General features: G+C 35.3%; 1 long non-coding RNA gene across 2 annotated transcripts; it reads left to right on the top strand.

The window, feature by feature from the left end:
• Positions 1 to 23,726: 23,726 nt before the first annotated feature.
• Positions 23,727 to 48,308, top strand: LOC129493272 (uncharacterized). Of its 2 annotated transcripts, XR_008661097.2 has the most exons (4): positions 23,727 to 24,927; positions 27,459 to 27,630; positions 38,559 to 38,673; positions 48,205 to 48,308. It is a non-coding gene; the product is annotated as an uncharacterized lncRNA (long non-coding RNA). The 2 variants fall into 2 exon arrangements; XR_008661098.2 differs by lacking the exon at positions 48,205 to 48,308 and having other exon boundaries at positions 23,737 to 24,927; positions 38,559 to 38,704.
• Positions 48,309 to 72,089: the final 23,781 nt, after the last annotated feature.

The raw sequence follows: 72,089 nt of genomic DNA, 5'->3' as shown, positions 1-72,089 counted from the left end.
TAAGTCTTATTAATAACTTCTCTATTAAATCTACCTGTAAAACTTTTGGAATAATAGAAACTCACATAAATGTAAGTCAAAACACACTCCAGGTATAATTAATAATAGTAGAAAATGATAAAGTGCTTAGAGAAACAATTATATAAACAATGATCTACAGACTTTTATAGCAAATTATAACATTTAAACGGAGAATACAGCAAAATTGTAATTCTAGAAAAGCGATAATTAAAAATATAAGTACACATTTTTTACAGTTATAGAGCCATATGTTTAGACCCTCACACAGATATATTAAGCTTTATATTTCTTGTTCATCAACGGAAATTGGCCTTTGTTGAGGAGACACAGTGGAGTGTATCCACTATTCAAATCAACTCTATTTTTTTAAAATCTCATCTATAAACTTCCATTTCAGTACTCTATTTTAACATATAAAGTATAATTTCAACTTTATGTAAATTTATATTGTTGTTATATTTGGAAATTCCTTGTGTCTTTCCTATATGCCTTTTCTCCCAACCACTAACTTTATTTAGCCTTGCCTTGTTATATACAATAAAAAATTATAATAGCAGAGTATTTCAGTATATTAGATAACATTTTGCTGAAGAAGTCCATTAATATTGATAGCTGAAATGTTTGTCTTTGTTCAGAAGCAATAATTTTATTATGACATTATGTTTCCTTTTCTTGGAAGTAGAAATGTTCCTTTTTTGTTTCTTCATGTCTGGATTTTCTCCCAAATGTATAAGGCACTAAAATAATATAATGCATTAAAATATCTCAATAAAATAAAAAGTAATCGTAAACCCTAAATCAAACACTGCATTCTTGTGTTTGAAAGCAAATGTTGGTGCCCTCCATAGTGTAATGGATATTAAGTAATGTTGGAAGATAAATTGCTGTCTACGAAAATGCAGCTTGTAAATATGCAGGTATCTACCTCCCAGAGGACAAATGACTATTTATGCCAGGCAAGTGCTGGATTAATTTTATTGCTTATGCATCTCCTGGGCGGTAACTGGCAAACTACCACATTTTTAAAAAATTACATGTAAGTTTCCTCTGATCCATAGTCTTTCTAGTTTATAGACTTTTTTGTTTTGTTTTTTCCAGACTGTTGAATTTAAGAGAAAAGTAATTAGAATCGGAGATATCGAATATCAATTTTTATTTTTTCTTTAGGGCAAGAACTGAACGCTAGATGTCTCTTTCTCTTAATAAGAACTTCTTGTAAACAGTGTTCAAATACATCGTGTACATTTCAGATTGCTATCACTTTTCACCTTGACTATTGCAATATCCCTAGATGATATCCTAACCCATTTCATAACATACGCAGAAAGCTTAATAAATGATGAAGTGCTTACTATGACATGTTTCTGTTAAATACCTTCCTTGGATTTCTATATGTAATTCAAGCTCTATCTCTTGGCCTTGTGCCTCAATCATACTAGTCTTATATTTTTCTACTGCTCATCTAAAAACTTACACTATAGTAATAGGATACCAGATGTAGTCATACAATTACACATGTACGCAAACGCACACACCACAAAGCATAAATACACACGTCCACATTGAAGGTTTGTTTCTTTTTGAGAAGATTCTATTTATATAGGAAGCTTATCTCAATGTCATCTTACCTTTGACTTACAATTTATATTTAGTAGCAGACTGAATAAACTTTACTATTCTATGACAAGATTAGTTAATAAAAATAGATTGAGCAAATTGAAAGATGAAAGCTACTCATGTTGTCATGTCAGTAGGACAAGATATAAAAAGCACCAGAAGTTGTGACATTTAGTTTAAAACTCCAGGTTTGGTTGCTTGCATTTTTGTTCATCAAAGGTCTCTTTGCCGTGATATCTTTCAGAATGTGGAAGTGAAAAGATAAAAGGGTTTTGCCTCCTTTTGTAACATTTATATCCATTTTTCTCAAAATGTTACTTTACTTTTGAAACTAAATTTTCTAATCTGTAGAGTGACTTATACTAATATATGACATTTCAGGTTATGAATATAAGTGATGCTTGATATAAAGAATCCTATACAGTTCTTGACAAATAATATGTAATAAATATTAGACATAATTATTCATCAAAACTTAAGGTATCTATTTTATTAATGACAGAATTCAGAAGATTAAAATAGAACATAGAGAAGTTTCCTTGAATACTTATAATTTATGTTGGATAAATTATTTCTGAAAATAAGTTAACAACTAGAGAAAGTGACAAGTCATGAAAGAAAAGAATATGTGATAAAAACGTTACTATTTTTTGCCTTGCCCTGGGTTGAAATCTTGTTCCCACTTTCTTTCTTGCTATTGTAAGTTAAAATTTTAAAATATACACTATAGACTTGATGAAAATATGTTGAATCATCCCTGATTACGCTTTCAGATGAATCTAGAAAAAACATCATTGATTTATATGGGACTAAGACACTAACACTTTTCAAAAAGGAAACCCAGTAGTGTGGTAAAATAAAACATACATTTATGTTAAAAAAAAAAAAAAAAGGTTAGGAACTCACGTCCAAAGCTCTTTTTCTAGTTTAGAAAAGATATTGCACAATGATTTAGAACTTTAGGTAATAAATCTTTAATATCAATATAATAAATTTAAATAAGATAACCAATTTGAAATAAGAGTTATATATTGTACTTCAGGTGACATAATTTATGAATTCTGAATTCAGGGCACCTTAAAAATATTTTGTATAAATAACTTTTCTGGGGTTGTTTTCTCAGAACAGAAATGTACATTTTCTCAATCTTTCCTAAGCTGGATAGGATGGGAGGGTTGATAGATTGAGGGATGTTATCAATTTAATACTAATTCATAAGAAGATTTATTTCTGAGATTTGGTTTATATGTTTTTAACTTTCCGGAAATTTTCTTGTCTTTCTTTTTTTTGCAGTGGATGGGTAGATGGGATTCAGGGAAGATCTTGCTAACTTGTCTATTCTATGACAAGATTGGTTAATAAAAATAGATTGAGCAAATTGAAAGATGAAAGCTACTCATGTTGTCATGTCAGTAGGACAAGATATAAAAAGCACAAGTTCATGAAATAAATTCTCCAGAAAAATATTCTGTGAATCTTGAGATTGGTCAGCTAAGTTTTTTGTCCCTGCTCACAAAGCATATTGTGTGTTAGTCTTTGCATTAGTCCATTCTCAGAGAAATACCTGAGACTGGGTAATTTATAAAGAAAAGAGGTTTGATTGGCTTACAGCTCCACAGGCTGTACAGGAAGCATGATGATGGCATCTGCTTGGCTTCCAAGGAGGCCTCAGGAAATGTAGAGTCATGGTGTAAGACAAAGGGGCAGTACACCTCATATGGCCAGAGTAGGAGAAAGAAAAGTGGGAGAGGTGCTACATACTTTTAAACAACCACATCTCATGAGAATGCTATCATGAAAACAGCACTAGGGGATTGGTGCTAAACCAGTGGAAACCACCCCCACGATCAAATCACCTCCCACCAGGTCCCATCTAAAGCACTGAGGATTACATTTCAATGTGATAGTTAGGTGGGGACACAGATCCAAAACATGTCATTCCACCCTGGTCCCTCCCAAATCTCATGTCCTTCTCACATTATCAAAATACAATCATGCCTTCCCAATAGTCCCAATGTCTTAACTCATTCCAGCTTTAACTAAGAGTAAATAATTCGAAGTCTGACTTGAGAAAAGGCTAGTCCTGTCTGCCTATGAGCAGATAAAATGAAAAGCAAGTTGGTTACTTCCAAGATACAATGGGGGCACAGGCACTGGGTAAATACTCCCATTCCAAAAGGGGGAAATTGGCCAAAAGAAAGGGGCTATAGGCCCCGTTCAAGTCATAAACCCAGCAGGGCAGTCATTAAATCTCAAGGCTCTAAAATAATCTCCTTGACTCTATGTCTCACATCCAGGGCACACTGATGCAAGGAGTGTGCTCCTGATGCCTTGGGCAGTCCCAGTCCTGTGACTTTGCAGGGTTTGGTCCCCATGGCCGCTCTCAAGTCTGGCGTTGAATGCCTGAGGCTTTTCCAGGTGCGTTGTGCAGGCTGTCAATGGCTGTACCATTCTGGGGTCTGGAAGATGGTGGACCTCTTCTCACAGCTCCACTAGGCAGTGCCCAAGGTGGGACTCTGTGTGAGGTCTCCCACCCTACATTTCCCCTCTGCACTGCTGTAGTTTAGTAGAGATTCTCCATGAGGGCTTTGCTCCTGCATCAGGCTTGTGCCTAAATATTCAGGCTTTTCCATACATTCTCTGAAATTGAGGTGGAAGCAACCAAGCCTCAATTCTTGCACTCTGTGCACCTGCAGGCTCAACAACACATGAAAGCCACCAAGCCTATGGCTTGTATCCTTTGAAGCAGTGGCCCAAGCTGTATCTGGAGCCCTTTTAGCTGTGGCTGAAGCTGGAGTGGCTGGGACACAAGGAGCACTGATCTGAGACTGTGCAGGGTGGCAGGGCACTGGGCCTGGCCCACTAAACCATTTTTCCCTCCTAGGCCTCTGGGCTTGTGATGGCAGGGCCTTCCACCAGGGACTCTGAAATTCTTTCAAAGCCTTTTCCGCATTGTCTCTGCTATTAGAATTTGCCATCCTTTTAGTTATGTAAATTACTGCGGCCTGCTTGAATTACTCCCCTGCAAATGGGTTTTTCTTTTCTACCACATGGCCCGGCAGCACATTTTTCAAACTTTTACACTATGGCCGCCTTTTAAATATGTTCTAGTTTCAGGTGACTTCTTTGCTCATGAATATAAGCTTTGGCTGCTAGAAGCAACAAGGGTGTATCTTGCATGTTTTGATGCTTAGAAACTTCTACCAGATACTGTAAATCATCTCTCAAGTTTAAAGTTCCATGGAGCCCTATTGCAGTGGCACGATGTGGCCAATTGCTTTTCTAAGAAATGAAAGTGACCTTTGCTCTAGTTTCCAATAAGTTTTTCATTTCCATCTGAGACCTCATTAGCCTGGCCTTTACTATCCATATCACTACAAGCATTTTAGTCACAATCATTCAGCAAGTCTCTAAAACGTTCCAAATTTTCCCTCATCTTCCTGTATTCTTCTGATCGTTCCATACTCTTCCAATCTCTGCCTGTTACTGATTTCCAAAGCTGCTTCCACATTTTCAGGTATCTTAATGGCAATGCCCCACTTCTAGGTCCCAATTTTCTGTATTAGTTTGTTCTCACACTGCTATAAAGAAATACCTGATACTGGGAAACTGTATTAGTCCATTCTCACATTGCTATAAAGAACTACCTGAGATTGGGTAATTTATAAAGAAAAGGTTTAATTAATTCACAGTTTTCAGGCTGCACAGGAAGCACAAAGGCTGAGGAGGTCTCAGGAGACTTACAATCATCATGGAAGGTAGAGGGGAAGCAGGCCCATCTTACATGGCTGGAGAATAAGGAAGAGGGCAAAGGGGAAGGTGCCACACACTTTTAAACAACCAGGTCTTGTGAGAACTCACTTGCTATCATGAGAATATCAAGGGGAAAATCCACCCTTGTGATCCAATCACCTCCTGCCAGCCCCGTCCTCCAACATTGGGGATTAGAATTCAACATGAGATTTGGGTGAGGAAATACATCCAAACCATATCAGTAATTTAAAAATAAAATAGTTTTAATTGGCTCATCGTTCCTCAGGTTGTACAGGAAACATGATGCCGGCATCTGCTCAGTTTCTGGGGAGGCATCAGGAAATGTACAATCATGACAGAAGGCAAAGGGGGAGTACACCTCCCATGGCCAGAGCAAGAAGAAGAGAGAGTTGGGGAGGTGCTACACATTTTTAAGCAAGCAGGTCTCCTGTGAACTCCATCATGAGAACTGCACTACAGGGATTGTGCTAAACCATTAGAAACCACCCTCATGATCTAGTCACCTACCACCAGGCCTCACCTACAGCACTGGGGGTTATATTTCAACATGAGATTTGGGTGGGGACACAGATTCAAACCATATCAGTGTTCTGCTGTAGATTCTTCAAAAGCAGGAAACATATCATATTTATATGAAATTCTAGGTCATAGGAAAATACCTCATATGTAATATGAATTAAAATACAATTCTATGTTTATAATTGTGCATTTAAAATATTTAATATTTTTAAATTGACTGGGAAAGGACCAAATGTGTTCAATCATACTAAATAAAAAAGGTAGACACCTTGTTTAATCCCCCATAAAAAACAATTCCAAATGTCTTCTCTCAGCTACTGCAGGTAAATTCTGCTTGTATCACACAGTACTTTGTAGTTATAGACCCTCCCCTCCCCTCTCTTATCAGGTGCAGTTCATGTTCCGCTAGGTTATGTTGGCCAAATGAGAAGAAGGAGAGACACCTGAGTGGGGTACTTATTGTCCACTAGGGCAGAAGATTCTGCATTAACTTCAAACAAAGAGGCAGGATGATGGCTCTTGGATGAGTGGATCACTTGTACAGTCTTAGAGAGTTTGAGGGAATCTGAGAATTTGTGATTTTCAGGGGCATTAACCTGAATTGTCCTTATCATAATCCCATTCTTTCCCAAGATGGAACCTGGCCACGGCATAACAGACTTGCCTTGCTTGATAATTTATTTTCTGTTTTTCGGCTAATCTGGAATTATGTCCTGGGCCATTTACACAGCTTCTTCTACCCTCTCTCTTCAGTAGATGCGGCTAAAGAGGCCCTCTGACTTTCAAATCTGTTTTCAGTTCATGACCAGTTTTCTCAGTTTTTGGAATCCTGTTCTAATAGGTACCCAGTTCCATCATTCTTGGAGTTACTCCTCCTTCTCCTATATTTATCGAACACATGGACTATTATACTAATTAATACATTAATTTTCACTAGTATGTCCTTTAATGTACCACTGAACAATTAAACCAACTTTTTTTTAGGATTTATCAGTACTTATGACCAGTGATAGTGTTTTTACTGCCACCCAGGCAGTATGTGATTCAGCAACCAGCTTTGCACACCCGATTTCTCTGACTGCCTGCTTCCCTATGAAGCGGCTTCTAAGGTATAGTTTACTGTACATTTTACTAATTAAGGAGTGTTCTCGTGATTAACACCTGTGTAAAGAAGGCGGGGAAAGCAGGATTAGGCAGAGAAAGACGCTGAGCTTCAATAAAAACCCAAGCACAGCTTTGAAACAGAGACTTCAAACTAGGATGGTCTTAGATAGAAAAGGCCAATACAAAACGAATATTAAGATGATAACTATATTGTCTAAAATATATACATATATTGTGTGTGTGTCTGTGTGTGTGTGTCAGTAATTTTACTACTTGTGAAGAGAGTAATATACCAAATAAAATTCAAGATTGATGAGCTGGATTAAAAAATACAACTACATAGGTCCTAAAATAGACTCATTTACATATAAATAGAAATTAAAATGTTAGCAATTGGAAAAACTATATGACAACAACCATTAAGTAAAGTAGGTAATTTTTCCAATTAGGTTTTAGGGAAAGAAACATCAGAAAAAACAGGAATTTTAAAATATAATTTTAAAATACCAGGTTTCTGGGAAGATATAAAATTCATCAATTATTAACTATCAAATACAAGCTTGAAAATACAGAAAGGAAAAATTGACGGAACAAAAAAGAGTAATAGACAAAGCACATCATAGAAGTAGACTTTTAAATTTTACTTAGAAGAATTTAAATCTTTAAGCCTAAGAAGAATTTATATCTTTCACACTGTAACCAATGGAATATGGAAAAAATAAAAGAAATAAAAAGAGAATAATGTTTCCAACTCTCTTTATTAAGTAACTAAAACTTTGACATCTAAGCATGAAATATACATTAAAAGAAAGGAAAACTTTAGGCCCATATTTTTCAAAAATATACAAAAATTTCAAACAAAATATTAGCAAATCAAATCTAATATAGCATAGCATGACCAAGTTGGCTTAATTGCAAGTAAGTAAATTTGCTTTAATATTTCCAAAGTCAATGTAATTTATCATATTAAGAAAATAAATCAGGAAATAGTGTGATTATGCTGATAAATAATATAAAATAATTGAATAGAATTCAAATATATCTGTGACAAGATGAAACAGAACTAATACCCAATTAGAGATATAAGCAAAATTTTTTAAGCTTATAAGATTATCTTTAGGCCAGGCCCAGTGGCTCACACCTGTAATCGTAACACTTTGGGAGGCCAAGGCACTTGAGCCCAGGAGTTGGACACAAGCCTGGGCAACATGGCGAAACCCTATCTCTGCCAAAAAATACAGAAATTAGCTGGGCATGGTGGTGCAGTCCTGCCTACTCTGGAGGCTGAGGTGAGAGGATCACTTAAGCCTGGCAGACAGAAGTGGTAATGAGCTGCAATGCTCCCACTGAACTCTAACCTGGGCAACAGAGCCAGGCCCTGTCTCAAATGAATGAATGAATAAATAAATAAATAAATAAAATTATCATTAATAAAAGTCATGTGATATAAGCTGGTTAATGTTGAGATATTGAAAACTTTCTGATTTGGGAATGAGACAAAATACTTAGTTTCAGCATTGCACTGGAGAATCCACACAGGGTTATAAAGCTAATAAATCAAAATCATGAATATAAAAATTAAAAAGAAATAAAATTGACATGCTCAGCTGCACAAATGCTTATATTGACAAATACAAAAGGATCCCGCAGATAAAAGATTATAATTTGTTATTAATTTTTAAGTTGCCGAATCTAAAATCAGTATGTGAATATCTATTGTATTTCTAGGTACCAGCTACACAAAATTATGTAATGAAATTTTTAAAAGGTTTTATTTAACATCATCAGAAAGCTAGCAAGAAATGTTTTAAATTCTGTCTAACACAGAAGGACCGCAAAAGATTACTGAGAAAAATTAAGGAAGAACCAGACACATAGAGGGATATACTATTTTCGAGTATTAGAAGATTTTAAAGAAGGCAATTTTCCCCAAACTGTAACCAATCCTAAAATGTATAGGGCAATGCAAAAAGGCCAAGAGTAGTCAAAATAATGGTAAAAAAGTAGGATAAAATTGGGTTTTCACTACCATATATTAAGTGATATAAAATGACAGTAATTAAGATAGTGTGGTATTGGTGCAAAGAAAGCGGGCAGTGGAGTTCAAGCTCCATCAAAGTAGAGAAACCTTAACAAGGGTTTTGAGGGAAAAAAAATATATCCAAAGAGTAAGGAACATGCTTTAGCAATAAGGACCAAACTGAAATAGACTCACCTAGAAAAATTCTTCACAGAATTCAGGTGTGCCAATGGCAGTTTAAGTAACCACCACAACAATTTTCAACTAGCTTCACATGATGGTAATGTAACTCAGAGCCCCTACAATGTATTCTTTGCAAAAACAGACACATAATCATTATCAACATCATCATAATCATCATCTAGACATAGAAAGAAGAAAAACAATGTGACTGATAGTTGAAAGATAAAATAATGAATATAAACAGACCCAGACAGAATACGAACTTAAAGCTATTAGTCAAACATTTCAAAATAACCATGTTAATATTAAGAAATCAAATAAACACCAAAAATGACTATGTTTTGGGCAAGTTGCAAAATATTTCAACCATTTTACCTATACATTTGAAAATGGAAATTAAATGGACATATTCCTTGGAAAAAACAAAATGGAGATTAAATGCACATATTGCCTGGAGAAAACAATTTGGTACAATATAAGAAGAAAAATTAAATAGGCTTATTCTACTAAAGATACCGAATTTACAGTTAAAAACCTTCCTAGAAAGAAAGCTCCAGGACCCAATAGTCCAGTGACTTCTGGACTAATGAATTCTTTCAAAAATTCATGAATGAAAAAAAATGCCATTCTTTTTTTTAACACTTCTGTAGAATATGGTGAGAAGTAACACTTACCAACACATTATGTGAGACTAGCAAAACGTTGATATCAATACCTGACATGGATATTACAAGAGCATAAATTTATTGTATAATATGTCTAATAAACAGATAGTAGTCTTAAAAGTAATATTATCAAATATAATTTCAGTATTTTATAAGCAACAAAATATTATGGCTAATTGGGATTTAGCATAGCAATGTAAATTGCTTAACATTTTTTAAAAAATCAATGTAATTTACTGCATTAACGGAATAAAAGATAACTGTATAATCACCTCAACAGATGCAGAAAAATTATTTGATAAAATTCAATATGCTTTTATGATTAAAAAATTATAACAAACTATAAAAAAAGAAACATCTCTTAATATAAACTTTTGTTTTGGTTACTATTACTGCATAACAAACTACTACACATTTTGTCATGAAAAATTACTTTTTGCTATCATGTTCATATAGTATCAGTTCTGTGGATCAGGAATTTGGGCAAAGCCTAGCAGGAATGGCTGTCTCTGTTCCATTGTATGTAGGAATTCAGCTTTAAACACTTGATCAGTGAGGTAGACTCAACAATTGAGGTTCACATGATGGTAAGATCTGGAAATCCTTTTACTCACGTGTCTGACAATTGTTGCTGGATATTAGCTGTGTCTCTAATTGGGACAATCATAGCACCACGACACTTGATGTGGCCTGGATTCAAAGGATGGCAACCTCAAGTTTGTCAGATTTCTTAAATACCAAATCAAGTCACCAAAAATAAACAAATTAATAAATAGATACCAAAAAATTATGTGGCTAACACAATAATATAGTGAAATATTAAATGCTTACTTCTGAGATCCTAACCATCACAGGACATTCACTATCACAACTTCTATTCAACGTTTTATTGGAAGGCCTGGAAAGTTCAATAAGGCCAGAGAAAGAAAATATATAAAAATGGAAAAGAAGAAATAAAAATTCTTATTTACAAATGTCCTAATTGCATATGTAAAAAATACAAAATAGTCTAAAAATAAATTGTTAGAATTAATAAGTATATTTTATAAGGTTGGTAAATATAAGGCCATTATACATACAACAATACAAAATTATAATGAAATTTAAAAATAAATACTTAAATAAAAAATAAAAAGTGAATAAAATAAATTAAAATATCACATAATGAGGAAGAAATCTAATATGCATTAAAGACATACACTGAAAGCTAATGTGAAATTTTTGCAAAATTTCAAAATATGGGATATATTTTTAAATGTAAATAAATAGAGATAAACCATGCTCATAAATTGTAAGACTAGACACTGTTAAGGTGTCAATTCTCTCTATGTTGAGCATATTACATATTTAACTTATATATTTATCTATATAGTATAATTTTAATGTAAATCTCAACAAGATGTCTGTGTGAAAACCTTTTTCTAAAATTAATATGGAAATGCAAAAACCGAAACTAGCCAAGAGAATCCTAAAGGTGAATTAGCAGAATTACCCATTACAGTACCATATTTCAAGGCTTATTTTGAAGCTAAAATAATTGAACCAGTGTGGTAATGGAAACAAACAGACTACTGGAAGAGAAGAGAAAGTCCAGAAATTGACACACATATACTACAACAAGATTTAAATAAAAGTGGCACCACAATTTAAGGGGAAAATAATGTCATTCTTTATAAATGGTACTGGAGCAATTGAATATCTGTACTTCTAAAAATAATAATTTTGACCGCTTCATCATATCATATTTATAAGTCATTAATTACACATAGATTTTAGGCATAAATGTGAATGTACAACTGTAGACTCTAGAACAAAATATAAAAGAATATCTTCAGGACTTTGGTTCATTTAATTATTTCTTCAGGTGAATTAAAAAGGAGAAATATAATTGATTAACTGAACTTTATTAGCGTAACAGCTGTTTAACAAAGGGCATCCTTAAGAAAATGAATAGACAAACCAATTACTGGGAGAAGATATGTGGCCTCTATCTGAAAAATAACTTGACTGCTAGACTACGAAAAGAACTACTAAACTCAATAATAAAACAGCCAAGTTCTTAATATTTTTTAAAAAATGGATAAAATGCATAAATAGACATTTCAACAAAAATCTATCCAAATCCCTAATTGGGATACAGAAAGATGCACAAAATCATTAGTCATCAAGGATATGGAAATTAATTTATATTGTTTAAAATTTAAAAGAGTGAAAACGTTGAATGATGGTGAGAAAGTAAAGCAACTGAAACAATCATAGCATATATGTTATCATAACATAACATACAATATATATATTAGCCAGTAATTTCAACTCTATTTACATATTCATAGGAAATTATTTATATTTATCCAAGAATAATATGTACAAAAATATTCATAGCATGATGAACCAAACTTGAAAATAGCCCATGGATAAGAAAATAGATGTATTGTGATATAATCATAGACAACATAAGTTAAAAATAAAAAGTTATATATACAAACGTATGTACATCACAATCATTATGTTATGTTGGGAAAATGAAGATACAAAAGAGTGCATACTACAAAATTATTTCACATGAATTTCAGGAGCAAACAGCTATTGCATGGTGATAGAATTGAGCTGTGTGTGTGTGCGTGTGTATACACACATTATAAATATACACACATTATATATACATTATATATATACATATTTTAAAATGTCCAATAAAGGACATACCAAATATGAGTAATAACAAGGAAGATATTGAAATATAGCTCTGATGTGATTGGTAGAGCAAACTTACCAGCACAATATTTAGAAACTATGTGTTACTGGAGACCATAAATTTTCAGTGGCTTAATTCAACCTGATCATGTGGTTTCTCCTGCAGCAATCAGTAGTGCGTATGTTGAGAGATGTAAGAGTAATGGTTGTAAGAATCCAAAGTAGGTGCTCTGGCAACATGGGTAAGACAATGAATAGTATTAAGATGGCAAGTCTAGCCCAGAGAGGAAAGAAAGAGAAGCCTTTTAAGAACGAACTGATAAATTTGGTCAAGAGTGACCCATCTAGAGACAAGATCTCTCAATGAGGAGAAAGTGTATAGAAATGTAAGAGAAGGGGAATATATATATTTTGTAGTGCAAACCCCACTCTTTCCAGCTGTACCTCTGATAACTCCTCGGGTTTAGTCCTTCTCAATGACAAACTTATTCAGCAAGATATTCCATCACCTTCTGCTCTTGTTCATATGGCTCCCTCTTCATTTAAGGCAGCAATTGCCTCTAAAATATTCCCTATGCTGCAATTATGTTCATTTCTCCACTCTCAAATCTATTCAATTATCAAATCGTCCATGAAGCCTTTTTGGATCACTTGCACCTCTGGAGAAAAACCATTTCTATGTGATTTACCAATAACTTTTCTGATTTCCTAGCACTGTATTAAATGTAGCTGTTTACCTGTACATATCCTCTACTCCACAGACAGTCTTGAGAATATAGAATCTGATCTTGTTCCTGTTCTTAGGACAGTATGCAATACATAATGTAATAGCTCCACAATAAATGAATGGTTGGATGAATACAAGTTCCTGTATTGTTCTCCTTTTTCTCCTTCTCCTTCTTCTCCCTTTTCCATTCTTCTTTTTCTCTTTCACCCTTACCCCTTTCTTTTCTTCCTCCTATTCCTCCAGGTCCCTCCTTCTTCTTCCCCTTCTCCTTCTCCTTCTCCTTTTCCTCTTCCTTCTTCTGATTGTGGGATGGTTCTAACTTCAAATAACACTTAACAGTTAAGCTGTAATAATCGTTTTCCTTAGTGGATATTTATAAAATAAAAATGGGTGGTTATAAACAAGAGGGGAATAAATGGATTTGCAGAGTAATTTTGCTATACTTCAAAAATATGTTTACATTTTAATTAGAACTTACATAAAAGCTAAGCTGGTACCCCATGGAATATTGTAGTCACCACTCTCATTAAAGGATTAATTAAGTTCCTAATTACAATGGTTTATGTCCTAGATAACAGCCAAAAATAAAGACATTCTCATCTAGGACTGTATACTCTAAAATGAACTAATTACACGTGTACATTCATACATGTATGCCTTTTTCATACTGTTCTGCTTTTCCGAAATAGATTTTCTCACCCTTTCTGCTTGACTAAAACCCTACTCATAATTTAAAAGTTTAGCCTGAAGATTTAAAAATCATAGCTTTTCATGACTTTCACTTTATTTTCATACATAAACCCCAAACGTTCTTTTCTCTTTTTAAATTTTACAGATGTACATGAAAATGTTACTTGAAGATTTAATAAATACAAATACACAAAGAAAAATATTAACGTTCCATCTTTCCTCTCTCAAATTTCACATTCCTAGTCAGAGGTATGTATTATCTTTATTTTGGCAAACTTCTTTTATATACATCTATTTGTATACAAATACCCTCATATACACACAATATACACACATATATGTATATAAATATATATACACACAAATTTGCTGCATAGTTTTTTATCACCAATATGATCATGTTCTATGGTTCTGCAATGTGCTTTTACTTAATAACACACTTTAAAAACCTCCCTATCAGTACATTGAGCTTTAACAGACTCCTTTAAGAGGATACACACTGTTGTATAATGTGGAAGGACCCTCTTTGATGTAAAAATGTCCTTATAAATGGACACCTAGGTTTTTAGAATTTTCCCACTATTACAAAAGTGCTGGAAAATATACAAAAGATAGGTTACTGAAATGCTGGTATTTTAACAAATTGATCTCCAAAAGAACCAATTTATGCTAATAGCTTATGAGTACTCATTCCTTACATACTCATTAGCACTCTAATTAATCTTTCAAATTCTGCCTGCCCTATGACTAAAACAGTTATTTCATTGTTATTTAAATTTTGCATTGCACTGATTTCTAGGAAATCTGAGAATAATGTTTTCATATGTTTACTGGCCATTTGTGCTTTTGCATGTTCATTTCCTTTGTATATTGTTTGCCTGATTCTTTACTCTTTTCCTTTTATTTTTCTTATTTGCATCAGAAGAGGTTAAAATATAGTTCACACATTATCTAATGCACTTTATAACAACCTATATTATATCCCTTATTTCACTGAATTTAAGCAATTATAGATTTCATTTCTTTCCTTCTAGACTTGTAAAAATAAATAGCAGAATAGAAACTTTAAATCTATAAACAACAATAAAAATGTCACATACAAGTGCAAAAGATCAGTTTTCAAGTTAGGGCAGCTGGGGTAAATACATGGCGGGGGTGTGAAATAATAAGTATGCATTCATAATTTGGGGGCACATTCAAATATTTTCTTGTAAATGTTTTACTTTATTTATGCTATCAATGCTGTTTCTAGCCACAAAAATAATATGTGCTTAAATAACTAGGAATCTGAGCATCTGATGTAGAAATGAGTATAGTACCTGGATAATAACTTAACTTTAGAAATTTCAGATATATTTATAAAATTTGAATTAATCTCTATAATAATCTCAGTAATAACTAGATAACTAACACCTTACAATTTGATAGGTATGATATTTCTATTTGTCATAAGAACTTCTCAATTTACAATTCATTTACATCTCCATTCAAGAAATTATACAAATGACTAAGAGAGATGGAATAATTTGTCACAGGTTCTGTATCTGGCAAATGACAGCTCTGAGTTCTAAACCTGCTTAAATGACACCAAAGCCTAATTATATTCTTCCACATACCCCTGTTTCTCTGGAATCCAAATGTATCTTCTTCAAATATCTAGACATACAACTTCGTGGTATTGAATTTTGGTAGGCAACTGCGATGGACAGAGTAAAGATATCCATGTCCTAATCACTCTATTCTGTATATATGGAAATCTACATGGTAGAGGGGACGTTACCTCTGTGATTTAGTTAAAAATCTTATAATGGAGTCATTATCCTAGATTATCCAGTGGGACCAATGTAATCACGAGGGTTTTTATAACAGGGAGCCAATAGAATCAGAGAGAATTTGAATGTACTACTCTGTGGGATGGAGGAAAGCAAGTGGCCTCCAGGTGCTGGAAAAGACAAAAGAACCAATTCTATCTTTAAGAATGCTCTTGGTAGAGTTCGGGAATTGAACAATGAGAACTCATGGACACAGGAAGGGGAACATCACACTCCGGGGACTGTTGTGGGGTGGGGGGAGGGGGGAGGGACAGCAATAGGAGATATACCTAATGCTAAATGACGAGTTAATGGGTGCAGCACACCAACATGGCACATGGATACATATGTAACGAACCTGCACATTGTGCACATGTACCCTAAAACTTAAAGTACAATAATAAAAAAAAAAAAAAAAAAATGGTCTTGGGAGAATTGGTTATTTTATCTTTTCCTTCACCATGTTGGCCAGGATGGTTTCAATCTCTTGACCTTGTGATCCACTCGCCTCGGCCTCCCAAAGTGCTAGGATTACAAGCATGAGCTACTGCGCCAGGCCATATTTCAACTTAATTTGATGCTATTTGAATTAAATAACAGTAAATTGAAAGTCAGATACTTGCTTTCATTTCCTACACTTTACTATATTTTCATTATTATATTTTTTGAAAAAAACAACCAAGCTTAAGAATAGAATTAAGCATAAGGGGTTTTACTTTTAACTTGACATTTATGAGAATGTCATTAAATGGTAAATTTAAATAAAATTTAAGCCTAACAACGTTGTCATCATAGATTTTATAAGGGAGTCAGTAATTTATTGGGTGTGTTTCTCTGCTTTTAACATTTTTGATATCTATAATTATTTTGATTGATACTTTGTGTAATTTTGATAGAAATAGAAATTGTGATGGCAGCAGGACAATAGAGCATTTATTTCTTTTTTCTTTCCAGCTTTTTAAACTCACTAATTATAAAATTGTATTCTGTGACTATAAAAATGGGCTACTGAGATTTAAAAATTTATACTATATTAAGGTTAGCAGAGTCCTTAGATATTTATCCAACCCCCAACATTTACATTGCAGAAAATTCAGTATTGCTAAGTAATTTATGTAAATCAAATAGTTAATCAAAGAACTAGGTATAGACCCAGAATCCGTAATTCCTTAATATGTGTGTGCATGTAAATGTGTGTACATATACATGACACATATGTATAAATACATGTTAATGTATATATGTATATACATGTATTCATATATATATAAAGTGTACATTTTATATTATGGGGCTTCATGAGACTGGGGAAAAAGTACAACTAGGTAGGCATGCAGTCTCAAAACCATCAGTTTTGATTTCAAATTACTGACTAGTAAGACCATATATATTTACTTATAAAAAAGGAAAACAGGCAAAAATCACTTCATTTGTTTTGAGCTATTTATGGCAAGTGGACTATAAATTTGAATTGTTTAAAAAACATAGTCATAGAGTCAAACAAATTAGCAACATGGCAATGCTTAATAAGGGTAAATCAAGGTGAGGTTTTTTGGATGAACAAAAATACTTAGCAGTGAGAATAAGCTTAAGATGAAGCTCAAAGCACCCACGTAAACATTTAAGCATTATTATTATATTACATATTGTTGTAGAGCTTTCCTGTGAAATGCTTATCTTCGCCTCCTATTTGTGCTTTCTCAAATTGTATCTGGTTTTACAGCACTTTTTAATTGTTTTGTTTGTATTGATTAAACATTATTTTGACATAGGATTAGAATAAATGTAGCAATTTTTATATTTAATATTTTTAAAGAGAAAAATTTATTTGACTAAAATCTTACTTCTGTCTTAAATAATTAGTCATGTGTACCCACATGAGTCAATTTATTTTAACTAGTAATTTTTGAGTACCTTCTATGTAACTGATACTGTGCTTGATATTAGGGAAGCAAAGATAGAGTCCATGATTCTGAAAAGTTCATAATTGGCCTCACTGAGACTAAAAAAACAAACAACATAATCAAATTATAATACCATATGCATTCATTGACTACATATAATTGTTGAGCATGGTTCCAGGAACCAACAGTGGTTCCCACCCACCCAAAACCATTTTGCAGCTGATGGAGGAGAAAGATATTACCCAAATGATACCATAGAGAAACGTTAAAATGCAAATGTTAAAACTGTGGTCAAGGAGAGATAAATAGTACTATGATATCTTGTAATGCGGGATGAGTTGAGATAGAGTTCTAGATGACGAAAGTTTTCAGCAGAGATATGAAGAACAAAGGCATTAACTAGGCAAATAATTTGAAAAGAAAAACTCTCCAGCCAGAAAAAAACTACATATAAAAGTACAAGAGGTTTGAGAAGTACGAGGAACTATGTGAAAACATGAGAGACAGAGAGAGGATTGAAGGATTGATCAGTCTGGCAGAAATCAGAAGATTGCTGAGGAAATAAGGCCAAGATAAGCAAATGGCTTACTGGGTTAAATACTGTTAAAGAGTAGAGAACGGTAAGAATCATAGAGGTCATAAATAACTTAGCAGAAGTAGTTTCAGCAACTGCTGAATCAGAGAACAGAACCATACTGAAAAGTCATGGGGAAATAAAGACATCAAACTAAAAAAATCTTGAATAATTTTGCTGTGAAGAAACAGAGATTTGTTAGCTGAAGAGCGATAGGAGTTTGAGTCAGACTATTTTTCTTTTGTATTTTATGGAAGAGCCTTAAGAAAATTTAAGAATTCTAGGAAAATGTTTAGTATTTAGGAAAGAGGATATTTATAGTTAAAAGTCCTTTAAGATGGCAGGGGACAATAAAAATCAATCTCAGATGAGAGAATGAACAGAGACTCTATTTTTACAGTAAGGCTATAGGATAGATAAATATGTATTTGGTTTTATGTTTGTTAACAGGAAAGTAATAGAATTGCAATATGTGTCTTCTCTGTTCTCTTTCAAGTAGGTGGTTAATTCAGGTGATAAATGTTAGGGTTATGGAAAGTTGAATGGTTAAGGAAAGTGCAAATTTAGAGATGCAAACAGTATATATGCAAGTATAAAAGCACAGTTGACCAGTAGTCATAGAAGATTACTAAGGACTGTGTGGACCTATTTAAAGATGGTGTTCATGAATTAATTGTACATCCAATCTGATCTTTCTCTGTGGCTTTCTGTAACACTGATTCACATTGTTTGGCTTGACTTTAGACAGTTAGAAAGCAGAGTTTTAATTAAAAGACAATGAGCCACCTACAATAAATCTGGAGAGAAGAAAGAAAGGAGAAATGTTGAGAAGTCAGAATACACAGGAATTGATCACTGCATAGATATTATCTGCAAAGCAGAAAAATAGTCCAGGGTGATTCCTGGATATTATTCGTTATGATAAAGAATAAGAGTAAAAATGGAAAAAGCAATGCATTAGAGGAAAGAAAATGAGCTTTTCTTTCAAGTTGCTGATTTTAATGTTTTCATGGACATCGGTATGGCAAGGAATAGATCCAACATTCAGGTGAATGTTGGATAAAATTAACCTCAACAATATTCTAATGTAGCAACAATTATTTGCCAAGCATTAACTTAGAGTTAAGTCTAATTAAATTCTGAGAATAGATAAGATTTCTCAGGAAGGCCACCACAGATAAATTTGACTTACATATGCTCTTCCCAATAAGTTGAAATAAAAGATTCCAGTGTTTTAGGATATCAAATAAATTTGTCCTACAATAGCATTTAGTTGTTGGAAAAGAGCCCAATATATAGGCCTGTATCCCTCTAGCCTAAGAAAATATTGATGAAAAATATTTAAACATGACTAAAGTTTAAACATGACTAAAGTTTTGTCATGTTTAAATATGACTAAAATAAAATCACCAGAGTATGATAATTTATATATATACATATATATGGACTATATATTTCATAAATGTGCAAGACTGAAAACACGTGTACACATTTGAAGCAAAATGTGTATTAGATGGGTACTCTCGTTAATACTCAAAGCTCCCTTTTAAAGCTACCTTTAAATTAGTAGCTCTAGTTCAAAATCAAATTTTGATCTAGGTTCTATTTTTTCTCATGAATCAAGTACTTTGTTTTCTCTCACTTGAATAATGAATCATCCATATTAAATTCATTCATTTCATCACTCACAATAAAAATCTCTAACAAATTCATTGGTTTGCTGATAGTATCAATTGCTAATGCATTATCTAATATATATATTTAATAAGTTATGGTTTCACAAATAAATCACTATATAGTGCTATATGTGCATTTAGTCTGTCACATTTAAAAGTTTTTATTTTTATGAATTAGGACTTAAGTGATTTACATTTAATTTGCAGAAGACAGATCTAACTATGAAAAGATAGTAATGATAGTAGTTCTACAGACAAGCCAAAATTTTTCTGCACTTTGTCTAATTGTGATATTTAATATTTAGTCATAACAGTATTAATCAGATTTTGCCAAATTTTACTTACATTCCTAATAATTTGGGGAAAAATGAAACTTGATTTTCCACTTAATATTATGTTAAAGTTAACACTTATGCATTAAAGAACCAAACCAGTTAAAATGGTGAATTCTGTAGTAAACTGAATGCATTGCAGTGCTCTTGCTAAATGTTCTTCTTACATGTTTTAATTTGAGGTCTAGATGCATACTTGGTGAAAATGTGGATATGATTTTCAGGGAAGACCATTCTTTCATTAAAAGAGAACATCCTCACCCCACACACACATACATATGGAAATCCTAGATACTTTATTGTATATTTGATTATATAAAGATTATCAATAAGTTCTTCTGCAACTGGAAATCTCAAGATAGTAATTATGTGCTATCTTTACACTTATCTACTTTATAATAATGTCAAACTAGTATTCGCTGTTTGCCATGTTGAAGTACAAAAAGCAAATATTCAACTTAATGTTCCAATGTTTATAATTCAGAAACCCTATTGCCTTTCTCCAGGAAGCCATTTTATATAACATATTACAACTTTCAGTAGTCAAAGAATAAAAGTCTCTAGTTTGTTTATACAGTACAAAAGATTTAGTTCATATCATTATCGTGTCACATAAGTATCTGAAAGTTTTGGTCATTCTGCCAAATAACACTTAAAGAGAAAAACTTCATACCCTAAAGCATCCGTTTAGAAACTGAGGGAGTGCTTAGAGTGAGCAAGGAGGACAGAAAGCACTGTTTTCACCCTCTCCAAGGGGTAAGTCCTGGTTCTTCTCAACACTTGCTACTGCAGCTGAAATTTAGATGTACCCTGAGGAAGATGGAAGTATATAGGATAGATAAATATGTAGTTGGTTTTACGTTTGTTAACCACAAATCTGCTTTCATTACTGGAAGAGTATTTTTATTCCTGGTTTTCCTTTAGGTTCAGCTTATCCTCTCACCTATGAGCGCTTTGACATGCGAATCCTAGGGGAATAGATGGAGGGGTGAAATCAGCCTCCCATAACCAGTTTTAAGACTGACCTTAATGCCTGTCCGAAAAATAATGTCTCATAACATGAGAGAACAGCAAAGTTCTCTTACAATAAGGCCCTGCAACAAACAGCTTGACATTAGCACAAGTCTTGGTTATTTTTCCATATATTTAAATATTTTATACAAATATAAAAGTCGTTTTTGAATCTTTCTTCTCTGACCAACTTTTCATCTTTGAAAGTTATCAGAATATTTGTTGAAAGATGAACCTTGAAGTAGAGGTTAATTAAACACTGTAATTTTCATGGAGATTCAAGTTTAGGAATCATGTTCAAAAGTATTATTATGGTTACATTCTGAACCTTGTTACGAGGGTATAGGCTTCAGAAAAACTTATCAGGGTAAGACTGCATATAAGATATCTTGCTACTGATTATATAAATAAAATTCTGTTCAAAGATTTGCTTTTATGCATTATAGTTTGCTATTCCCTGTATTTCAATAATGTGTTGTGAAATAATAGTCTTGTCTTATTAACCACATTCTGAATTAAGAAGGAACATGTACCCAGGCTTAAACCAAAACAGCCTGGGCAAACAGTAACGGCCTGGGAAAGTTACTTTATTTTATTTATTTATTTATTTATTTATTTATTTATTTATTTTTGAGATGGAGTCTTGCTCTGTTGCCCAGGCTGGAGTGCAATGGTGTGATCTTGGCTCAAAGCAACCTTCTCTTCCTGGGTTCAAGTGATTCTCCTGCCTCAGCCTCCTGAGTAGTTGCGATTACAGGTGCCCACCACCATGCCTGGCTAATTTTTGTATTTTTAGTAGAGATGAGGGTTCACCATGTTGGCCAGGCTGGTCTCGAACTTCTGACCTCAGGTAATGCACCCACCTCGGCCTCCCAAAGTGCTGGCATTGCAGTCAGAAAGTTATTTTTGAAAGACAAAGAAGTAAGAAGTAAGCCATAAAAAAGAAGAAAAGTGGTTCGTGAGAGTGGGAAGGATAGTGGATAGAAAAATTAACTATCAGTGACCAGAAGAGATTTATGAAATATGCTATCTTTCTTCAGGGATTCCCAGAAATACCAGTAATACACTGAACTACCAGTAATAGACTGGGCTTTCAGCATTTAAACAGAATGTGACTGTTGCTACTGAGGCTTCAAGGAAAGTGCAGCCCCGTGTGTAGAAGATCCTCTGATGATTCATGTTGCATGTTTTAATCTCTTGCATCTGATTATTTATCCTAGGAAAATATTGCAGTGTGGTTGGGGTATATGGCACATATAAAAGGTAAATAATTTTCAATGAGACAAAGAGATTTATAGAAGCTACTGCATAAGCAACTTTTTCTGCAAATCAGTGTGGAAATATCACAACAGAAAGGAATAACAGAGTTTTCTAGAAAGTGTTTTCCTTCAAAAGACACACAGTTTTCAGATTTGTGCTGAATCAGCATGGCTAAGCTTTGGAAAAACTCACATATGTATCATGGGAGAAAGATGGAACTGGCTTTAGAATCACAGTGATTGACTTAATTGGAACTGTGGTTCTAAGACTTCCTTTATTTTGAGTATGTGCAAATGTGAGAGGATGGTCCAGCATACTGTTAAATTTTCTATATTTGGTAACAGCACCAAAAGAATGTACCTGCTTTTCTAGGACAGGCTCCATACCTTGCAGAGCAATTCCAACACCAAGGCTGATCATCTGTCCGGAGATGGTCATAAAGCTCACAGACCTCATCTGTGAAACATTTGTAAGTATTTAGCTACTCCTGAGTAGCTTTCACAGCTAGCTAAATCATTTTCTCCAAGTGGTAATTGTTTTGATGACATTAAAAGCTATTAGAGTCTAATGACCCAAGTCTTCTTTTTCCTGTCAAGGTGGAAACTTTTTCTGATGCTCTAGCTTTTTTTTTTTTATTAGTGTTTAACTGGCTACTAGTCTTACAAAATACACAATTATGTCCATCTACACACCACAAATCAAACATATTCAATAAAATTATAGGTTTGGAAAAGTTATATTTTTAGTTCATTTTTTACTTTACTGAAAATATCTTATATATCCAAAATAGTCATTTTCGTGTTCCGATGAAAGAGATAAGAGCATCATCAACTGACGTAAAAACCCACATGTAGCAATGTTATTTTTGTGGGGGTTTTTTTTGGCTACCAAGATTTGCAGTCCGTATTTTAACAGAGCTTTTTAACCTTCACCTGGTGAAACCTTTTGTCATAACCATGAGAAAGTGAGCACTGGTTTTATGTTTTTTAGGTAATTATCTCCTGAAGAAGAGTCCAAGCGATGGTGGCAGCCGCTCCAGCCAGACTGCGATCATCCCGGCTGCCGCGGGGAGGTGTGGCTGGGGCTGCATGCTCCACACAACAGGAAGGAGCCCCGCTCACAAGGGCGGGGCTGTAACCGTCCAAACCGCCGCTGCAGACTCAGGCACTCCTGCACTCTTAGGGGCCTGAGAAGGCGGCCTCTGCTCTTGCAGGCTCGGAAATGCCTGCCCTGTCTTCCTGGCTTCTCCCTGCTCTTAGTGCTCCCTGGGATCTCAGAGCAAAGTCGGCCCAAGCCTGGGAGCCAACAACAGTGGGAGGCAGAGTCCTAGGCAGAAGGGGGTGGGTCCCTGGTAAGGTCCCTGCCTCAGACCAGGGAGCACCTGAAGGCTGGGGGGTCAGGCTGCCAGACCCACTGACTGGAGTGGGAACTGGTGCCTTTTCAAGGCCTGCCCATGGCCACCTATGGGCCAGTCAGCACACACTTCCTCCCCTCTGAGGCCCATAAAAAGCTCCAGGCTCCCCCAGAGCTGAGCAGAGGTCGGGCGGACCAGCAGCAGAGAGGAGCTACTCTCTCTGCTAAGAGCGTCATAGACTTGCAGAGACCTACGGAGACGCCTGCAGACCTGGCTGAGGAGAGGAGCTACCCTCCCCAATGCCTCCTCTCTGCTGAGAGCAGCTGACCTCAGCACTGCCAGTGACTAGAAAGGAGTTACTCTCTCCAGGGCCTCCTCTCTGCTGAGACCAGCGGACCTCGGCACTGCCAGTGGGTAGAAAGGAGTTACTCTCTCCAGGGCCTCCTCTCTGCTGAGAGCAGCTGACCTCGGCACTGCCAGTGGGTAGAAAGGAGTTACTCTCTCCAGGGCCTCCTCTCTGCTGAGAACAGCGGACCTCGGCACATCCAGTGGGTAGAGAGGAGTTGCTCTCTCCAGGGCCTCCTCTCTGCTGAGAACAGCGGACCTCGGCACATCCAGTGGGTAGAGAGGAGTTGCTCTCTCCAGGGCCTCCTCTCTGCTGAGAGCTGAACACTGCATGGGCGACCTGCCTGCCCACAGAGGGGAGCTTCCCACTGTGCATCTCCCTCTGAGCTGTTCTAACGCTAAATAAAGCTCCTCTTCATATTCTTCACCCTTCGCTTGTCAGCAAACTTCATTCTTCCTGGACGCAGGACAAGAACTCAGGCAAAGGGCAAAGGTGCCACCAGCAACAGAGGTTTCAGGGAAAGAAAACTGATACCCTAAAGATCCTGTAACACAAGTGTGGTGCAGACATTCTTCACTGCAATTTTTCCTATTTGTAGAGCACTGTTGTTTATTCTGTGAAAGCTAATACTCTATGTTACAAATGGTACATAGCTGATCAAAATTTTAAAGAAAACATGACAGTAGATTGGATAAAGGAGAAAATTATAATGTTGCTTATTTAATTACACTGGAAATCCGTTTACATGCTCCTTTATGCGTAATTTCAGATATTTTAACCTTTAATGTAACATCAGCTCAAACGTTGTCCCAACTAAAGAGGAAATCTATTGAAGAAATATAAACAAAGTTAACCTCTTATTAATCAAAGTAGTACATGTGGCAAGGGAGAAAAACAGAGTGCAAACTAAATGCTGCACTTCCCCATTTGTCTTGGGAAAAATAAACAGGAAAAATATGCCCAGTTATTTACTCTTATGTGAATTAATCTTTTAAATACCCATTAAAATGGTCAAGTTGAGTCCAGACAAGCTACTATAATGCTAAATTACGCGTAGCATTTGTTTAGCAGCAGTAGAGAACAAGCATCGAATCTGACATTTAACTTGAATTGTAAGGTATATTTTTAAAATATACAAAATTGTATTTGAAGTTTTAGAGAACTTTCCAGGCCTTACTAGGCTACTAAATTTAAATGCTTATTTTTAAGTTTGTATAATTTTTTATAATGCTTTAAGTTTGTGTGATATTTTTTCTTATCAGTCATTGCTTTTGATTTTAGAGGAAAAGTATATAATTTTTCACCAAATTTCTATTTTTTATATCATTTATTTTCATATACTCAACAAATATTTACTTATGTTTTACTACGTGGCAGTTACCACATTAAAGATTGAGTACATTTGGATGAAATAGAAAAGAAAATGATACCATTTAAAATTAGTGCCAAAGCCATTTTAATAATAAAGTGAAATAAAAGGAAAATATTTCAGTAATTCTAAACAAACTGAGTTTTCACTTAGTGATCAGAAAATTATGCTTTGCTTGACAGAAGAAATACAAGCAAGGAGTTAGTGAAATTTTATTCTGGTAATTAATGGAAATATAATTGAAATTTTGTGTGCAATTATGCATTTTTTATAACTGGTACAGCTTGTTATAATCAGTAACAACTGACTATTGTTAAACATGCAAACTCAAAATTTAAAGAGCATCATAAAAAGTTAGATTTGCCCCAATACCACATCCATTATGACAACATGAACATTTTAAAACGTATGTTATGACCTTAAATGTGTTGCTTTAACATTGAAAATAAATCCTAACAACATATGAAAACCTCACAACTGAACCTAACAAAACAATACAAAGTCAGAAATTCTGAAGAGAGAAGTTTCCTGAGTCAATGTGGGGAAATGTGATATAGCAAATAGCTGCATTTTATTTTATTAATACTTTATTTTTAATTTTTTTTTTGAGACAGATTCTCACTTTTTTGCCCAGGCTGTTGTCACCCAGGCTGGAGGGGTGTGGCAGGATCACAGCTGGCTTCAATTCCAGCTCCTAGACTCAAAGGATCCAGCTGCCTCAGCCTCCCAAATAGCAGGGACTACAGGCCCACACCACCACACGTGGCTAATATTTTTATTTTTCGTAGATTTGGGGTCTGACTATGTTGCCCAAGTTGGCCTTGACCTCCTAGGTTGATGGTTTGCTTTGCCTCCCAAACTGCTGGGATTACAGGCATGAGCCACTGCATCCAGCCCCACATTTTCAATGAGACTTAATATCTAGGGCCAACAGACAAGTCACGAAAATTTCAGTGAAAATTCCCATGTCTTTATTGGCGTGTGGTTCTACTGGAGTTTCTGAGTTGAAAACAATAGAAGCAAGATAATTGATTAAAACTGAGCGTAATCAGTTTGTAATGACCTGAAGAACCCTATATATTCAAGCATTGTGTTATAAACTTTTCTTTAGGCCTGTATTTTTTTCTGTGCACAATATGTCTACCATGATAGTCTGCAAACTTTGGAAATACAATTGTTCCAATTTTCCCATTTCAGTTAGACAGTGATGCCACAAAATGCTATTGTAGATAATATGGAATAAATATCTCTATTTGCTGCTTCTATTAAAAAACAGTCAGTGGTTCATTGGGGTGTGTGTGTGTGTGTGTGTGTGTGTCTGTCTGTCTGTCTGTCTGTCAATCCATCTTCGAATCTACAAGTAAAGAAAAAATGAAATTTACTCCAAATACTGAACTCAGTACCACTTCTTAACTTTACAACTAACCCCTATAGTCTTTCCAGGACTCCAGATTCAGAATAACTTAAAAGGTGTTACTTTTTGTGTATTTTGTTCTTTTTCTTCTATGTTTAATTCTTAAATCTATAGCCACAGCTCTGACCAGTTTAATTTCTTATAAACACAAACTGGATATACCAACATGTTTTTCCTGGGCTGGGACACTACAGTGTCATAAAAGATCAGACTGAATGAATTGCTAAAACTTATTAGGCTTATGTTTCCGACAGAAACAGTAAAGAACACATTTTTAGGAGAATAATTATAAGTTATATTGTTGAATTTAAAAGTTAGGAGATAAAAATTAAATGAAAAATAATTTGCATTTATGCCTCTTTGTAAAATTTTCTTTATTCACATTGAACCAAGCTAAAGAAAAAGAAGTGAAAAAGATCATCCCTACTGAAAGAGAATGCCTCTAGCTTCATTACACAAATGCACAGTTTTCTGGCAATTTAAATAGAATTTCGAGCAAATGAAAGAGAACAGTGGAAATCATATAAAACTCTCTTAATGAATGGCATGGAAACGTTCGTTGGAAGTAAGTAAAATAAATATTAAAATATCCTACAAATCTTTTCCAGTATAGAGAGACCAGAATTGTGAATATGTGTGTGTTTTACAGGAGAAAGAATAAATTTTATTTTCAGTAAATTTCATCAGGGCATATCGATACAGTACAAAAGGAAAGATGGCCCAATTGTACATCATCACTTTTGCTCATTGACTAAATCCCTAAATAGAAAAGATATGGTCTGATATTAAGAGTGGGGAGCAAGCAATAGTGTAAACATCCTACAAGCAAAAATCGTAGTAGCAGACCAAAAGAAGCTTTGGAGTGGAGAGTAGATAAAATGCATTTAAATTCAATTTTCATTGTCATTACATTGCAAAGTGAAGCAAGATATACCAATCACTTTATGGATAAGAGGAATTGAAGATATTCAACCAACTTTCATGAAATTTAGATTTTTTAAAAAAAATATAGACTTTAGCATTAACTGCGTCCATAGGTTCTTCTCTCCTCTCACAGATAACTGAATGTCTGAACAATGACTACACATCAGATATTCCACAGTAAAGTTTTTAGGTGTGAATTCAAACAGGAGATAGTAAAAAAAAAAAAAATAGCCCATGTTTGTGATTTTCAGGCAAATAGTTTATGTAGATATTTGTGGCTTCTGATCAAAACTAAATAATACCAAAATAAATGGGGATAATGGAATAATTTTGTAGAGAGGCAATAGCAGTGAAGGGCAAAGGGTAGGAGGAGGAGAAAAAGAAAATCTCTCAAAAGACTGATTTTAAACATGCTTAGAAAGAAGATTTAATCTAACAAAGAAATTTTAAACAACCCACGTTATTCTAGCACCACAACTGCATCTTTAATTTAAAGAGAATGTGAAATTTGAAATTCTGAGTAATAGGAAAACTGAATATAAAAGAGCTGGATAATGAAAAAAAATCATTAGGAAGAAAGAGGATCATCACAGTAGCTAAACAATATAATCAGCCAAACAAAATCAATATTGAAGACATAAAACTCAGTGACACAAACAGCAGACCTAAGAAAATATGCACAGTAACATTGCCCAATGAGAGATATCCCATATAGAAAAAAGGCGTATGTGTGCTTATGCTTACGACTATTTGTGATGGATGTGAAATTAGTTTAAGAAATGTGCTTAGATAAAATTGTTTAAAACTGTAAGATTAGTAAGAGCTTTAAATATTGTAGTACACAATTTTTAATCTTTCTGATATTGATAAAGTTCATGTATATAACTAACATTAATATTTCCATGAAAACTCTACATTGAAATGCAGTTTGAGAAATATCTTATACACAAAATGCAGGGGTCTAAAGAAGGCAATAATTAGAGAAAACATATAAGACAGAAAAAAAAACTACCATAGATAAAACATATCTAAAGGAAAAACTATATAGCAAAATAAAGAGAAAATATGCTGAATACTGTAATAAAAAGCAATTTTGAAATGAAAAAATGTTAATTTGAAAATTTCAGGAAAATTGTTTAAGATAAAGAAACAAAAGGGCACATTGTGATGAAGATGTATAATGGGAATATTACTGTATTGTGATTAAGAACATAGATTTGAAGATGGAAGTAGAATTATTTTTTTTCTTTTACTCTGTACCATGTTGAGACAAGTTATATAATTTGCCTTATGTTGTGACATTACTGGTAAATTACAGATAATTACATTTACTTAATGAAGTTTGTATATTTAATGTATTTAAACTCCTTAATAAATTATGAGGCATAGCAACTTCATAGATATTTTACCGTTAATATAATGTTATTGAATTCTTATTTTACTAAAGAATTCTACAGACATCCAGGCCATCCATAAACTTAATCAAATTTATCTTTTGCTTTTTAAAATAGATTTTATTTTTTAAAATAGTTTTAGGTTTAGAGCAAAATTAAACCGAAGGTACAGAGATTTCTCATATGCCCTCTGCTGCTACACATGCATAGACTCTCCTGTTATGGACACACTCCATGAGAATGATATATTTATAACAATTGATGAACCTACAGTGACACATCATTATCAACCAGAGTCCATAATTTACCTTAGTGTTCACTCTTAATGTAGTACATGCTATAGATCTGGACAAATGTACAATGACATATATCTACCATTGCAGTATCAGAGTAGTTTCCTTGCCCTAAAAATCTTTGTACGCTTCCTATTAATTCCTACCTCCCCGTTGAACATAACTTATATTTTTACTACCTCCACAGTTTTGCCTTTTACAGACTGTGATATTTTTGGAATCATACCTTATGTAGTTTTTCCAGCTTGGCTTTTTTCACTTAGTAATATGCATTAATGTTTTCCTACATATCTTTCTATGGCTTGATAAGTATTTATTTTGAGCATCGAAAAATATTTCACTGTCTGGATATACCAAAGTTTGTTTATTTAACAACCAACTGAAGGTCATCTTGGTTGCTTACACATTTTGGCAATTATGGATAAAGTTGGTATGAACTTCCCCGTGAAGTTATGTGTGTGGGCATAAGTTTTCAACTCCTCTGGGTAAATACCAAGGAATACAATTGCTAGATTGTATCATAAGAGTATATTTACCTTTATAAGAAACTGCCAAACTGTCTTCCATTTTGCATTCCCAACAACAATGAATGAATGTTCCTGTTGTTCTGTGTCTTCATCAGCACTCAGTGTTGTTGGTGTTCTGCATGTTCAGCATTACAATAGGTGTGTAGTAGTATTTCATGATTATTAAAATTTGCATTTACTTGATGAGCTATGATGTGGATTTTCATATGAGTGCTTATTTCCTATGTGAATGTCTTCTTCGGTGAGGTTTCCGATAAGGTCTTTGGGCTATTTTTAAATCAAGGTTTTATTTTTCTTAATGTTTCAAGAGTTTTTTTGAGTTTTACGAGTTCTTTGTTTATTTTGGATAACAGTTATTTATTGGATCTGTCCTTTGCAAACACTTTCTTCTAGTCTGTGACTTCTCATTTTCTTGACATTGTCTTTCACAGAGTGGGAGTTATTGATATTAATGATATCCAGTTTATCAATGATTCTTTCATGGATTGTGCTTTCTGTGTTTTATCTAAAGCATTATCACCATACCCAAGGTCATCTAGGTTTCCCTACGTTATCTTCTAGGAATGTTACATTTTTGAGTTTTATATTTAGGTCTGTGAGCGATCTGACTTTCTTTGTGTTAAGCATGTAAGGCCTTAAAGTCTACGTCTAGATTCATTTTTTGGAATGTTGATGTCCAGTTATTCCCGCACCATTTGTTGAAAAGACCATCTTCACTCCAACATACTACCTTTGCCCGTTTGTCAAAAATTAGTTAGGCATATTTATGTGGGCTTATTTCTGGGCTCTCTCTATTTGTTCCATTGATCTAATTGTCTGTTATTTTGCCAATGGCATACTGACTTGATTACTGCACCTTTGTGAGTAAGTCTTGAAGTAGTGTAGTGTCAGTCTTCTCTGTTCTCTGTCAGTAACTCAGTTTACTATTTTGAGTCTTCTGCCTCTCTCTATAAACTTTAGAATCAGTTGTATCTATATCCACAAAATAATTTGATGGGATTTTTCTTGAGATTGCATTGAATCAAGTTGAGAAGAACTGAAATGTTGACATGAAATATATCCCTATTTATTTAGTTGTTTTTCCATTTGTCTCATCAAAGTTTTGGGTTTTCTCTCATACAGATCTTGTGCATATTTTGTTAAAGTTATATCTAAGTATTTTCTTTTTGGTGGATGTTAATGTAAATAGTATTGCATTTTTAATTTCAAATTCAACTTGTCTATTGATTGTATATTAAAAGGTGTTTGATATATTTTTTTTTCGAGATGGAGCTTTGTTCTTGTTGCCCAGGCTGGAGTACAATGGTGCGATCTCGGCTCACCACAACCTCCGCCTCCCAGGTTCAATCGATTCTCCTGCCTCAGCCTCCTGACTAGCTGGGATTACAAGCATGCACCACCACACCCGGCTAACTTTGTATTTTTAGTAGAGACAGGGTTTCTCCATATTGGTCAGGCTGGTCTTCAACTCCCCACCTCAGGTGATCCACTTGCCTGGGCCTCCCAAAGTACTGGGATTACAGGCTGAGCTACGTTGCCAGGCAAGTGTTTGATTTTTATGTGTTAACGTTGTATCCTGCAAACCTACAATACTCACTTATTATGTCCAAGAGATTTTGTTGATACTTTTGGACTTTCTACACAGACAATCATGTCATCTTTGAAGAGAGACAATTTTATTTCTTTCTTTCCAGTCTATATATCTTTTATATCCTTTTCTTGTCTTATTGAATTAGCTAAGACTGCAAGTACAATGTTGAAAAGCCATGAGGGGACATCCTTGCCTTGTTCTGAGTCTTTGTGGGAAAGTTTTGAGTTTCTCATCATTAAATATGATATTAGCTATAGGATTTTTGTAGCTATGCTTTATCAAGTTGATCAAGTTCCCCTCTATTCCCGGCTTGCTGAAAGTTTTCTCATGAAGGGATGTTAAATGCCTTTTGTGTATCTATGGATATGATTATGTAATTTTTCTTCTTTAACATGTAAATGAAATGGATTACATTAAGTAATTTTCAAATGTTGAGTCAGTCTTGAATACCTGGGATAAATCCAACTTGGAAACGGTTTATTATTAAATATTATTGGATTCAAGTTACTAATATTTTGTTGAGAATTTTTCCATTTATATTCATGAGAGATATTGGTCTCTTGTTTTCTTGTAATGTCTTTGGTTTTGGTATTAGGGTAATGCTGGCCCCATAGAATTGGCTGGGAAGTATTCCCTTTGCTTTTATCGTCTGAAAATCATTGTGTAGAGCTGATGTAATTTCTTCCTTAAATGTGTAATAGAATTCATGAGTACAACAATCTAGGCCTGATGCTTTTTGTTTTGGAAAGTCATTGATTATTTGTCGAATTTATTTTATAGGTAAAGCCCTATTCAGGTTGTCTATTTCTTCCTGTGTGAGTGTTGGCAGTTTTTGTCTTTCAGTGAATTAATCCATTTTATGTAAGTTATAAAATTTAGGGGCACATAATTGTTTATAATGCTCCTTTACTATCTTTCAATATCCATGGAATCTGTAGTGATTCCCTCTCCCCTCTTTTATATCTGATAATAATAATTTGTGTCCTTTTTTCTTTTTTTCTTAGCTTGCCTGCACTAGAGGCCTATCAATTTTGATTTTTTTTCAAAATTATCATCTGTTGTTTTCATTAACTTTTCTCTTTTGAGTTCCTGTTTTCAATTTCATTGATTTCTGCTCTAATTTTTATTTCTTTTCTTTTGCTTATACTGGACTTAATTTGGTCTCCTTTATCTAGTTTTCAAATTTGAAATTAATTGATTTTAAATGTTTCTTTTTCTTAATATATGCATTCAATGCTATAGTTTTCTCTCAGAGTACTGCTTTTGCTCCAACCCACACATTTTATGTTTTCATTTTCATTTAGTTCAAACTTTTAAATTTCTCTTGAGATTTCTTTTTTGACCCATGTGTTGTTTAATCTTCAAATGTTTTGTAATTTCTTGCTCTATTTCTATTATTGATTTTGAGTTTAATTCCTTTGTGGCCTGAGAACAGACATTAGATGATTTCTATTCTTTTAAGTTTGTTAAGGTGTATTTTATAGCCCACAATATGGCCTATCTTGGTGAATGCTTCTCATGAGTTTGGGAAGAATGTGTACTCTGCTATTGTTGTATAAAGTAGTCTATAAATACTCATTATATTCACTTGACAGATAATGTTGTTGAGTTTATGTATGTCTTTACTAATTTTCTGCCTGCTGAATCTGTCCATTTCTGATAGAGAGGTGTTGAGGTCTCCAACTATAATAATGTATTCATCTTTTTCTCCTTGTAATTTTGTCAGCTTTGCCTCACTTGTCTTCAGACTCTATTGTAGACATGTATACATTACCAATTGTTATATCTTATTGGATAATTGACCACTTTATCATTATGTATTTCACCTGTTTATTTCTGATGACTTCCTTTGGTCTGAAGTCTGTTCTGTCTTAAATTAATATAGCTACTTCTGCTTTTTAGAAAATTAATGTTAGCATGGTGCATCTTTTTCTGTCCACTTACTTTAAATCTTTATTAATCTTTGAGTGGACTTTTTATAGACTATATACGGTTGGGTCTTATTTCTTGAAACACTCTGACAAGTCTGTCTTTTAACTGGTACATGTAGACCATTGATGTTCAAAGTGATTATTGACATAGTTGTATTAATATCTACTATATTCATTACGGTTTTTTATTTGTTGCTCTTGTTTTTTCTTCTTATTTTTGTCTTCTACCCTCTATCTCCTTTTTGTGATTTCAGTTGAACATTTTATAATTCTGCTTGTCTCCTTTATTAATATATTAGTTATACTTCTTTTTGTACATGTTTTAGCAGTTGCCCTAGAATTTGCAGTATACATTTACAATTAATCTAATTTCACTCTCAGATAATAATATATCGCCTTAAGATTAGTGCAAGCACTTTATAATAACAAAGCAACCCTAATTTCTCTTTTCTATCCCTTATATTATTGCTGTTATTTATTCTATTTATACATAGACATATAAGCATATGTATACATACAAAGCATACATTATTTAACACATTGTTGCTATTGTTATTTTTAATAAAGTGTTATCTGGTAGAGCAAGGAAGAGTAAAGTTTTTATTTTACCCACGTATTTCTTCTTCGATGTTCTTCCTTTATGTAGAACGGAGTTTCTGACCTTTATCATATTCCTTCTCTACTGTCAGCAAGTTCCCTCAATTTTTGTTTGTCTGAGAAAGACTTTGTTCCTCCTGCCCCTCCTTCACTTCTTAAGGATAATATTTCAGAGGATGGAATCTTAGATTGTTGGTTTTTTTCTCTCAACGCCTTAAATATTTTACTGCACTCTTTCTTCCTTGTATGGTTTTTGAGAAGATAGATGTAATTCTTATATTTACTCCAATGTATATAAGGAAAAACCTTGTTCCCCATGTCTAGCTTCTTTTGGGTTTTCTAAATTTATAATTTAAAAAAAAATTATATGCATAGATGAATTTTTTTGGCATGTATCCTGCTTGGCTTTCTCTGAGCCTGTTGAATCTGCAGTTTGGTGTGTGACATTAATTTTGGGAAAATTTTGTCATTATACTTCCAATACTTCTGTTCCTTTCTCTCTTATTCCGGATTGCTCATTACATGTATGTTACACTTCTTATAGTTGTTCCACAGTTTCTGAACATTCTGTTCTGATAGTTAATTTTCAGTCCTTTTTCTTCTTGTTTTTCACTTTTGACATTCTATTGAAATATCCTCAAACTCCTAGTTTCTTTTCTCAGCTGTGTTCAGTCTAACAATAAGCTTATCAAAGGCATTCTTTATTTCTGTTAGTGTTTTTGATCTCTAACAATTTTTTTCAGAGAATTTCCATCTCTATGATTACATTGTCTTTTTTTCTTTAATGATGTTATTCTACTGATTAGAGCCCTAAATATCCCAGTCATAACTGTTTTAAATTCCTAGTCTTAAAATTCTAACTTTCCTACCATATTTGAATGTGTTTCTGAGGCTCTTCAAACTGTGTATTTTTGTTTGTTTGTTTGCTTGCTTGCTTTTTGGTATTTCTTGTAAGTTTTTCTTGACCACTGGATGTGGGTAAAAGGAACAGCTCTAAATAGGCCTTTAGTAATGTGGCGGTAAGTTGTGATGGAATGGGTAGTGTTCTATTGTTACGTGAGTAGGTCTCAGTCTTTTAGGGAGTTTGTACCACTGGATTGTAAACTTCACATGTGCTTGTTCATTTTCATGCCTAATGCCTTTGGTGAAAAATAATTCAGAGAGTAATGAAGTTGAGTTTTTTCCCTTTACATAGGTCAGTTAAGTGCTGACAAAACCCAAGCATTTTTAGGGTCTGGTTAAATTGTTTCTTCTGAGGGAAGATCTTGTAAGGAAGAACAGCATGCTCTGGCATATTGTAAGATGGTTCTTCTTCCCCATGCCCTGCTGGAAGCATGAGGGATCTTTTCTCTGTGCAAACTTCATCAATTTGCTGGAGATAAAACTCACAAAAGTGTGGGGGCCTCCAGTGACTGGGTCTTGATACTATTCTGTATCAAGAACAGTTGTTGACTTTTTTTAGCTTCTTTTATTTTTACTTTTGTTATAGTGTGGTGACAACTTCCAGCTTCTTGTATGTTGGATTGGAAACATATGTTGGATTGGAAAGCAGAAGTCTCTGTTTCAGATTTTTTTCACTTCTTAAAATACATATGTATGTGTGTGTGTGTATGTGTGTGTGTATGTATATAATTATAATTGTGGGATCGTTAAGATTCTTATATTGTGGAACAAAAATTAAACAAATGTCAATATATTGCTTTATTTATGGAATATTTTTTCTCTTTTAAAATTTCATATTACACAAAATTTTACAGATAAAACGACTATTCCATCTCCATGTCTTCTTTCTTTTTTTCTTCCAGGAATGAGCACTATCCTGTACTTGATTAATATTATTCTCATAAGTATAATGTGCTTTTATACTTTCACTGCATGGAGATATTAATAAATGAATAATGTATTGTTTATTTTCAAATTTATAAAAATGGCATCACTCTATGTTTACTTATGTGTACTCTTTTGCAACTTAACTTTTTCAGACTTCTGACATATATATATGTTGTATTAAAAATGTAGTTTAATAATTTCAAATGTTGTGTAGCATGCCGTTGTATGAATAAGCAAAACACCATTTATTTATCTATATGTTAGGAATAGAAAATATATGTTATTTCAAGTACAAAATTTGAATATGATCATATAACTTAACCATATATTATGCTATCCAAAAAATCAATAAATTTCAAACATTACATTTTTTAACATAAGTTAAAACTAAATTAAATGAGGAGGGAATATATTTAAATATTAAAAACAAAAACATATTTTCTAAATAATGCCTGGGTCAAAAAATCGTAACAAAATTATAGAATATCTACACACAAAGAATAATTAGGAGTACGTAATTAGAATTAAATCACAAAAATAAAAATATAATGTAGACAAAGCATATTTCAAAAAAATTATAGCCCTCATTTTTCTGGCAGCTACATAATGATACAAGGAAATAATTAAAATTCCACTCAAGATGATGGAAAAATAATAACACTTAAAACAAAATAAAGAAATAGGAGTGAATGAATAATGATTCAGGAAAAAGTTTAATGAACAAAGTGTCAGAAAAATTTATAAACAAATCCTAGAAGTGGAAACCATAAAGTATTTAACACATTGGATACAATGTGGAAAGAATGAACAACTATATACAATTTCAAAACAAGTGAAAAAAATCATTTTTATAAGAAATTAAAAGGAGAATTAAAGAACATTTCGTAAATTAATTATAAATTCTTTAGAAAACAGAAAAATTAATAGGAGTATAGAGGAGGATGACTGACTATGAAGAAACAGCATGAGACAGTGAGAGAATTTTAGGAGTGAGAATTGTTCTATATCCTGACTGTGTTGATGGACATATGCATTTGTCAGAATTCGTAGAAGTGTAATACCACAGTTAATTGTACTGTTTGTAAAGTTCTAAAAACATTTATCCGGGATGCTAGAAGAGCCCCAACTGAAATAATAACTATAACTAATGATTCTCACTGTATTACAAGTAAATAGCAAAACCACATTGATGTGGTAGAGAAGAAAAATACTAACCTAAGTTACTTAGGAAAATATTATTTTGACTGAATCCTGTGAGACTAAAAGCAAGGATACAAAAATAAAAGGATGAACTTTGAAACATGTCATTTATCCTTTACGAAAGTGTGTGTCCTAGATGGGTTACATCTATCTGGAAAAAAATGTAACTTCAGATTTATACAGAGGCATGATTCACTGGTGGAAATACGTTCAAAAATACTATCTAGGATAATGGTGGCCCTGCATTAAAATGAGAAGAATAATCAATCTTTCATTCATTATGAAATAAAAGAGGTCATACAAGCATAAAAACAATATAAATAAGATTATAGAATATATCAAGTTGATTCTATATTAAACTGCATCTAAAGGAAATATTGGGACAGAGACCCAAAAATTCCTTAAATAAGTTTGAATTACGCCTTTTCTTCTTTGAAAGAGTCCATATACATTAGTGATTACATTTTCTAAATAATCCTGAAATTAAGAATCTTTTTAATTTTAACTTGGCAAGTATTATACAAAGAGAAAAATTCCGAAACTAAGTGTTTACAGTTGTTATATCTGAGTAAATAGTTACAGGCAATGTGATACTTTACTTTCCAAATTTTACAGTTATAAGACCAAAATAATAAGTGCATACTTAAAAGATAAGCTGTCAATATTCTTTTATAAAGGATCTTGAATAAATTTTAAAGCAGTATTTTTTAAAAATTATATACATTTGAAAAAAATTTATAATGTGAAGTCTTAACACTATGTTTTCCATTGCTATTCATTACAAATGTTTGTTCCTACTTCCTGTCAAAAAAAAAAAAAAACTCAAGCTAAAGTCCTAAACCCCAGTGTGGCTACATGTGAAGAATGGGCCTCTAATGTATTAACAGTAATTTAGGTTAAATTAGGTCATAAAGGTGGGACCCTGATGCTGTAGAATTAGTTTCCTTACAAGAAGTGACACTGGCAGGGTGCTGTGGCTCATGCCTATAATCCCAGCACTTGGAGAGTCTGAGACAGGAAGATTGACTGAGGCCAGGAGTTCGAGACCAATCTGGCAAACATAGACCCTGGCTCAAAAATATAAAAATAAAAATTAAAAAAAGAAGAGATATCAGGGATCTTTCTATGTCTTTGTGTGTCTCTCTCTCTAATGTTTCTCTCTCTCTTCCTCTCTTCCTCTTTCCCTCTCTATTTCTTTACACATAGACACCAAGGAAAGGCCATAAGCAGACATAGTAGGAAGGCAGCTGCAAGCAGGAAAAGAAGCCTCACCAGAAACTGAATTTGCTAGCAATGCCGTTGACTTCTAGGCTCCAGTACAGTGTGAAAATAAATGTTTGTTGTTTAAGCTACCCAGTCTGTGGTGTTTCGTTATGGCAGCCCAAGCAGAATCATACCTTACATCATGTATTCATGATTGCTCATACCGCCTTGCTCTCTCAAGCATATTTCTTTATAGGAACTCCAACTTCCCAGCAGTGTTTTTCTTAGTAATATGGATAGATACGTTCCTTGACAAGGTTTTCAATAATGATGAGCAGTTTTGCCGTTACTTTAGAAAAATCACTGGAATTTTAGCTATGTCTGACAGAGACCGATCTATTATGGGGGTACAAAAATACTTCTTTCCGTTGCTCAAGCATTCCATGTTGCCCATTTCCATGGCAGTTTACAGGTGTATTAGTTATTCCCCATTTTTCCCTTTATGTCTCCTTTCCCACATTCTCTATTTGCTAACTTGCCTTAAAAGGTTGTTACATGTGGACAAGAAGAAGACTTCTTTACCCTTGAGCTTTGGTTATAAATGAACAATGAGTTTACAGCCAAAGATTAGAGATTGGGAAGAAAAGGCAGTTGTAATACTTATTGCCCCAGCTCCCTCTCTGCTGAGGTGGCCAGTTGCCATTGGAGGTGTTGTCCTATGAAAGACCACTAATTTTGTGCAAATATCATGGCTCTCCCCTCCAGCACTCTCCAAGTCAGAAAGAAGCAACATCTCACTAGTATTAGCTCTCGGCTTATTCACCCTTCCCCTTTGGTTTCCATCAACTTTTAAATAATTTCTTCCTAAACTCATGTCAACTGCCTCTTTTGAGTGCATTATTTTCTGTGGGGAAATAGATTGACATAAAAATATTAAATTTTTACATTATAGTAAGTTGAAGGCAAAAAAACCTAATTTATCCTGGGCACATTTTCATTTGCCTGTGGTCTCACAAAAGCAGAGAGCTTTATAAAAGCTATAATAAATGCTGCCTTCATATACTGTATCAAAAATAAAAGTTAATATTTCCAGTGTATGGTAAAACCAGGAGTGTCCCTTTTCATTCCATTTTACTAAAATGCTAAGCCAAGAGAAAACACAAAACCTGTAAGCATCCGTTAGCCTATTCTTCAGGCAAGAGAGTCAAGAAGACTTACACATTGCTTTTATATGTACCCCACCAGCTGCCACAGGTTAAAGAGACTTGATCAAAATGACGCAAGTTAGTAGAAGAGCATAAGCCAGTACTAAGCCTTTTTTGCATTTACACTCTCTGCAACTAGATTCAGGGACTGGTGAGCATAGATGACAGGCTCAATGCTTTTGAGAAAGTTAATTCTGTTCCCATATTATATAGATGTATGGGATGAAGAGAAGATAAATTTGGAAAATAGTCTTGGAGAAAAAAATGAATGGAGTGATGAACAAAAGGCAGCAGGAGCCCTTGATATGAACCATAAAATTTTCAGGTTCAACACTTTCCTGTTAGATCCTATCTCAAGCCAAAAAGAACATGAACATCAATCCCCAAGTTCCTGGGGAAGAGTGAGGACCTGGGAAGTTTTGTGACACAGTGTGCAAGTGAAACCACAATGCTTATGAGGAGGTTTTCTGCATTCAAGCCGAAATATCAAGAACACATTGGCTGCTTTAACTTTCTTACATCACATCGTTGCCAAAAGCCACAACATGAACATGTGTGAGGCAGCTTAACAGCTCTCTAGCACACTTTTGTTGACCAGATAATTACTAAGAACTTACCAACAACTTGTCACCCTAAAGCACAAGTCAACTAAATTTCTGAATGAATAACGATGCCATTTTATTAACTATTTTGCATCATTACAAGGCAGTGCTTTTGCATTTTGATTAACTAGTTATCTTCAAAGAACAAACAGCTTATACACAGAAAGTATAATCATCAATACTTACATAAACTGATAGGTTACTCACTCACTAAAATAAATTTTGGAAATCCATTATATATTTTGCTTTCCATGAGGTATGATGTTTATAAAATCCAGTTTGTTTTATCCCTGAGTTTCACGTTTCTTTATGAATTTGTGTATATCCTGCTGAATTTCATACGCCTGCTCTAGGAAAGACTGCAACATCAGCACTCTGACCATCTGAGTCGTGTAACTACGCAATAGTTAATTTAATTAAACGTCAGAAAAAAGTGACATTTTGTGGAAAGAAGAATAAAGACTGCTAAATATTAGGGAAATATGAATATTTTTCTTTCCCTTCCATAAACATCCAACTCAGAGAAGAATGAGCTATCAGATTTCTGTTCTGCAAGTCAGTGCTAAAGACCAGGGACCTAGTGCTGTTTACTCCCTACCAGATGTAAGAAATTATAGTAAGAATAAAGACAAAGGAGGTTTTTATCATGTATTTCTATAATAAAGATAAAATTGAAGCTTTAAAATTTTTTATGCTGATGTAAAGTGAAAGTTAATACGTACTTAAAACTGTACAAAGAAAACTTCAATTTTACCACACTAAAAATCATCATGCTTTAATTTTATACATGTAATCCAATGATACTCCTTTTTCTATTGGAAAAGAAACTCCTTCTATAAAATGTTGGTATCCACTGCTGTTTGGAGATATAATTTTATGTTAGCTGTTTCCATTCAGATCTAATGTCAGCATCAAATTTCAGCCAATCTTAAAATCTTTGTAAACGCTTTTCATTTTTCTTATGTTGTTTTACTCAAAGTGATAGAAGAAAAATAGAAATTTGAATACATTTATCTTCTAGAAACGTATAAAGTTTATTGTTCAATTAATTTTTATTGAAATTTCCTGATCTCATCATATTTTCTTGCTATTTGCCTCTAATGCTTATTCACTATTCCCCTAAAAGTTTTCAACAGACAGTCAAGGGTCTGTGGCTTAGGATACTTCTCTTGGGCTCTCATTCTAACAGTGAAGAGCCTCACCAGCCTTCAGTCGGGCACACATCTATTTTGGGTGCTTTACACTTTAAATATGAAAAAAAAAACACTGTCTGAGAATATCACTTAAAAGAAAGGGCAAAACTTTACTATCTAAAAATGAACAATAATCTGATATGTGCTAACATGAATATACACAACTATTTATCATTTATAATAGAAAAATAATAAAATAAAATAACACTAGAGAATTAATTAAACATATCATATTTCTTTTTAAGATATAAAGGACAGAAGTTGAAGAAATATGTTGTATAGGAATATTTTTGACATGCAAAATATTTTCTATATTGTTAACTGATAAAATAGTAGGGAAAATAAACAGATTAAAGTAATCTAGAAAAATTTACTGGATAATGGATCTGTGAATGATTTTTCCTTTTTTCTTTGGTAAAGACTTTTGTGTCTTGTACTTCATTTGCTAATTTCATTCATTGAATATATATTAGTTTTGTTAATTAAAAAAGCGATTTATAAATTGAGACTGCAGTAGTTATCATACAGATGTCCACTATTTATTTCCTGAAATCTCCATGTGTTTAAATATTTCAAAGCACAAGATAAGCTACAAGTATGGAAAGTTAAACGTGCTAGCTAAGGAGAAACATTTTGAACAAAACTGTCACTGGAGGAGAATGAAATACATAATAAGGCTTTGACAAGTGTATCATCAATATTCTGTGAGAACAGTGTGATGTGTCTTGCAGATCCCACTTTAAGACTTCCAGACCCCCAGGTGCAGGGAATCAGCAGATATATTCTTATATGTCAGCTTCTCATAGGCTGCCTCAGCTACGGGGAGCAGCCTTGGCCAGAACGCCCTATCTGAAGAGTGTATACCTGATCGTTCATTATTTGGAGGTAGAAAGATCATCTCTGCAAAGGGAGGACAACTCAGAAGAGCCATGCTAGTTCCAGAACACTCCACAGGTTGGTAGGGGGCAATTGTTGGGCCTGCATCACAGCTGAATTTATTCCTCTATCCTATTCTCTTTTATCCCTGATATGGTTTGGCTCTGTCTCCACCTAAATCTCATGTAGAATTGTAATCCCCCAAGTTGGAGGAGGAGGCTGATTGGGGGGTGTTTGGATCATGGAGGTTGTTTCTAATGGTTTAGCACGATCCCCCTAGTGCAGTCTCATGATAGAGTTCTCACAAGATCTGGTTCCTAAAATTGTGTATCACGTCCCCCTTCCCTCTCTCTTCCTCCTGCTCCAGCAATTTAGGATGAGACAGCTTCCCCTTTGCCTTTTGCCATGACTGTAAGTTTCCTGAGACTACCCAGCCATGCTTCCTCTTCCTATACAGCCTGCAGAACCATGACCCAGTTAAACCTTTTTTTCATAAAGTACCCAATTTCAGGTAGTTCTTTATAGCATAGCAATGTGAGAATGAACTAATACAGAAAACTGAAACCAGAGAAGTGAGACATTGCTATAAAGATACCTGAAAATGTGGAAGCAGTTTGGAACTGGGTAACAGGCAGAGGCTGCAACAGTTTGGATGGCTCAAAATAAGACAGGAAGATTAGGAAAAGTCCCAGCCACTTCAGCTCCAGTTGTAGCTAATCGGGTCCCAGATATGTCTCAGGCCACTGCCCTAGAGTGTGCACACCGTAAGACTTGGTGCCTTGCTTGTGGTATTAAGCCTGCAAGTGCACAGAGGGCAGGAATTGGGGCTTGGAGCCTCTGACTAGATTTCAGAGGATGTATGGAATGAAAAGCATGGATATACAAGAAGAAGTCTGCTGCAGAAGCAGAACCCTCATGGAAAACCTTTATTAGGGCAGTGTGGAGGGGAAATGTGGGGTTGGAGCCCCTCCACAGAGTCCCGACTGGGGCACTGCCTATTGGAGCCATGAGAAGAGGGCTGTCATCCTCCAGACCCCAGAATGTTAGATCCACCAAGATCTTGCACAGTTCACCTGGAAAAACCACAGGCACTCAACGTCAGCCCATGAAAGCAGCTGTGGGGGCTTTACCCTGCAGAACCACGTGGGTGGAGCTGCCCAAGAACTTGGAAGCCTAGTTCTTGCATCAGTGTTGCCTAGAAGTGAAACATGGAGTCAAAGGAGATTATTTGGGGGCTTTAAGATTTAATGACTGTCCCGCTGGGTTTCAGACTTGCATGGGGCTTGTAACCCTTTCGTTTTGGCCAATTTCTCTCTTTTGGAATGAAAACATTTACCCATGCCTGTACCCACATTGTATCTTGGAAATAACTAACTTGTTTCTGATTTTACTGGCTCATAGGTGGAAGGGACTTGCCTTGCCTTGCCTCAGATAAGATGTTGGACTGTGGACTTTTGAATTAATGCTGGAATGAGTTAAGACTTTGGAGGACTGTTGGGAAGGCATGACTGTGCTTTAAAATGAGAGAAGGTCATGAGATTTGGGAGGGGCAAGGGGTGGAATAAGATAGTTTGGCTCTGTGTCCCCACCCAAAACTTATGTTGAATTATAATCTCAGTGTTGGAGGTGGGGCCTGGTGGGAGGTGATTGGATCATGAGGATGGTTTTCAATGGTTTATCACCAACCCCCTAGTGCTGTCTTGCGATAGAGTTCTAATCAAATCTGAGTATTTTAAAGTGTGTAGCATCTCCCCCTTTGCTCTCTCTTCCTCCTGCTCCAGCCATGTTGGACGTGACAGTTTCTTTGCCTTCTGCAATGATTTTAAGTTTCCCGAGGCCTCCTCAGCCACGCTCCCTGTAGGTCATGTGAAACCATGAGCGAATTAAACCTTTTTTCTTCATAAATTAACCAGTCTCAGATAGTTACAGCAATGCAAGAATGAAATAATATGATCCTTCTGCCTTTTTCAGTTGTTGATCTCAAGGGTATTTCCAAATAAACAACTGACACATTAAACCATCTTAGAGTCTGTTTCCTAGGGAACACATACAGAAGCAAATAAAGCAGAATTTAAAAAAAAAAAAATCCTAATCCTAAGCATATACCAATGATTCTATTATAATGTTACAGTATATTTCGATCTGGGAAAAATATTCTTCTATTTACTTGGACATAGTTTCTTCAATATAAAATTAAGTATTAGTGTATTGATTTTCCTTAACTTGCCGTCCTCCAGTTGCCTCCATATTACTGCAAATAAAGCCAGCACAGAAAACATTGTATGTTCTCACTCTTATGTGAGAGCCAAAAACTTCATCTTATAAAGGTAGAGCACAGAATGATGTTTATCAGAGGCTGGGAAGGGCGAGAGGGATTGAGGAGAGATTGGTTAATAGGTACAAAAACACAGTTAGATAGAGAGAATAAGTTCTGGTCTTCAACAGAACTTTAGGGCGAATATAGTTGACAAGAATTTAAAATATAGTTTAAAATAGCCAAAAGAAAATATTTAGAGTATTCCCAATACAAAGAAATAAAAAATGTTTGAGGTGATGAACATTTTAAATACTCTGATTTGATAATTATACATTGTATGCATGAATCAAAATATCACATGTACCTCCATAAATGTGTACAATTATGTACAAAAATTAGCATTTTGATATCCATTAGACTATTACTAGAATTGATATTTGTTTTGAAGTTATAATTTAAGATGACTTAATATACTCAATCCTCCTAAAAAGTAGCAACATGATTATCTTCATCTATTTGAATCCTATTATTTCCTGTTTACTTCAGTAAAGTTTTAATTAAATATTCAAATTGGGCCTGCACATTTCTTGTTAAGGATATTAGACAATCTTTTAGTGCTTTCACTTAATTGTGAATGAAATATTAGTTTCTCCTGAATGCTCTGATGTATATGTAATTTCCTTATTATAGTGATATGAAAATTCCCTCAATGAATCACTTTGTAAACATTTTTCTTACTATATTTTTCTATGTGTATTATCTTAAGATTATATGTCATTTGTTTTTAGTACATCTCATTTAACTTTTTAGAGTTAAAAATTAATACTCAAAGGACATTAAGCATATTTTATTTAATTTTTCAATATGTGTTCTGGAAATCATTAATATAGCCCATCTAATGCAGCTTCTTTCAGAAAACATTCTTAGAATGGGAAGACCTCAGCTTTCCTGGCAAGTCAAAAATTTTGGTTATTGTTATAAGATTAGAAATTCAGTTTAGCTTCAAATATTTTGCTCCCTATTATTTGCTCATAATAAATATTAAACATAAATGTCTGGAGCAGTGGCTTTTAAATTTCTGTGTGAAGAGGCACTGGGGTGCTTGTTAAGATGCACATCTTTTCTTTAAGAAAATGTGATTTTTGACTTTCTTAAAGGTATCCCAAGTGACTCTGCTGTAAGTGGGTCCAGAATTATATTTTGAATGGTACTGGGCTGATGGTGCTGGGCTGGCTCATGGATATCTAATACCTGGCATAGCCACATCCTCAAGGAAGTTAAAACTTCTGAGATGAATCCACAGTGATAATGCAGGTGAATGCAGTCTTTGTGGGGGGAGAAATTTGCCTGTTTTTTTCACATTGTTATGTTTCATTTTAAAAAGCACATGATGATATATATTGTAGTTGTTTGTTCCTTACTCAACATGAGAAAATTAGTAGAAGGATTTTATCTAAACCCAGTTATTGTGATTACTGATTTATAGTCAGAGTGTGCATTTATTATTTAATCTTTATTTTTACTTCCTTTCCAGGTGTTTTGTATGTTGCTGTTGTTGCTTTCTTTCATTTATTCTCTTTTTTTCCTTTGGGTTGTATGATTTTCAGCCATTACTCTATTATTCTAGTGAGTACACCAACTATTTTACATAATAATTTATGTAGTCTCCCACTAAGATACTTTTATTCTCAAATCATTATTTTTAGTTGTTCACATTATGTATGAACTTATTTAGTGTTATCTGTCATTCATACCCTTTTTGAAAGCTATTGCTTCATTTTGCTTAGGATCTAGTTTGACTACTAAAAACTGAAGACTTTTAATATTTTTCTGATGTTTGCCTATAAAAAATATATTCTTCAGATTCTTGAGAATATTTTCAAAATTAACTAAAATATCACTTTCATTATTGTAGACAATGTTTCCATTAGTTTTCAAAGGGATAGTGTGAACGTTTTCAATATGTGTTTACTGAACTATATATTCTTCCATTGTCTCTGATTATTTTATTCCCTAGGTTATTTTTTGGAGCTATTTTATAAAAATTCCAGTTAAACTTTCAATTGTATTTTCCCAGATCAAACTTCCAGCTCAAAAATTTATTCTCAAATTGTTGATTATTCTATTTAGTTCTTCTATTGAAATTTATTGAGTTGTTTTATGTTTTACTGACAAGCAAATTTTAAAATTTTCAATATGTAATTTTTCCTCTTCTTAACAGAAGCCTATTCTTGTTTGTATTACATATTTTTATATTTATAAATTTATAAATTATGCTCGTTTAAAGCATTTTTATCTCTATTAAATTATTTCTCCTAAGGTAAATACTTTTTTGTTTGTCTGTTTGAGACGGGGTTTCACTCTGATAAATGCTTTTTATCTGATGTTTCTCTTTCATAATTGGGTCTTTCTGAGATTTATTTGATAATTAAAGTTTCCCTTTATTTCCTAAATATTGTCTCAATATTTACATTCAAGAGCACTGTTATTGTTAATCTTCTGGAGGTTACAGGCTTCCACGACAGAAAGCTAATTATTCTGTTGAGTAATATATTTAAATATTTAAATATACTTACACATAAATTTATTCTTGTTATTAGCTATCATGTAACTAAAACAAATATTACATTAAAATAACATCTTTTCTTCAAAGGAATTTTTTTTATTAGTCACTAAAGGAGGTAATTTCTGAAGCACTATCTTTTAAAAATGTTACATTTCCTGGTTGTCTACTGGTTAGAAAGAAATACTTATATATTGCTAATGAAAAAACTAGTCCAAGAAACTTGTGGCACTGTTAATTTTTGATAGGTATTTCACTGTTACTCTTGATAATTCCAGAGTAATAATTCCCATCTTGTCAGTTACTTATATTTACAAACTTACACACAGAAGCAGCTAAGGTTTATTGAAAATCACAATTTTTTACGTGGGAAGTAGTTTTCAGTTTGTAATACGTTTTGATGCCTCATCTCATTCTTTAAAGTACTTATAATCTTCTCTCAAGACATACTATTCTGATGGCACTATTTAAAAATCAAATGTCCTTTCAAACACTCTTGCAGCATGTCTTTAAAAAATAAAATAAGGAAATATTATTTTTAAATGTCAGAACTAATTAAATTCATTTTTCCATAACATACTCATTTCTCATTAGGTACACTTTCTTCTTTCCACTTCCCTGATCCCATTTCTTCCCTTTCCTCTTATATCTAGAGGCTCTTCTGGCTTTTTACTTCAGATCCCCTTTGTCAGCCCTCATTGCAGTAAAAAAATGGCCTTATTCCTTCAAATTGAGATGACCCTTCCTTCATCCTTTGTGTACAGAAAGACATGATGTAATGCCAAATTGGTATCTCACTTTTGAAAGAAAAAAAAAAAAAAAAAAAAAAAAAAATATATATATATATATATATATATATATATATATGCAAGGACATTTTATCCCAGTATTTTCCACTCTTAATAATACTGAAATCTTTTTAAAATATAGGTAAATAATTTTTCTTCCTACAGGAGAATAGATTGTGGAAGAAGGCAAGAGAGTGTATTTTCTTCCTAGAGGCAAAAAAGACTGACCATAATCAACAGGTAGTGGAAGGAGAAGCAGCTGAGAAAGTATTAGAAAAATGGATGGGAGGCCGGGCGCGGTGGCTCACGCTTGTAATCCCAGCACTTTGGGAGGCCGAGGCGGGTGGATCACGAGGTCAAGAGATCGAGACCACGGTGAAACCCCGTCTCTACTAAAAAAAATACAAAAAATCAGGCAGGCGTGGTGGCGGGCGCCTGTAGTCCCAGCTACTCGGAGAGGCTGAGGCAAGAGAATGGCGTGAACCCGGGAGGAGGAGCTTGCAGTGAGCCGAGATCGCGCCACTGCACTCCAGCCTGGGCAACAGAGCGAGACTCCGTCTCCAAAAAAAAAAAAAAAGAAAAACAAAGAAAAATGGATGGGAAATTCTCCTGCACTCTCACTTAAACACATACAACTATTTTCCCCTTCAGAAGTCTGTGAGAATGGTCTCCAGTGATTTCTTGCCCTGTGAACACCTGCCTCTTCCACCGTAGCAAGGATACAGTGCTAGCATCCCAATTGATAAATGTATTGTTGCCTACAGCAATTAAAATTTCCCAACTTGAGAGGTGGACTATGTTTTAAGTGGGGTTTTGAGAACTGTTGTAAAAGTGGAGAACATACAACTGCTCCAATTACAAGTAAAGTCCAAGCCTAAATAGGTGACATTTAAAGTCTTTTCTTTATACGGTGAGACATAATAACAGAATCTGTATATTTGATATGATGCTGCTAAGAGTTTTGCCTGGAAATAAAGACATAGCCTGAAATATTTGACCTAAGAGCTTGCGGTGACTTGACCACTCTTGCTGTTCAATGAAAATGAAATGGTCATCCGCTTGAGTGCCTTTCTAATCCCTAGGAAAAATAAAGGTGTAGGCACTTAAGGAAGAATTACTTATCTCAGAATTTATGGGTGTGCTCACTACACTCTTGAACACTGATTATCTTAAGAGAAAATAGCCTAGTTAATATTTGGATGTTTTGAGAGATTAGTATAGATAGATTAGAAAAGTTGAGTGAAGAAACTCAACTAAAAAATAAAAAATCCCTCTTGCATGGGATAGAAAAAACACCACCACCGTAGAACAGAGGTTCTCAATCGGAGGCATTTTCTCTCTCCAGGGGAACATTTGGTAATACCTATCTTTTTGACTTCTGATTGGGGCAGTAGGAAAGGAGTGGCTTGCATTTAGTGAGTAGAGGCCAGGGTAGATGCTAAACATTCAACAATGCACAGGACAGCTCCCACGACAAGCAAAGAATTATCCAATCCAAAAAGTGCCATGGTTAAGAAACTGCCATGAAAAAGTAAAAAATCATCACATCATCAGAGAATAGCAGAAGACCACGGCAGTACTACAATGAGATCAAAGGCAGGATATGCTTCAAGGCAGAAGCTGGTGTGCAGTTCACATTAACAGAAGGAATGCGGCAGAAAATCCACTAAGTAGGTGAGTTAAGAAAAAATAGGGATGACATTATGGCACAAACACATAAAAAATCTTTAGGACAACTGTATATGTTACAAAGTTATGTTGAGCCCAACCATTCACCCAAAAAATTACACAAGACTTCTTGATAGAGACTCCAATTGTTAAACATAACATTCCTATTACAGAATCAATCATTCTATGCACTGCTATAAAACTAATGGTGTTAGATATTTATTTTGTTAAATTTATTTGACGATAGTGGAAAAACAAAAATTGTACAGTATACTGGGACATTTTGTTCCACCTTTTTCCTTCTCCAAAACTATTGTTTTATTTTTTTCTGAAAGAGCAATAGATCTGTATTTTTTTCTAACTTTACTTTCTGTGAATCATAAACCATGTTAGCCAATATATCTCATCAGAGAAAAGATGTTACATTTCATCAGCGACACAGAACATGACCTAATCGACAGTGGACTGAGAAGAAATCCAGTCATAAGCCAAATTATTTTTCTTGTAAAAGCTAAGAGACAGCCATCATAATCTCTGCTCTTTTACGAAAGCTACATATCTTTGTTACTTTGGAAAATATCTATCTAAAACACTAAATATATCTGCAAATTTTCAAGTAGAGAAAAGAAAATCAAGATAACGTGAGAGGCGAGACAACAGTAGTGGGTATGATGCTAATGACAACACAGTAAAATGAATAATTGAGGAAAATAAGCAAGTATAGAGATTATAGCACCTTTAAGTTACGTTTAAACTCTACGAAACATTATGCCCTATGTTTTGATCCGTAGTCTCTGGTGATTACAACTAAGAAATGAACAGAAAACTGACATTTTGAGAAGACAATATATTTAGTGCTTCAAATCACACTGATAAGTTATTACACGGATGTATAAAGTCTCTTCTATAATCATAGGTCCTCACAGCAATGGTTTTGATATTTTTGGATCCCGAATGCTACTGTGTTATTTTGTATCATTCTTGATGAGCAGGGAGATTAGCCCCACTACTTTTAACCATGAATCTTGAGATATAAAAAATAGAAAGCTTTTGACACTAAGGTAGGATTCCATCTGCATTCATGGTCTCTTGTTCTTGGCTGAGAGTCACCATAAAAGCAGGAATTTGGACAAAAGAGAATCATTTTGATGGCTGCTACGTTGTTACGTATTTACAGTGGTGGCTATTTAATGCTATTTTTCTCGGCTCTGTTAATGTTTAATAAGTTACGGTTAAGGATCACATCTTTCTCTACAGAAAATAATTAACAGAATGAAGATAATTTTAAAACCAAGTATCAAAAATAAGGATCTTAAGAATAAAAAATATTATTTCAGCAATTTTTTGCTGCTCAAGATTTACTGTGAAATATTGGAAATAACGAAACGCTTGGTTTACATCAGATGTGCTAAAAGATTTGTTTATGTGTTAAAAGATAATACGAAGTAATGAGAAGATGTACCAACTTGAAATCTAAATTTGGGTCAAATACTAAACTTCTAATTAGGATGTGATAGAGAATATAGCAAATATTTGAAATAAATGTAAGCTTTTAGAAATGAAATTGGTAGACATTAAAACAGATACATGAATTTGCCCTGAAAAAAGACTGAAATATTAACTACTTAAAATAGTTTGTCTACAATGTCTTTAACTAATATAATGTTAATCTCTTAAGACTAGAAGTAAAATCCATCTACTAAAGCCAGATTTATTTAAGACACAGGTATTGTACATTATACAATTTATGAGGATAATCTGTTTAAAAACACTAGTGAAACAAATAGACTAGCAAAAAGAAATGTGGTCACAAATAAATAGTCACTCATTTAAGCCTAAATAAAATATTCTAACAAAATGAAACTGCAATGATTTCATCCCTCTGCAAAAAAAATTTGTGAGTTTTTAAGGCCATGAGTTTTACAAATATTGAAGCTTAAAAAAATCAGATTGAATTGCACTGGTAACCTCCATATTCAGTTTTGTTGACTTCAAAATCATTCATACAAACAGCCCATATTTTAGTTACATGAGCATAAAATTCTCTTTAAAAAAATGAATGCCTTGATGAATATTAGCTAAAAAGTTAGGTACCATCCTTTCATGAATGATGGCAGAAAATACATCTGCCTGAATCAGCAACAAAGGACATAATACTCATGGCACAGAAGGTAGCATGGACGTGATATTAATATTTGTCCTCTTTGCTCTGCATGTACCACAGAGCTGAAGCATAGGTGCTTGAATGAATGTTGTTCTTGCTGAAAATTTACATAAGGACTGAGTCAGTCCCTGAATCTTATATGCTACAATTGCTTATGATATCAGTTTATTAGTGATAATATTGATAAGGTTCATGATTCTGTTTATGACAAACAATTCATTGAGAGCTTACTACGGGCCCTGCTTTGCATTAAATGACTAAATATTTCCCATTATCTATTTATTATGAAATTTTCACAGTAACAGTGAGATATAGAAACTATTGATATTCCCAGAGATGATGGAACTGAAACAAAGGGAGCTTAATTAACTAAATCCACAGAAATGAATTCTAGAAACCTAGTTTCAGGGCCGATAGTTGTAATTACTCTGTTAAGTCCTTTGTTTCATAATGAAATTACTTCTAATTTGTACACTTTGAGAGACTACTGATCAAATTTCTCTTCAAAAGCCTTAAAACTAACCATACAGCTAATGATTTGTTCTGATTTTAATGTATGTGTCCCTGCAAAATTTGTGTATTGGAACCTAATATGCAATGAGATGGGGCCTTTTGGGAAGTGATTAAATCATGAGGGCTCTACTCTAATTAATGGAATAGTACTATTATAAAAGAGTTTAAAAGGGCATTCTAGTGTGCTCTTTTGCTCTTCCATCCATTTCTGCCATGTGAGGACACAGCTTTCATTTCCTGCAGAGGATGGTATCATTCTGGAGGCAAAGATTCCTCATTTGATACTAAATTTGCTGGTGTCATGATCTTGGACTTCCCAGCTTTCAGAACTATAAAAAATACATTTCTATTGTTTATAAACTATCCAGTATAAGGTAATGTATTATAGAATAGGAACAATGAGATCTCTCATTGGAATCTTATAAGATTTGCAAATTTTGCTATTGTATTTAAGTAAATTATACTGAGAACTATGTTTGAAAGATAAAATTTATACATTGCAATGAAATAATATCTTACATTTGCAAGCCTCACGTAGGACAGTGGTTCTCAAAATGCAGGCTTGAACCAGCAACAGCAGCATCACCATTTGTTAGGAAATGTAAATTTCGGGCCCTACCAACACCTACAGAATCACAAAATCTGGAAATGTGTCCATGCAATCTGTGTTTTAATGAGCTAACCAGGTGATTGTGACACATGCTGAAGTTTGACAAACAGGCTGGGAAAAACTGTAGTTGGCTTCCAATCAGGGAAAACAAAAATAGCATAAAGCAAGTAGAAAATTTATATTCTGAAAAATAGGGAGACTGACATGCTTCATATGGAATACTTATCCTCTGAGTTTTCTTTCAAAACTTTAAGTTAAAGAATACCCTAGTAAGTGTTCATTTCTCCAAAAAACTTATTTATAATATGTTTTATTATAGATACAATGAGTTAGAACCAATTTGCTATGTTGTGTTTCTATTTTTTAGAATATATATGTATCTATAATAAAACATTTTAAAAATGTATATGCCCTGAGTAAAAAAAAGTTACACAATACAAACGTAGTGCTAATTTAAAACCTAAAGTCACAACATGGTGATATAGGAATATTTCATATTAATATGTGTAGGCTCGATTCTCACCACATAAGAAAATAATGGTAGAGCTGTCTTTATCTTATTTAACAAGTGATTGTCCATGCTTAAGCCAATCTTTGGTAGCCACTGTAGAAAGTAGCAAACTTTTTAATAAAAACATTTTAATTCTGTGCTTAATATTACTTATACTGGAATAGAGCAAGAAAAGGAGTACAAACATAGAATTCTCAATCTTGGAACAGAACATACATGCACTTTTACAGGTAAATGGGAAAATCAACGTTAGTAGAATCCATACTGATATCAGAATTGTTAGTCATTGTACAGCAGACAAGAGTAAATAGTAAATACCCCAAATGAGATTGGTAGCTGGTAAAAACGTTTTACTCTCTTGTTCATTTAATGAAATGCACTGTGGTTCTTAGTGATATAGATCACTTAGCAGCATATAAGTCCCTAAAGAAACAATTGGTGCAGGATAAAGTTAATGTACACAGTATTTTGTTTAATAAGATTTTCAACACCCAATACTTTCGTATAATGAAGCTTCAAATGAGCAGTATTAACAACTGAAAATGAATGAAGATATTTTGAGTATCCATCTTGTGCCAACTCCCTAACTCTAAAGTAGCACATGTACAGGAGAGATTGGAAAAACATAGTGAAGACCTTGAAAACTGAACTGACTTTGAAGAAATCACTCACATAAAATGATACAGAATTTCTACTAAGAAATACAGCTTTATACAGAAAATTTAGGTCAATTTTTCTATGCCATTCTATCTGTGACTTTTGGAGTATGGAAGATAAGCATTTAATTTGTCCATCAGTAAAATGCACACCTTTATTTCTTGCAGTATGAGGCTGTCTTTGCAACCTCTTGGTAGCTTGTCTATGTTTAACTTCTCTGTACCAGTCATTTAGAACAAGACATTGGAAGCTGCACCAAAAGAAAGAATAAGGTGAGAGAACTGTGGAGTTTCATTAATGAATATGAGAGTCTTCCAGGAAACACATTATACTAAAAGATTCCAGAAATGGTTTGTGACAGAAGGAGAAACTGTATTTCCTTTCTTTCCCAGTTACACTTGACACCTTAGGAAAAATAGCCTTTAATCCTGGTTTTTAGTATATACCATGGACACTTTTTCCCAGAAAAAGAAAATTCCACTCCTCGTGGGGTTTTGAATGATTAAAGCTCCTCAGCAGTCTCCTCCTAGGCATGAGAATCACTACATGGAGACCAAGATCTCACTGATATCTAGAGAAGGTGCAGGGCTGTAAGTGGCCTGCCCATCAGCACTTCCGTGGGGATAGAACACTGTCTCTGCCTTGTACTGTGCCTTTTGGAAGAAAAACAGGTCAGACAATAAAATTAAAAGGGCTATGACTCTCGTGAGCCTTGGTTCATCTAGGAATGGTGGACCCAGCCTCCTCTGCTCTACTGAACTGCTAGACAGGTCTTTGCTCCTGTCCCCTCATAAGGCATGGATAGGACACATTCTCCTTTATCATCAGTCAAATGTTTCACCTCTATGTATATATTCTTCTGAAGAAAATTATTTACCACAGCAATCACTGAACCTTGGAAGATACTTCTGGTGAAGTTCCCTGCTACTGCCAACCTCTGAATCTCAAGTATTTGGAGGTCTTGCCTGCCCATCATGGTTCTCACCTCTTCCGCAACCCACTCCATAGCAGTTTCTACTAACAATGAGTCTCTTTTTCTCAACTCTAGTGATGGGGGTGATAAACTGTGTTCATTATTTCTTAGTTTGTATAAGGACATTTTATCCTTCTCTGTGGTGTGGTCAGCCATCTTCTCCTTCCTTCTGCAGAGGGCAGTGGATATTATTAAAAGGGTTTCTCTGATCCTATTGGTGGTCTGGTGGCAGTGGTGGTGGTGGTAGGTACATATGAGAAAAGGTGGGTACTATGGCTAGTTAGAGAAGATGAAGGTCCTTCAGTAGGGTCTGGCCTGTTTTACTTTCTTTTAGGAGCTGAAAATAGTCTGTTTGCTTGAATGAGGATGTTTTCATGCCAAAATGTCTCCTTTTTTTGCAGCCAGATGTCATCATCTTGATTTTCTTCCTCTTTCTCCTCCTTCTTTTCCCTTTCCTGTTTCTTTTGCTCATTAGCCAGGTCAGGGTAAGATGGAAAGCAAGGAAGCTGAAGCCCTCAATGACCCCATGCTCCACATGCTTCTGAAGGACCCCCATGTGGGGAAGACCCAGGAGCAGGCCATGCATCTGAAGCTACTGCCCAGAGCCACCAACCATTTAGGTGTCCTGGGCCTGGAACTCTCCTGCAGAGCTGGGGGCTCTACTGGGTTGTCAGCCTCTCAGGCTTTGCTGGCCAAGCTGGCCTCACTGTCAGGAGTTCCTTTGTAGACATATGAGAGAGAGTGACTTCTGTATGGATCTTCTCAGGCAAGGCCACTTCTTCTGTTATTGTCTTCTTTAGGGAGTGCTCCAGTTCTTTCTCTGTATCGCATAAGAGAGCCACACCCTTTTTCATTCAAACACACATGTAGTAAATTTTCATGACCCTTTACTCTTTCTTATATATTGAGGACAAAAGCGATCTTTGGCTAAATGAAAAGGAAAGCAGACACGTGAAAAGACAGAGGAGGTCTCCCTTTGCTCCAGATCCTGGGATAGAGGCATCTCAGAGGATCCAAGACAAGGAGCATCTTGATGTAATTGAATGCTTCCTAGGAAAAAAAAATAAATTTCAAACATAAATAAATTTGAATAAGTGTATGTGAAGTCTGAAGACAGACATAAAACTCTGCATGTGGTCATGTATATGTGATGTTTCAGAATTCTGTAGGTGATATGTGTAATTTGAGGTGTATACTTGGTATATCTATGTAGAGAATTAGTAAGTGGTGTGTCTTTGGGGTTTTATGTATGTTGTGGGATATACCTTGTGTTTCCCGTGTTGGTAAAATGGGATGATGATAAGTGTGTGTATGTGTGATGACACTACATGTGAATGAGTGCAAGAGTGGTACATGTTCTTTGTCTCAGTTTGACACAGTAAGACTTAGAGTGTTAGAGGAAGTGTATAGAGTTCTTAGAATGTGCAGTTCTACGAAAGGTCACAGGCATTGTTGATGAAGTGACACATGGCTGAGAAAGGCTACATATGAAAGTGCATTTTCTTAAGGACATACACATTTTCTAGAGTTTGTATAGCTTGAGGGAGTTAAAACATAATCTGTGTGAGGAGATGTGAAGTAGTTATGGGATTCGTGTGTTAAGGAGTGAGGCTGAGAAGGACTGTGTGCAGGAATGAGGGTGGGAAGGTGTACCTAAGTAATGCTACTAGAAAATGGGAAAGATGGATGGAAAGTGAAGATGTGTATTTAAGTAAGTGGAAGAAGAAATAGGGCCATGCTTGGTATAAAGGACTATAACTTATGAGTGTGTTTGAGCATGAGTGTGTGCCTATCTGATGAAGAAGGTTCTAGCTAAGTTCCCATGCATGTTATCAGTGCTGCTCACTGCCTCACCAACAGCTGCCCTAATGTTCATATGTTGGAACATTGCGCTGAGGAGATTTGTCGTATTCTTGAAGGCACATTCCCTATTTATCCTTTCCCAGAGACCTCAGCCCTAGTCACTGTGCCCTGAATCCCTTCCTTGTTTATGAGGGGAAAGCAATGTAAGTAGAAAACGGGATGAGTTCCTGCCCAAGCTCAGACCTCACCTTAGCATCCGCCTTACCATCCTCATCAAGAATGAGCTTGCTTGCATAGGAGACACTGGAGATGTGTCTCTTCAGTGTGATCTCTTCAATGTATTTTTTCAGCTAGATGCTTTTATATATGAAGATTGTTGGTTTATATAAGTTAATTTTATGGTTATCTTAACCCACACTTCTTATTAATATGTTTATCATGTCTAAATTTGTTGGCTAATGCCACAAGTAAAATAATAGTAGTAATGGTGATGATAGTGGTTATAGAGGGAAAGTGTCTAGTTCTTCCCCACTAAATAAGTTGTTAGCCTTTAAGTAAAGATACACATTTCAGCACGTTAAGGAAATATTCGTCAGTCTGAATTTTATGTAATGATTTTGAAATGAAGAATCAGTGTTAAATTTTATCATATTCTTCTTCAGTACTGATTGAGATAATCATATGAGGTTGATCTTTGGATTTAACATGGTGAATTATACTACCATTTAATATGGTGAATTATACTTTCATATTAACTTCTTAATATTAAATAATGATTGTGTTTCTGAAATTAATCCAGCTTAGTCATGCTGTATTCTCTTTGAAATGGTAGATTTCCTTGACCTATCTTAGTTTACAGATCTGTTTTTCAGCTGCATTAATTCTGCACTTCATCTTTTTTTATCAACTACATTATTTTCCATGACCAATATTTGCAGACAGTACATTTAATATCTTACATTTCTTAACTAGTGTTTACAATACCATCCACTACATTTCTTCCGTCTTGTCCCAAAAATCTACTTGAACTCATAAATATTGTTCACTTTATATTATTGTACTGTCTTTCTCTTCAAGTAGTTGTGCTAAAACACCTTTTCATGTTTCCCTCTGAGCTTTTTCCTGAGGCATTGGCCCCATTAGCCTAGTAATGTAAATCTATGTAGAGAAATCAATGTCCAAATCCTAGTTTTCAAAGTTTGGAAGATGGAGATCAGATGGTTTCTCAAGACAGAGAGCTCCGGAACTTCATTTCTTTATGGGATAATCACTATCTTCTGTTGTATTGTATTGTTGTTCACTCCCGACCTCACCTGAGATATCCTGGAATAATCCTAATGCTACTGCATGACTCCTGGACACCCCTGAAATATATGGTATATCTTCTGCATTTGAGAAGTAAATATTGTGGAACTAATCTACAAAAGTCAATGATGAGAGACCACGGCATACCTTAAAACCTCTTATTTACAAATATAAGGCTTTGCTCTGTTACACTTCTAGGTGCTGTTTTTATTGAACACACTATTACCCAACCACCTTATGTTTCTCGCCCCTGGTATTTTCTCAGTTTCTGTAATAGTTTAACAAAGCCGTGAGCCTCCTTAGGGCTTCTGTATTATGTCCATGATGGAAGTTGTACAAGGCAAAAAAATGTAGATCCACACTAATTTATCATATTTGGAGGAAACAGAAGTTTCAATGTCATTTTCTGTTAACAATTTCTTTCTTTGGTTATACCACAGGTCCAGTGTATTTAAAGGCTGAGAACTGACTGAGGCAAATTGGTAATATCCTTAGTGGTTAAGTTTAAGTACCAATGCAATGTTTGAAGTAAAAGACTTTAATTTCAGTTTAATAAGATTTAATATGCTTAATGAGGTTAAATAAGATACCAAGGCTAGAACTATCCCATCATAGGAGGTCTGCCCACATACAATAAGAGCCATAAGTAAACTCAAGGGGCCCCTAAAGAGATGGCCCAATAATCATCTTTCCTAAAACTCAGAGGAAAAGTACGTGAAATGAGTTCATACTGCTACTGTTGGATCTGCTAAGTCTCTGAAAGTGATTTTCCTCCCCAAACCAAAGAGGAAGGGTCCTGTTTCCTTGGTGAGTCATAGGCTTTTAGAACACCAACTCTCACTTTCTTTCCTTGTGTAGTTGTTCTGTCTTCCCTGATATGTTGAGAACCTGTAGTCCTAAAAGCGCCTGCTTGACCAGGAATTACCTGCTTCCTTCCCCACTCTCACAAGAGAGCATTAAAACTTTATCCCTAATTTACAAATCTATATAACATAGCTCCACTTATTTAAGAAGAAAAATACATTTCTAGTTCCATCTCTACATTTAGAAAGTTAGTTTATAATCAGACTAGTGAAAGTTTATTGGGAATTTGTGTTTTCCTATGAGCTGGAGCTTGATAGCTGGTGTTACCGATAGCTGGTGTTACCAATCGCTGTCAGCTGGGGCCTTTTGCTGGATGACACAGGTTCTACTCTTTCCACTAAGATTTTAAATCTCCTGTACCAGTGTTCTTCTTACACACTGGTGAGGGTGGTCAGACAATATGACCTTCCTCAAATTCAGGGTAGAGCTCTTATGATAAAAATAAACCTTCTGTTGAAGAGAATCATCCCAGTTATTTAAGTCCCGCTTTCATTCTTCTCCACCAGTAACAATTTACAGGTCAAACAGGGAAAGGCAAAGGGTAAAAACCTATCATAAGTAATTCACAGATGAGTTTGGGTACTTCATTTAGACCTCAATATGCCTGTGCCTCCTGATTTAAATGTGTACGTTCCCATTCAGCTTTTTCTTCTGTGATTGTTATTCTTGGTTGCACATTGTAATTACCTGAAAGCTTTTAAAAATATCGTGCCTTGTCCTATCCCACCTCACTGCCCCTGCCCCCACATCTGTCAAGATATATTGAATTGATCTGGAATGCAGCCTGAGCACTGTGATTTTAAAAAGCTCCCAGATGATTCTAATATACATCATAGTGTGTCCGGAATTAGTGGGTTCTTGGTCTCACTGACTTCAAGAATGAAGCCGCGGGCCCTCGCGGTGAGTGTTACAGCTCTTAAGGTGGCGCGTCTGGAGTTTGTTCCTTCTGACGTTCGGATGTGTTCGGAGTTTCCTCCTTCTGGTGGGTTCGTGGTCTCGCTGGCTCAAGAGTGAAGCTGCAGACCTTCGCGGTGAGTGTTACAGCTCTTAAAGGCGGCGCGTCTAGAGTTGTTCGTTGCTCCCGATGGGGTCGTGGTCTCGTGGGCTTCAGGAGTGAAGCTGCAGACCTTCGCGGTGAGTGTTACAGCTCATAAAAGCAGTGTGGACCCAAAGAGTGAGCAGTAGCAAGATTTATTGCAAAGAGCGAAAGAACAAAGCTTCCACAGTGTGGAAGGAGACCTGAGCGGGTTGCCACTGCTGGCTCGGGAAGCCTGCTTTTATTCTCTTATCTGGCCTTCACCCAGTGGATCCTGCACAGGGGCTGCAGATGGAGCTGCCTGCCAGTCTCGTGCCGTGCGCTTGCACTCTTCAGCCCTTGGGTGGTCGATGGGACTGGGCACCGTGGAGCAGGGGGTGGCACTCGTCGGGGAGGCTCCAGCCGCACAGGAGCCCATGGAGGGGTTGGGAGGCTCAGGCATGGCGGGCTGCAGGTCCTGAGCCCTGCCCCATGGGAAGGCAGCTAAGGCCTGGTGAGAAATTGAGTGCAGGGCCGGTGGGCTGGCACTGCTGGGGGACCCAGTACACCCTCCGCAGCCGTTGGCCCGGGTGGTAAGCCCCTCACTGCCTGGACCAGCAGGGCCGGCTGGCTGCTCCGAGTGCAGGGCCCGCCAAGCCTACGCCCACTGGGAACTCCACCTGGGCCGTAAGCCCCGCATGCAGCCCGGGTTCCCGCTCGCGCCTCTCCCTCCACATCTCCCTGCAAGCTGAGGGAGCCGGCTCTGGCCTTGGCCAGCCCAGAAAGGGGTTCCCACAGTGCAGCGGTGGGCTGAAGGGCTCCTCAAGTGTCACCAAAGTGGAAGCCCAGGCAGGAGGCGCCGAGAGCAAGCGAGGGCTGTGAGGACTGCCAGCAGGCTGTCACCTCTCAATAGAGTGACTAAATGCCTCGTTTAGAATTTTTCTTTCAACCTAGTGAGACCAGATGTCGGTTTCTTCCCAGAGATCAGGACTGGCTGCATAATTTTTGGCACACAGTACAAAATAAATATACAGATTAACTTGTTCAAGAATTAAGATTTTCAAGACTGTAACAGCAAAATATTAAACCAAGAATGGAACCCTTCTAAATGTGAAGCCCTCTATGCACAGGTGGCATGCCCAATAAGCTAGCTCTGCCTGAGATCCACCAGTGAGTTAAGGGTTTGTCCTCTTGTGGATTATTCTTTTCTGTCATAATTTTCTGTCTTTCCACTCAGTCCCTTTAGCCCACTCACCAATTCTCAATTCTTTTTTTTTTTTTTTCTTGAGATGTAGTCTTGCTTTGTCACCAAACTGGAGTGCAGTAGCACAGTCTCGGCTAACTGCAATCTCTGCTCACTTCAGTCTCTGCCTCCTGGGTTCAAGTGATTCTCCTGCCTCAGCCTCCTAAGTAGCTTGGATTATAGGCATGCGCCACCACATCCAGCTAATTTTGGTATTTTTTTCTTTTTTTTTTTTTTTTTGAGATGGAGTCTCGCTCTGTCACCCGGGCTGCAGTGCAGTGGCACGATCTGGGCTCACTGCAAGCTCTGCCTCCCGGGTTCATGCCGTTCTTCTGCCTCAGCCTCCCAAGTAGCTGGGACTACAGGCGCCGGCCACCACGCCCAGCTAATTTTTTTGTACTTTTAGTAGAGACAGGGTTTCACCGTGTTAGCCAGGATGGTGTTGATCTCCTGACCTCGTGATCTGCCTGCCTCAGCCTCCCAAAGTGCTGGGATTACAGGCGTGAGCCACCGCGCCCAGCCTTTTTTTTTTTTTTTTTTTTAAGTAGAGATGAGGTTTCACCATGTTGGTCAGGATGGTCTGGATTTCCTGACCTCGTGATACGCCCATCTTGGCCTCCCAAAGTGCTGTGATTACAAGTGTCAGCCACTGTGTCAGGCCTCATCAGTTCTTAAGATTGTATTATATTGTTCTCATTCCCCACTTCTGCTTTGATAGGTAAAGGTGGTATTAAGAGTAACCTGAGTTATAGTAGAATCTTCTTTCCCTGGCTACCTTTTATGGAAGTGTCATTGTCCTCTTTTTCTTACTTTATTGTTGCTGAAAAATACTTATAATTGATTTTGAAAAGTGTGTTTAAACTTTATTTTAATAGGTGTTGGGGAAAAGAGATTCTTAACTCTGACTTTACTACATTTTTACCAGTAACACAATTTACAATTTTGATTTTTCTCTATTTTAATATAATTTGTTGTATTTAAGTAATGAAATAATTTTAAAATTAAAATTGACCAAAACAAAGAGAATTAGAAAAGATCCTAAAGCCCCCAGTGTACAAGAAATTGGTATTCTTAAAACAAGTCTCCCATCTTGGGCTAAAGAAAAATGAACTCTAATGTAACTACCAGATTCTTAATTCTGCATGACTTTCTGGACTTACATTCTTACAGTCAGTTATTCCCGTTCCAGTTACAGTTCCTTCTCTCTATCAGCTTTTCCAAAAGCTTTAAGAAAGTACACTATAAGGTTCACCTCTGGAAAGAGATTTAAGAATCATAGAAACACAGTCCCTAATAACCATCATGTCCTTCGAGATGAAATCATTTTTTTTTTTTGAGATGGAGTCTGGCTCTGTCCGCCAGGTTAGAGTGCAGTGGCGCGATCTCGGCTCACTGCAAGCTCCGCCTCCCGGGTTCGCGCCATTCTCCTGCCTCAGCCTCCCAAGTAGCTGGAACTACAGGCGCGCGCTCCCGCGCCTGGCTAATTTTTTGTATTTTCTGTTTTTTTTTTTTTTGAGATGGAGTCTTGCTCTGTCGCCCAGGCTGGGGTGCAGTGGCGCAATCTCAGCTCACTGCAAGCTCCACCTCCCGGGTTCACGCCATTCTCCTGCCTCAGCCTCTCCAAGTAGCTGGGACTACAGGCGCCCGCCACCACGCCCAGCTAATTTTTTGTCTTTTTCAGTAGAGACGGGGTTTCACCGTGGTCTCGATCTCCTGACCTCGTGATCCGCCCGCCTCGGCCTCCCAAAGTGCTGGGATTACAAGCGTGAGCCACCGCGCCCGGCCAATTTTTTGTATTTTCAGTAGAGACAAGGTTTCACCATGTTAGCCAGGATGGTTTCGATCTCCTGACCTCGTGATCCCCCCGCCTTGGCCTCCCAAAGTGCTGGGATTACAGGCGTGAGCCACCGTGCCTGGCCAATGAAATCATTTTTGAGTCTTGGGCCAGGATTGCAACCAAATTTCTGAACCCGACACTCTCTTTCCCTTAGAAAAGATGGAGCTGTCGGCACCCCTGGCAGGCCTCTGTATCTAATACTCAGCTGACCTTGTGGCATGCAGTGGATTTACAACACACGATGAGTGGGGAAGGAGCCAACATCACTGTGAAATTGTGCTGTGTCAAATAAAGTGGGAGAAATGCTGCTCAGTCAGGCTCTCAGGAAGACTTTATTCCTCACTAGACCAGAGCTGAAGTTTATATGAGAAACAGATGTGAAATCTCCTCTGAGAATTTAGCTGACAGCAATTCAACAAGAGCAAACTGAAAAGGAAAATAAAGTTCACTAATGTGAGATGTATAATAGTGAACCTAACAGGTTGATATGGTTCTAGTTGGTCTAGGACAATCCCTAGTTAAAATCCCTAGTTAAAAAAGAGACAAAAAAGTACTTTGTTCCTCTCTTTTTAACCATGTTCTTCCAATTTTTCGAAGTTGGAGTCCAAATGCTTAAGTGTTTTCCCTAATGACATCAATGCTATCCTCTTCCAATTTTTTTCTACAAATTATTTTATTATTATTATTATTATTATACTTTAAGTTTTAGGGTACATGTGCACAATGTGCAGGTTTGTTACATATGTATCCATGTGCCATGTTGGTGTGCTGCACCCATTAACTCGTCATTTAGCCTTAGGTATATCTCCTAATGCTGTCCCTCACCCCTCCCCCCACCCCACAACAGTCCCCAGCGTGTGATGTTCCCCTTCCTGTGTCCATGTGTTCTCATTGTTCAATTCCCACCTATGAGTGAGAACATGCGGCGTTTGGTTTTTTGTCCTTGCGATAGTTTACTGAGAATGATGGTTTCCAGTTTCATCCATGTCCCTACAAAGGACATGAACTCGTCATTTTTTATGGCTGCATAGTATTCCATGGTGTATATGTGCCACATTTTCTTAATCCAGTCTATCGTTGTTGGACATTTGGGTTGGTTCCAAGTCTTTGCTATTGTGAATAGTGTCGCAATAAATATACGTGTGCATGTGTCTTTATAGCAGCATGATTTATAGTCCTTTGGGTATATACCCAGTAATGGGATGGCTGGGTCAAATGGTATTTCTAGTTCTAGATCCCTGAGGAATCCCCACACTGACTTCCACAATGGTTGAACTAGTTTACAGTCCCACTGGTGTGAGATGGTATCTCATTGTGGTTTTGATTTGCATTTCTCTGGTGGCCAGTGATGATGAGCATTTTTTCATGTGTTTTTTGGCTGCATAAATGTCTTCTTTTGAGAAGTGTCTGTTCATGTCCTTCACCCACTTTTTGATGGGGTTGTTTGTTTTTTCTTGTAAATTTGTTTGAGTTCATTGTAGATTCTGGATATTAGCCCTTTGTCAGATGAGTAGGCTGCAAAAATCTACAAATTGTTGATCTATAATTTAAAATATGTGCTTACTGTATTCTGTTCTGTTGATAGGCAACTCATTTTATATGTTAGAATAATGATATAAAAATGCACACAGATGCTTTAATATATGCATGCTTTGTCACACCAACTGAAATATCTGCTGTTATGACCAGCACCACTGGGCAAGCCATGTACAGTTAATTTGGTCCTAATAATTTTGAATGCATTGCCATAAACCTCTTATCACTTAGTACAATTGAGTATTGTGGGATATATTGTAAGGCAGAATTATTTTGTCAGTTCTGAATGAAGCATTATTTTAAGTAAATATAATCCTTGTGAACTTGGAATAAACTTATTAGAGCTATAATAACATTTTTTTACCTAGTTTGAAGGTTTTCTTAATGATACAAAAAGGGTGAAAAGTAGAAGGATAGAGGAAATAGAAATTAGAAACACAGAGCCGCATGATATTGTGTGAGGTAAATGGAAACATCTTCCTCAGTAAGGGTTCCCAACCCCCAGTCCACAGGCCAGTACCACTCTGTGGCCTGTTAGGAACCAGGCCACACAGGAGGAGGTGAGCAGCAGGCAAGCAAGTGAAGCTTCATCTATATTTATACTTGCTCCCCATCGCTTGCACTACTGCCTGAGCTCCACCTCCTGTCAGACCAGTGGCGGCATTAGATTCTCATAGGAGCATGAACCCTATTGTGAACTGCTCATGTGAGGGATCAAGGTTGCATGCTCCTTTTAAAAATCTAATGCCTGATGATCTGTCACTGTCTCTCATCACCCCCAGATAGGACCACCTAGTTGCAGGAAAAAAAGCTCAAGATTCCCACTGATTCTACATTATGTTGAGTTGTATAATTATTTCATTATGTCTTACAATGTAATAATAATAGAAATAAAGTGCAAAGAAATGTAATGCACTTGAATCATCCTGAAACCATTCGCCCACCACAGTCTGTGGAAAAATTGTCTTTCAGAAAAGCGATCCCTAATGCCAAAAAGGCTGGAGATTGCTGTGCTTCAACCTCTGTACCAAGCATATGTTGTCCAAATATCAGAGGTTACTTTTTCTCCTAAAGTGGTAGACATGCGTTTTAAATGTCTATTCAAACACAGTCCCATAGGAAAATGTTTCTTGTAAAAATCAGGCAGATCTTGGGATGGGAATTTAATAGGAACCAAAAAACTGCCCAGTTAAAATACTTTTACCAAGCCACAGATTGATTTTGTGGTAAAATATTATTCCATGGGGTAAAAGTCAAAGCCAGGAGATAATCGAATTTCATTCCTAGTTTTAGCAGGAAAACAAATTTAGTGGCCTGAGTTCTAACTTCTAAGAAATAAAATACAGCAGTTTAGGGCAAAGAAATTACAAGTAAATTCTAGGGCTTTCCTCCAATATGATTTATAATTTTTTGAATCACTTCTACCATGAACATAAAAATAATATTAACATTTCCAATTGACTTCTCTTACTTTTATAAATATATGCCTTTCCCTTTAATTCATTTAAAGGGCTTTCTCTTCTTATTACCTCCAGAAGCAAGTATATATTAACTATCAATTATCAAATGAAATATATCATTTGGTTCCCTGTGTCATCTCTCATCCCCTTTGTACGTTTATCCTCAACTAAATTCTGAGGCATAACTCATCAAATCCAGTTCACTTCCTTCACCTGGCTCACATATAAGAAAAAGCCTTACAATTTATTACTTGTTCTTTTTTTATCAAAAAAATATGATTCATTTATAATTCAAGTTTGCCTATATAAAGTTATCTCAATGAATTCCTTCTTGCTTTTACTAATTTTACTGAAATTTCATGGCAGTATTCAGTTTAACTTCCCTGATATTTCTATAGGGTAGATACGGAGTATTGAGAGCAAAGGACAGCAGAGCTATGCAAAGCACATTAGAGTAACGAATAAAGGACCACAGCCATTTGCAATTAAAAGAAAAAAATTGAAACCTAGCTCATTGGCTTGCTCCTGTAGTCCCATGTACTGGAGAGGCTGAGGTGGGAGTATCCTTTGATCCAGGAGTTCAAGTCTAGTCTGGGCAATATAGTGAGACCCCCCCCATCTTAAAAAAATTAAAAATAAAAATATTCTGAATCTAAGGCAGTGCTACTGCCTTAGATTGAGATGGGTCAAAGATTCTGGCATACATGCCAAATTAGTAGACACATAAACACATTCAAATGATACGTTTTGCAAACCACTTTAAGGAAGAACAGTTTTATTTATGAAAAAAGGCTTCAATAACATATTCCAGAGAGAGGGCTTCATTATAACAATAGAAAGTGATTTTTAGAAAATATTTGCTGCATTCATTTGGATTCAAAATATTATTCAAGCATTTTACTTTATCTTCCCTACTGAGTTTTTCTTAAGGCTACCCATATCATAATGTGTTCACCCATACTGGTTTGTCAGGAGGCAAAAACATAAGAATTTTATGTTTTATGACCAAAAGCTCCAAGACTGAAACACTGCTTCTGGGAGGCATACGATTCTTGTTTCTGTGGTTCAAAGGAAGCATGTGCAGCTTTCCTGTACACAAAACAGTGAAATCCAAGGCCCTAATTTCCTTTCTCTAGGACATTTCAACTAACTCCTCCAAAATCAGTTATCTGGAACACACAAAATAATCCCATGTGTGAAGAGTGAAATCCATCACTTCGTTCTCTATTTGTGGGAATTAAATATTTGTTATTTAACCTATAATTTTTAATCATAAAAAAATATGTGCAGCAGGAATCAGCTGAAGCTCTGACAGAAAGCAGCAGCAACCTCTACGGAAGGTGCATAAATAAATTTGGCGAAAATGTAGAAGCAACCCAATCGTCCATGAACAGATGAATGGATGAATAAAATGTGCTATATACATACAGTGGAATATTATCCAACACTAAAAATCAGATTCTTACACACACTACAACATGAAGGAACATTGAGGACATTATGGAAGTGAAATAAGCCAGTCACGAGAAGAAAAATAATGTATGATTTCATTTATACCGGGTACGTAGAGTAGTCAAATTCATAGATAGAGAAAGAAAAATTGTGGTTTCCAGGGGCTGAGGGGAGAATCCAATGGGGAGTTATTGTTTAATAGGTGTAGAGTTTCAGTTTTACAAAATGAAAATGATACAGTGGACAGATGGTGGTTATGGTAGCAAAGCAATATAGATGTATTTAATGCCACTGAGCTGCACCTTTAAAAATTGTCAAGATGTTACATTTTATGTTGTGTATATTTTATCAGATTTTTTTAAATTGAGGAGAGCCAAAATAAATATGGTAAGCCCTCTAAATAGTATCATTGATTTAAGATTGACCTTTGGCATCACAGAAAGCTGGGATTGAATTTGTTTTGCCACTAATTGATTCTGTGTTCTTGGACTCTCAGGGGATAACCAGGAAGGGAATACATATATGTTTACTATAATTATTCTGACATATAAATGAGAAAAATTAAGCCATTTCTCTTGCTAGGTAAATTTCATAACACGAATTTATTATACTGTGATCTATTTGGTGATTGGGAGATAACATTTGCTTTAGGCAGATTACTCTTGCTCTGATTCAAACTGGATCAATCATTTCAAGCCAAAAATTAACTGTGATTGCAACACAGCTGCTGTATTTCAGTGGTCTGCTCTTTACTTATTCTAATGATGGGCAATAAACACAGGAATCAAGTAAGAAACCTGTGATTAAGTTCTGATAGCAAAAAAAAGTCACACTACTCTGGAATTAAAACTAGATTAAACCAATGCTAGATTTGCTCAGAAATATTTAGCTTTTATACATATATGCACACAATTATACATATATATAGTATATATAACTATACAAATACCTTTGTTATTAAAATTTGTGCAAGAGTTAGAAATAACGTTTTTATTACTGTGAGTCATGACCTCTATGCCTCTTAAGGCTTATTTTCATGAGAAAAATATAAAATGTGACATCTTAGAAATATGATGATGAGATATATTCTTAGATCTGTTACTTGATGACAATACCTAGCATAGAGCTCAGCAAAAAGAAGGCTCAATACCTATTTCTTTCCTTCCACATTTCTCTCCAATGTATACAGTATGTTAATAGGAAAAAGAATAAAACTCAGAAAAGAAAATAAGATATAAAATTTTTAGGGAGGCTTTTGAATACAAATGGGAAATATGGAACTTCGATAGTCTGACTAAATCTCCCTGATTAAATGAAAGATCAGTTTTCTCATATGGTGAAATATTTCTGAAGAGGTCTGGTTTATATGGTAATCTATGCCACATAACCAGGAGAATTTTATCTGAACTATATATTATATTTATATCTAGCTAATTATCAAATAAATTGAATGTTTAAGTCCAAAATAGTCTGACTAAAATATAATTGATTCTATATGAGATGACTATAACACATTTTTTCTCAGGAGCTAAAATTGCCTTACAGACATAAATTATCACAGTCATTCTCTCAACATCCTGTCAGGGAAGAAATTAACTTTTTAAAAAGGTGAGTACTGGGGCTAGGGTAGATGAGAGAGGCTACTAGGCCATAAAAGTCAATGAGGCCCTTGTTCTTAGGGTCCTGCAAGTGAAAGTCTCTTTGACTTTTTTGTCTGAAGTGCCTTACCCTAGTCCTGGCCATGAAAGTGAGGTTTGGAGATAAAAGCTTATTCTATATGAGGTGAAGCCAGAAAGTAACCAAAAGAATACAAAATAAAATCATCCACTTTAATTCTGCCTATTTACATTTATATGCTACTAGCCAAATACCTATATGCCCATTCAGATGTAAAGGATGATGGTTTCTAGGAAATATGATTGACTTGAGATTTTGGCCCTAGAAATTTTAAGCTTTCTAGCCTAGTGTCTTAAATAAATTAGCACAAAGTAAGACAAGATATAAATGGAAATGCAAACTTTTAAATTACAGTAAACTAGCTATAAAAAAAAATTGTAAGAACCCTAACAGGAAGCATCTGAACGCTGGCCCTGGGATTGTAGATTTTACATGCTCACATGGTTTCCACCACATAAGACTCTGAATCTGTCCTTAAGTGTGGATAAAACTTCATTTCTAACAGCCAAGTGAGGGGCAGAGCAGACCAGAGCACTAATGGCGAATCTGTGAAAACACTTTGTGTAACCTTTTACAAAATCTCATAAATTATCTGGGCATCAGCTTCTTCATTTTTAGTTAAAGTTCTGAGCAAATAGTCTCTGAGATTTATTCTGACTTGAAAACTCTTTGATCTCTTGGCTATTCCTGTCGGTTTGTGATTAATAAAACCACTTTTCCTTAGACTCTCAGTTGAGGGAAATACTCTGTTGACCTTACCAAATATGTACCTATGGGATTAACTGTGGACCTCCAGAAGGCATGGCTGTTGCTAGTATCTTATAGACCCAGCAATTTAGTTCAAATATATGATATTTTTTACAACAGTCTTTAGAATGCCAAACCATGAACATTCTAGTATTTTGTTCTTGCTTTATTCTTTCCTCACATGATAGAATTACTAGAGCATAGTTTGCCTTGATTTTAAAATCATTATATATTGTTTTCCTTCTTGTCATTTATAATATTGTCCATTAACTGGAATAAATGGCAGAGATATTGCTAAATGCATACAGAAAAGTGTGTTCTTTCAGAACAGCTTTTCCAAACATAGAGTGCTAGTTTTAAAATATTGTAGTTTCAGCACCACTTAACCTCTGCTCTTATAGCTACAGTAAATTCTCCTCAAATTAGGAAGATTTCCTACTACAACTGAAAACCCCATATTCAGTTAACCAACTCTGTACATTAAGCCACCTCACTTTGGTGGTTTTAGTCGAGTCACTGACTCATTAAGAAGCATTCTTTACTGTCAATAAAACAATTTGCCCTCATTTAAAAAATCCTTAAGCTTTATGGTCTTTAATAAAGTATTAAATTACAAGCATTTTGTAAGCATTTATTAAAGGGAAAAATAATGGCAAACAGAGATACCATGGCTTCATTATAGTAACATTTAACATTAAATAATCTTGCTGAATATAGAATGATAAGAGATAAGATCAGTTACTGGCATAACAGCTGTTCCAAAGTCATCAGTCATGAAGGTTTATTTATGTCTAGACAATGGCTGGAACATTCAGCTCAATAAATAGCATGAATCCTTTATGGCCCACTATTGTGGACAACCTAATTCAGAGTTTTCAATGAAAATCAGCCAAACCCAGCCCACTGCTTGTTTTTATAAATATAGTTTTATTGGAACACAGCCATGCCCATTTGTTTACTATTGCCTGTGGCTTCCTACTATAGTGGCAAGGTTAAGTCATTGCAATACAGAGCATATGGCCTGAAAATATGAAAATATTAACTATCTAGCCCTTTACAGAAAGTTTGCCAAAGCTGATATGACACATTAATTCGGGCTACTATAATTGTGGTCTATGTACATTGAAATAGTTTTTTGAACTTTTGAACTCAGTTTTGTAAAGAGTCCTTCCTAAGTCAATAGAAATATCCCCTTTATCTTCTGTTTCATAAATTAGTTTGCTTTTAAAATTAGGATTTTAATGTATTTTAACTACACATATCATGATTATGAAATTAATAAAAAGAAAAAGATATGCTTAAATAAAGAGCAGATATACCATTTCTTTGTTCCCAGGTACCTAAGTAAACAGTGAGAGAGATAGCCACCTAAACCTACACAAACTGTGTCTTACAGTTACAGACCATATTAATGTACATTCATTTTCTCTTCACAATGCCAAGAGATAGACCCTCTTTAGAAGATTAACGATGATGCTTAGATATGTTTAAAAGATTTACAAACATGATATAACTAATTTGTGGCATTAGATATTACATATTTTGTCTTTGGTCAACTTTATTAATCTAACCTTCTCTGTAAATGACAAGAAAAGATCTGCAGTAAGTTATCTGTACATCATTACAAATATTTCTCTTTATCAAACTTTCTTATTGGAAAAATCCCTGCCTTCTTGAGTGTTTTTAGTAACTTATGTAGGAAGTGAACAACAGTATTGTCCTTAACTAGACCAGTGTTCATCTGCATTAAGTGCATACTAAGGAAAGCATTGCTTAAATAATAATTTCCAGACCTACCCCACTCAACTAGAAAAATTAAAAATATATTCAGAATCAAGAGGAAAGTGCCAAAAATCTTTTCTGCTGCAGAACAGGAACTACGGCAACATAAGTAGGCACCCACCTTTGCTGTAAAATTTAAGGGAATGCCAAAAACGTTGGTAATTAAGATAAATTATATTTTAGGGTAATATTTTTAGAAATCAAAACTGGTGCAAAAATCCATGGGAAACAAA

This window comes from Symphalangus syndactylus, chromosome 11, assembly GCF_028878055.3.
Source record: "Symphalangus syndactylus isolate Jambi chromosome 11, NHGRI_mSymSyn1-v2.1_pri, whole genome shotgun sequence".
In the NCBI taxonomy this organism is placed as follows: domain Eukaryota; kingdom Metazoa; phylum Chordata; class Mammalia; order Primates; family Hylobatidae; genus Symphalangus; species Symphalangus syndactylus.
Note: the sequence above shows the minus strand (reverse complement) of the source record. Positions and strands in the feature narration are given on the sequence as shown.